We start from the raw sequence: 72089 nt of genomic DNA, 5'->3' as shown, positions 1-72089 counted from the left end.
AAAGGTACAAACCAAGAAAAATCATAGGATTTGAGGGTTTTTTTTCAGTTTCTCTGGTAGTTTAGCTTTTTTACATTGCAGTCATGTTCATTGCTAACAAGTCACAGGTGAGCACCACATGAGCAGATGAAGATATGATTATAATGGGTGTGTTGACAGTTCTTTATCCCTGACATATGCATCTTAACATGCACATGTGCATCTGTCATACAGTTAGAGTGGTTGCTTTTGGTTTCTTGGTGATGTGGATGCATGTGTGCAGCGTTTAAAAAATATATAACCTTTTTTATCTATTTTTTGGCCAAATTCTTTTGAGAAGGGGTCATTTTCTCTAGTCCTAACCGTATGATCTGCTTGATTAAAGTGTGGAAAACAGAAACGTTGAGAAAAACAGGTACTGAAAGAGCTCTGGCAAGGTTGATAGACAACATTGTTACAGAGATAACTCTAATAGACATTGCCGGTGGGAGGGAAACAGATTGGAAAAGTTAAAACACCCTCTCTGTCCTTCCAGGCACAGTAATGGGATCAAAATCAAGATATTTTGTTGTTGGATGATTACACAGTGTAGCTTTACTGCTAGATATCACACAAGCCATGGTGTCCCACTTCAGTAAGAATGCTCTGATAGCTCTAAAACTTCACTAGACTCAAACGAGTTTTAGAATCTGGTCAATATAAGAATTTGACAGCAGTATTAAAATAAACCTTCATAAAATCCCTGCTGTGAAGCTCTGAGTAGCCAAACATGTATGTTTCTGTGTTTGGTATTCTTCCTATTTATGTTCTTTGTTCCTGAACTTTGATATGAAGAGGGAAAAACCATGAATGTGCAAATCATCCAGCTGTGATTTTATTTGCTGTCTCCCCTTCAGTAACCCAGAGTACAAGGACACTCCAATGGATATTGCACAACTTCCTCATCTGCCAGAGAAAACCTCAGAATCCTCAGAGACCTCTGACTCTGAATCAGACTCAAAGGACAACTCAGGTAACACACATGGTTTGCCTTTACACCCACAAAAGGTTCATATCCTGGCAGCCATGTGGTTTGCTTTCCAGTTGCTTTTACTTCTCAAGGTTTTTTCTATTAAAAAAAAAAAAAAAATCCTGGAAAAATAAATTGGAAAATACTAGCAAATTTTTTAATGACCTCAGCATTTCCACAGGATCCCCATTTCCTCAGTATTTCTCTTCACTCCATGCATGCATCTTTGCCTATATTGCACTGAACTAAATATTTCATTTCCCAGCTAAGCTTTATGAACAAGTATTGTGCCTTGTGCAGAGGACCTGGGATTGTAACTGTTGAATATAATTCTAGTTCTTGCCTTTCCAGAGTAGGCATACGTTCTGAAAAAAGGCCACTAATGTCAGTCTTTATGACCCTTTTTCCTGTATAAATAAAATTTTTAAGCGTCTCACTAGGGGGCAGTGAAGATTGCAAAATTTGAGGGTTTTCTTGGGTTGAAAGAACTATATTTTATTGGAAGGTAGGGGTTCAAGCACTTGTTTCTAAGCTCTTCAAGTCTTGGACTTCAGCTGTTTTTCAAAAGCTAACTCTACTTGTAAAATTCAATGTGCAAGTTAGTCCTACAGATCGTCTAGTGCACAGACAGTTCACACATTCCCCACTAGTTTTAAAAGTGGTTACCTAGGCACAGATACAGATCATCTAGCTTTGAAAGGAGGATGTTTTACTGTGGGCCAAGAACTAAGGATGTTACTCTGTTGTAGTATATGATATATGTATATGATTCTTCTCTTGTGTCTATAATAACAACCAAAAAATCTGGAGAAAACGGATCACGGTGACATAAATCAATCAAAAACAAGAAGAGGATCATGCCTTAATGTTATATGATATGGATGTTCTCTTTGATCTTTGCCTTTTTCTCCTTTGACAAATCAGTTTGATGGTTTAAGTCAACATTAGGCAGACATACAGGCTTAGTGCCCACTGTCATTGGGAATCTCTTCACCCATTCCCAGTACTTCCTTTATGCTGCCTTTGTTCCTAAATAGCCAAATAATACACGTGGAGAACCATTTCTATTCCCGTGTGCACTGTAAGTTTCTCCAACTGAGAAACGCATGTGCATTCATTACTCCTAAGGCCAATGAGGGCAAGGGGGCATTCTTCAAAGGTGCACAGATGTGCACGTCTCAGAAGGAGATGTCTGGGAAGACAGCAGGGGTTGTTTCTTACAAAATAATTAAATAGAAATGCCAAAGAACCTGAAATTGTAGCAGCATCTCGTATGAAACCAACAAGTTCAGCTCAAGTTCTGATAAAAGCCCAGGCAAATTTTGTGCAGCTTTAGACACGTCACCCTAAGCCCACTCTTGACCAGCTAGGAACCATGGCCTTAAAACAAAGCATCTTCAAAAAAAAGGAAAAAATTGTAGGAGAAATTCAAGCCAATGTGGAACAAAAAGCTGGGTGAGATGTAGGGGGTTATGGCTGTTACTTTGCTTCTGTGGGTTTTATTTTTCAAAAGGGAGCATCTCTCTGCTGCTGCTGACTCAAGCAGAACTCCCACTGACTTGTGAAGTGCACTGCTCTGAATCCTCAGGCAGCTTCCCTGTCAAGCCCACCTTCTCCAGCACTTCTGGGAAACTGGTATTGACATGGCTCCAGGAGCAACCAATCTTTAGAGGAAAACTGGCCCTTCCCCTCTCCCCTTAAAATGAGTATATTGAAAAGGGTAGTACTTGGCTCTGATGAGTGAAAAAACATCTTTTATTTCCCAACAAAAGATTTCTGGCTGGTCTGTAAAAGACAGGGTCTCCTGAAGCCTTTCATGACTCTTTCAAACATAGTGTGATAATGGAGAGTATTCATTCTCAAAGCTGCTTTGGCTGTCTGAGTCCAGTGGGCTTGAGTGTTTATCTCATCTGTATTAGAATTAGGTAAAAATCTAAAACACAACTAAATGAATTCAGGGGAGAAGAGTGACAGCTTCTCAGTGCTGTAGCTGGGCTGTTTTCAATGGCACTTAGATGATTTGGATCAATCAAGAGTTTAATTCATTGCCTGGTTTTTTTTTTTTTAATTCTTTGTTGCCCTTCAGGGGCATATGAGAAGACAGTCTAGCAACATAATAAAATTGTTATAACTGGTTTATTCATTCTGATTTATACATGTATGACCTGTTTCTCCTCTAACACGGGAGGAAATGAGCAGTAATTCCACTGAAGTCAGAGTCACTGTGCCACTTTGAAAGCAGCAATGGTGAGAGGAAAATGAGATAAGAGGACCAGAATCTTCATTAGTACATAGTGCTACACCTGGATCCCTGTCCACTGTAAGAGAACATGGATGTGAAAGAACAATGACCAGAACATAACGGTCATAATGGGATTGTTCACTGACTCCTCTTTGGATGACACAGCTACAACACTGTTCTGCTCACAGCTGTCAAAATTGTTTTTGTCCAGCAAGCAGATGAAGAGCCCCCCCTCAGTCAAGGTGCAGGCCATGTAGGATAGGCTTTTAGTGCACCAACAGTCCTGAGTCAGAGAGATGCATGGTGATTGAAACTATCCCAACACAGCTTTGCAAAAAATTGTGGCTCTACAGAAGAGAGCACCTCTTGCCAAAAAAAGTTTACAGCAATCAAATATCGTTGGTAGCTAGAAATCTAGACTTGGGTGATAATATTATGTTCCTGTTGCTGATGTTTGATTTTGGTTTGTTTTTGTTGTTTTTTTTTTCACTTTCCATTTGCTCCAGAGGACAATGAGAACTCAAAGTCAGATGAGAAAGGAAACCAATCAGAAAACAGTGAAGACCCTGAATCCGACAGGAAAAAGTCAGGAAATCAGTCGGATAACGAAATGAACTGTAATGATGATGGGAACAGCTCCAGCAACCAGGACAGCAGGGACAGCGATGACAGCTTTGAAAACTCTGACTTTGAGAATCAAAAGGCCCCTGAGGACAGTTTTGGCACTCTTGGCTCTATGCAGATCAAGGTAGAGCGCTATGTTGAGAGTGAGTCAGACTTGCGGTTGCAGAACTGTGAATCACTGACCTCGGACAGTGCCAAGGACTCAGACAGTGCAGGGGAAGTAAATGCCCAGTCTTCCAGCAAACATCAAAAGAGGAAGAAGAGGAGAAAAAAGCAAAAGGGAGGCAGCATGACCCGGAGAAGGCTGTCAAGCACCTCGAGTCCAAATGGACTTGACTCTGCTTTGGTGGACCAGCCCCAGCTGCTCTCGTCGCCAAACAGTGCCTCAGTGCTCAAAATTAAAACAGAAATCTCAGAACCTATCAATTTTGATAATGATAGCAGTATTTGGAATTATCCACCCAACAGGGAAATCTCAAGGAATGAATCACCCTACAGTATGACCAAGCCCCCCAGCTCTGAGCACTTCCCTTCCCCCCAAGCCAGCAGTAGTTTACATGTCTCCATTCCAGACTCCGTTCTCACCCCGCCAGGGACTGAAAATACTGCCAGCCGTAAAACTCAGTTCAGCACCTCATCCAACTCGGCCTTGGCTCCTGTGTCCTCTGACCCTTTGTCACCCCCACTTTCAGCATCTCCACGGGACAAACACCCCGGAGGTCCCACAACTTCCAACTCCTTGTTGTACACTGGGGACCTGGAAGCCCTTCAGAGGTTACAAGCAGGCAATGTGGTGCTTCCTTTGGTTCACAGGGTAACGGGAACCCTTGCTGCGACCAGCACTGCTGCTCAGAGGGTCTACACCACTGGCACTATTCGGTATGCTCCAGCTGAAGTTACTTTAGCCATGCAGGGCAACCTCCTCCCCAACACCCACGCTGTTAACTTTGTTGATGTTAACAGCCCCAGCTTTGGGCTGGATCCTAAAACGCCGATGGAAATGCTCTACCACCACGTTCACCGCCTCAATATGTCGGGACCATTTGGAAGTGCTGTGAGTGGGGCCAGCCTGACCCAAATGCCTGCAGGGAATGTGTTCACAACTGCCGAGGGACTTTTTTCCACTCTTCCATTTCCTGTGTACAGCAACGGCATTCACACTACACAGACTCTGGAACGGAAAGAGGATTGAAATATGACCACATACTGTGTTCAGTGTTATACTCTGAGGCATAGACTATGTTTTAATTTAGACCTTTAATTCTAGCACTTTGAATTTGAGCAGGTCAGCTTATTCTCTCAATATGATGGTCCCCATTTCATTCCCTTTCTCTTTAACTTGACTTATTCTTTAATGTAAAGATATTTTTTTATTTTTGCCTTCAGAGAGTTGAAGTACCAGTTGCCTGCCATTTTGTCTTCTTCCGAGATGTGTGTTTTTTCCTTTGCATCTTTATTAAGATGCCTTTAATATGTGTATGCCTCTGCCATAGAATACTCAGTGTTGTGGTAAAGAGATTTTAAAGTGACAACCATTGGTTTTACTTCAAAATGATCTTGATATGATCAAGATTAAAAAAAGACAAGCATAAACAATGTGCCCTGTTTGACTAAGTCAAATGAAAAGGGGTTTTTGTTCCTAATTCCTTTAAAAATAGGGGATAGTATTTTAGAATTTTATGCAGAGTTTAATTCTCTTTTTATGGTTAAGATTTTCTTACTTGCACATAAAATAATTTGGGTTCTTAAAAAGTTAATTTCTGGCCTGTGACTAGAATGTTAAAAAGTTGGACTAAATGTTAATTACTGAAACTTTAACTTAATTTCTAAAACCATGGTGCTATCATTTATTAATCTGTAATGTCTTCATACAATATGCAGCTTGTGGGCTGGGTTTTTTGGAAAGAATGTGTTCCGTACTGGTTTATAGTTGGGTGCTGCAGTCTCCTTGGTTAGTTAAGACAAAAGCCCTCATTAACATTTGCTGCAGGACTTAAAATTTTTTACCTCCAAACTAACAAGCATGGCCTCATATCAAATTTAAATGGGTCAGGAAGCCGTTTTCAAAAAGCGCTTAAAAACAAAAACTCAGTTTAATTGACGTGAGGAGCAGTTTCTTAGGTGCATATTGTTTTGCTTTATTCTTTTCTCAGTGTAACTGAGGCTAATTTTACAACATCAAATAACACTTCGGAGAAAAAAAAAAGAAAAAAGAAAAAAACAGAAGAACTATTTAACATGTTTTGTTTTGGTTTTCATTTAATATTATAGAAGGAAGGTTGTAAATTTCTTTTTGTTCTTTGATTTGGGTACTTCTGGGGTTTTTTTTCCTTATTTCTAGTGTTTAAACCAATATGTTTTAAAACTAAAGAATGGGTTAATAAGCTTGAAATAGATAACTACAACTGAAAACTGCACATTAAGTAAAAGAAAAGAAATCTCCTATTTTGTCTTTGTTGCCAGAAATCACAGTGTAGTGTCAAACACTCCAAATGACTGTCAAATATAAATTCTTCTTCCACTCCATCTTTGGCAGCTGTTTGTTAAGGCATCTAATAACAGATGTGAGAACTGTAATGTGTACAATGTGTAAGTGTCCTTGGCTGTCAGTCCCATTGCAGTTTCAATGTGTGTTACTATATGCAGTATATACTAAGCTAATGTAGTTGTTTTGTCCTTTGTCTTCTCTGTGCTTTATCTCTAGTCCGGAGTGGTAAAGTCCCATTCCTGCAGTCCTAGTGAACCAGTGATTCTTGGGGGTTAGTGGTTTTTGTGTGGTGGCCTTCCTCTGTAATGTCACCTTATGCTGCTTCCACTGTCTGTAAACCTTTTAATTTCTGCTGTTGCTTTGCTGTTGTGTATTCTCAAACCTCTCTCTCCCCCTTCCTCCCCGCCTTCTTTCTCTCGCTCTCTCGTTCTCTCTTCTTCACTCTCAGAGATAAAAGACTCTTAACTAGCTCAAGGTTAATGGAGCCATTTTTCCCACAGAGGAATTCTGGGTATGACGTACTCTTCCAGTGTACCCCACAATGCACTACAGAGTAATGCTCAGATATATTAAGCAAATTGATGCCATATCGCCTCAGTTGTTAACATTCCCAGAGTCCCTTGTGCTCGAACTGTAAGCGGAGGGTGCATTTCTTTGGTTTTCTCCCAGGTAGGTTGGCGGAGTAATATGCAGAGTAAATACCAGTGAGATCGGGAACACTTTCAAAGGTTGACCAGCATTGTTGAAAAAGGAAACTGAGCTTAGAATTGTCATATCTCTTTGCTTACGTGTGCAATGCTAATGTAAGAACTCAGCTGTCCTTTGAATTTTTGATCACTCACTGCGTCAATTCCTTTAGTAGCTTTGAATTTGAGAAGCAGGTCCAAGCCACAGCGAAGTAATGGCGAAAAAGGAGTTGGATGCCACAAATTTAATTAATGAGCTTTTAAAGGTTCCATTGGAAGGATTTAAGGAGGTCTAAAAAAAAGGTGAGAAAGCTGATTAAGGAATTCAAAGTTTAATTTTGGAAGCTCTGCTCTAGCTATGGAACAATCAAAGGAGTGCACCTATCAGCTACAAAGAACAGCTAGACAGCTGTTGTTGTTTTGGTTTTTTTTATAAATGTTTCTGTGTTGTGTCAAAATGATTTCTGGTGATTTAAACTAACAGATAATCACAGCTGCTGTCTAAATCCATAGTGTTTAAAATTACAAAATGAAAAAAAAACTTCATTACCTGTGAAGACTGTGTCTGTGTTTTTAACTATTTCTTGTACAAATATATGAAATCTTTTATGAGGAGACTGGTGCCAAGTAGCTGAATAATGGGGAAAGGGATTCTGTTCGTATAAATCTTAGCAGTGTTACCAACTCTACAATATAAAAAAAAAATTAAAATGTTAAAAAGTGACAGCTATGGTACATTTATTTTGTGTTAAGCTAACCGAATCTAACTTCTTGAGTGCCTGGCTTATTTGAAACATTTTTTTCATTGATCATTGATAATGCTGCAAATCAGAAATGTACATACTTCATTTACAACAGGGTTCTTTTTATACTTTTGTAGATTCTCATACATGTCATACATGGTTGTCTTTATGTAACTTAATTTTTTTTCATCCCGCAGGTGCCATTTTCATAATAAACTTCTCTTGGATTTGTTACTATCTGGCATCATTTCTTTTACATATAACCATCCTGACTAATGAATGCTGGTAGTATTTGTTTGAGCAGGTATTTTTTAATTGTTTTGTTTAAAAAAATAACAAAAAAAAAATCGAAGAAGATAAAGATAGATTTAATTAACTCTTGGGAAATGAAGAAAAGAAGCTCTCAAGATGTAGGTTAAGAATGCTAATCCAAATACTACAACAAACTTGCCACCATCCTGAATTCTCAGCTACCCCAACTCATTGTCATATTGAGCATTTTTATGCACATTATCAAAGCTGAATAATGGACCTGCAACATTAACCACTATAGAAAGTGTGCATTTTTTCTTGATTAATGCACACCGGAACAGGTCAGCTTTTGTACATTAATCATTTAAAATGCACTTTATATTTTCATTTTGGTACTATACAATGTTACAGTGAAACTCTTCAGTGTCGTTATATCCTACCTAGGCTGCTGATGCTTTTAAATGTGTACTTTCTTTCCCCAGACTGGCAACGCGTAAGTTGTTGGTGTCGTGTGGCTAGACTCCCTGCCTTACAAACTGAGGACAGAAACATTTACCAGTGTAGTAAAGACAAGGCAAAAAGCCTTGAACTCCCACATGAAGGGAAAGCAAAGTCAAATGGAGTTTTGATTAAGCAGACATCCACACACAGTGGTTGACGCTAAAAAGGGAACAGCCATCAGTGATGACACCTGCATACATTCTGAAAAAAAAGACCCAGAGAGATTGTATTTAGTCTCTGCTGTGTAAAAGCAGGGAGAAGGTGTGTGACAGGACATGGCACCCCAGGTGCCCATCGCTGTCTGCCGGCTCCGGCGGTGGCTGCTGCAGGTGCGAGGGGCTGGCTCGTGGCTGGGGAGGGCAGCAGGAGCCTTCTCACCCCCCACTCACACCCTCTCTGCTTTTCGCCTTCATTCTTTGGCTTCTTTTGCGCTGCCTTCCCCACCCACCACAAAGATTACCTGATTCCATATTGTATGTTGCTGTTGCTGAGTATGCAGCCTCTAAGAACACAAATTTGGGACATGTGAATTCAAGACAGGACTGCCCATAGCCAAAATCTGCAAGCAACTTTGCGTGCCCAAATCTTTTCTCCTCTGTATGTCCACCTAGAAATTAAAACTATTGGGCTAGTCATTCTAGATGAGAGTTTTGTTGCCTTATTAATGCTGAGTAAAACTGTCTAATCAGTTGCACAGTTTTCAGCACACCTTTTTACAGCAAAAAGATACACTCAGCTGAAGTAAGAATATGTGAATCTGACTTGCAGAGCTGATTGAAAAAAAGAAAAAAGAAAAAAAAAACAACTATGCACAGTTATAGCTGTGTGAGCCGGGCCAATGGCTTAATAGCCTGAAGTCTGGCTCTTGGACCTTCCGAGCAGTTCAGGATTCCCACTTCCCAGGCTCCAAGCACTGAGTTTGATATGTCTCCAGCTTGCAGGGGGTAGAAAGGAGCAAAGGTTGACGAGGCTGCTTTCAGCTCTACTTGCATGTTCCAGTTGGCAATACAGCTTGTTTATGAGGTAGCTAAGGGTACGGATGCCAACCAAGAGGAAAAAGGAATTTAAATGGAGGTTGGAAGAATGACCAGAATAAAGCTTAATGGAAGAATAACATGGCTGTTCCAAATAAGTGTTAACTAATGTTAACTAAAGCCACTAATTCCAAGAAGGGGCTTGAGGGGGGCATTTCTGAGTGGTTATAAAAGCTTTTTAAACTTCAGTCATACTGCCTATACATTGCATCAGACCACAGAGTTGATGGTGAAAATGAATAGACTGCTCTAAGACTCCCAGTTGAACAAGAAAGTCTGTGCATTAAAGAAAATGACAGAATTAGGTTTTATGGTTTGGTTTTTGTTTTGTTTTTTTTTTTTATAGTGATGCTGTTGCATTGGTTTAGCTCTGGGTAATGGATTTTGCAAATTATTATTTGTAGCAATTTCTAAGAAACAAAAACAAGTGATTGAAAGGGCTGAATCATTTGAAAATGGTTCTTCGGAGTTGGTCTAATTGCTATTTTTATAATATTTGGAGGAAAAACTGTTTGCTGTGCAGAAAGTTGGGAAAACTTTGTCAAGTCACTTCATCAAAGAATATTTCCTAAAACAACTGATATCAGTAACTCCCATCTCTGGAAAGTTTGTTCCTGAACCACTCGTTTTGCAAGGTGGCATGTGTAGGTATCTAAAAGCCACCTGAAGAGCTGCAAGGGGGAAAGGGTTCTTTTGAAGTGTCGTGACTCTGACAGCATGCACGGGTGCTATTGCAAGGTGGTCACATCACTGGGGTAACCGTGACACCCCTGACACCACATTTATTGTTGTGATTCTAGGAACTGCATTAGTTTAAATGTGTCAGTGCTTTCAGAGCTATTTACATAGTATTTTTCCTCTTGCCATTGTAATTTCTTTATTTTAGTTTTAAGGCTGGGGGAGGAGGGTGGGAATGCTGGATGTGCATTGTCAACTAATTTAATGAACTGTCATCTATCCAGCGAGTTTACTGAGGAGCCTACAGAAATGTAAACAAATGGGATGTCACCAGAGCCACAGATGCTCAGGTAAGATCAAACCATTTATAAAACATGCACATTCATGCACACAGACACACTGACTTGCCACCTCTGAAAGCCAGCTGGGCTTTCAGACTGGTCAGGGTAGTACCTGTGTACATATGCATAATAAAGGTCCTTTCTTCCCCTTTTCCACCTATTTATTCATCTTTTCATCAGAACAAGTGAGTACTGGAAGCTGTTTTCATAAAACATATCCAATCACATCAACACTTTTCCACCAAATCAAACAGGATCTCTCTGAAAGCAACAGGACTCCAGATAAGCCAAAGATGCCAAGTTCTGCTTTTAATTGACCTGAATCAGAATGCATATTCTCCACCACAGTTTTGTTCAGAATCCTAAATTCAGCAGGAGAGAGTGGAAAAGCAGGTTTTATTTCCATAATCACCATGAGGTGGGTCTTTGAGCAAAACAATAGCCCAGAGTAGTTCAGAATTCTTTCACATAAATAACCACATTGCTAGAAGTACCCCATACTAGAAGTAAAACCAGAAAGCTTAATAACTCAAGTCCAAAGCAACTCAAATGAAGTCAATACATATGAGTTTGATTACATTTGTAGGAAGTTAGAAATCTTTCCCATCTTGTAGGAATTGTGTGGACTAGATGCAATGCAGAAAAGGAGGGATCTTTTAATAGACACCAACAGTACAATGAGTACTGACATAATGCTCAGGCAAAAAGATCATCAGGACCCAATAAGGTTTATGGAAAGTCCTTGGGAGAAGGTTTGCATTGCTTTCCAGATAAAGGAATTAGCCCAGTACTTTGTCTCTAATTACCTTTCACTGACTCTAGAGACATGGAAAGTACTGAGATTGCCTTTCCCATTACAAGTTTTCCTGAGACAAAGGACCCCGTCTTGTTTGTAATAAAAGGGAACATAATATTTTCTTGCAAAAGGAAGGGAATCAGGTTTTCCTCTTGTTTTAAAAGCATTCACAGATTTATAGCGGAAATGACAGGAACAGGATGTATTAACTGTATGACCCCAGCAGAATGAGTCTACACCCTTGATTGATTTAAAAGTTTATCTATGTCCTCTGAATAGCCACAAAGGGTCAAGTCTTGGTCCTGCTCAAATCAATGAGAGCTTGACTAATGACTTTAATGGCTTCAGGAACAGGACCAAAGTTTTGAGCCAATACTCATAAGTAAATAACAAAGCAGAGCCTATAGCACGAACTGCCGACAAACGAGTCTGCCTAATTGGTACAGTGCATCATTTCCTTTCTAATCCTCTACCACTCACATGTGAAGAGAGCAATTATTTTTTGTTTAATTAAAAAGTCTTTTCCAGTCTTCCTGAATTGCATGATCCGATCCTTCCAGAGATTCCTTCCTTTAAAACAGGCAGGAAGTGAGACAGAGGCAACGGGTAGGACTGGGAAGACTTTGACTTCTCACATGTGCTCTGTGGGAGTGGGCTTGGCTGCTTCGGTCTTTACTAGCAAAGCAAAGGATTCTGAGTTGGAAACTGCTGGACATTGAAGCTTGTATTTTGTTGAACTACCAGCAGGTCTACCTGATGGCAGCAACAATATCACCAGTACAGCTTTCCCAGACCCTCTTGTAATATCATCCAAGAGATGAGAAAGTTCAGCATACTGTAAGGAGGTAAATATTCACGGAAACCAGTTTCCAGGTTCTGTTCAGTACTGTGAATCTCTGCGGCCTCTTAGCATCCTTTGCGGTCTCTCCTGCACCTCAGTTAAAATTTCATTTCTTTCTTTTAGCCAGTTCTCTGATCTATTACAGCATGTAAAATAGCATCTTGAAGGGCAGTGACAAAAGCTGATTTCAGCTCAGGAAATCCAGTCTCCTTAGACTATAGCAAATGGAAAGAGCTAGGATTCTCCAAAGGTTTACTTTGAGCTGAAAACCCACCCTAAGTGCTGTGATTCATCCCCATGGCAAGGACCCACAGATCTTCGATTTTGCAGGGTAAGATCAGTTTCTGAGAACATGCCTCCTGCTTACTGCTCAGTGGCACTCTGAACAAGCTCTGATTTTTGTCCTCTTTCCCAATTAAAAGGAAAGGTCCTTGCTATTCTGTGTACTTTCACCTCTGCTGCAAGACTTGCAGCTGATGGGCCTGTCTTGACCCCCTTCAGTTCCTTGATAATTTTCTTCACTGAGCATTATCTGAAATTTCCAATCTCATGCTGACATGATCATTTGCTTCCCATGAGGCTGTAGCCTTCATCTTTTCTGTGTGCCATAATTTTTCCTCATTTTCCCACCACCTTTGGTTTTGGCTTTGCCCATCCTTTTTAGCTTCATGGTGTCTTCAAACACACACCCCTAGATGCATTGCACTTCCCCAGTGTGATCTATAACCATTACTGCCACTCCCTGGCCCCTGTTACCAAGCCAATTTTATATCCAATCAAGTATTTTACCATCAGTCCCATACTTGCTAACCTTTTAAATTAATCTGTTATGTGGCACTGTATTGAGAGACTTTTCAAGTCCAAGTAAATTATGTCTCCTTCTTCACCCCTGTCCACTCTCATTGTCACTTCCTCAGAGAAATTAATCAAGATTGTTAAGCATGGCCTCCCTTTTGTAAATCCATGCTGACTATCTCTAACCAGGCTATATTAGATTGATATTAAATCAGGACAGACTCAAAGGGGGCCTGCTATATTAATGCAACCTAAGGTTGCTTCATGTGGAGATGAGAGATGATACACTCAGGTTAACAGTACTACATCTGATGGTGGCCAGACCCCTCCCCAGGGTTGCAACCAGAACTCCTCCAGAGATAACAAAAGCTTTTACCTGCATTTGCCTGGTGTGATTCTATTGCAGAAGTGAATGTGATCACTGAGGATAAAGAGAGAACTGGCTTCTGCTTTTATTCATCTATGGTTAAGTCAAAATCACACGGACATTGCAAAAACCTCATTTTTCAGCAGAAGGTTGTCCCGCAGCTTCCAATAAAAGCTGTATCTGCATTGCCTCAGGTGCATGTCAAAAGGCAGCATGGGCATTTGCTTCTTGTACAAGCACAGCCAAATCATGGAATCATAGAATCATTTAGGTTGGAAGAGACCCTCAGGATCATCAAGTCCAACCATAACTTACCTCTAGCACTAAACCGTGTCCCTAAGAACTTTGTCTATCTGCCTTTTAAACACCTCCAGGGATGGTGACTCTGCCACTTCCCTGGGCAGCCTGTCCCACTGCTTCACAACCCTTTCCGTGAAGAATTTTTTCCTAATACCTAATGTGAACCTTCGCTGGTGTAACTTGAGGCCATTTCTTCTCAACCTATCACTTACTACTTGGGATAAGAGACCAACAGACTCCATGCTACAGCCTCCTTTCAGGCAGTTGTAGACAGTGAATATGGTCTCCCCTTAGCCTCCTTCTCTCCAAGCTAAACAGCCCCAGCTCCCGCAGCTGCTCCTCATAAGACTTGTTCTCCAGACCCTTCACCGATTTCATTGCCTGTCTCTGACTCTAGCACCTCAGTGTCCTTCTTGTAGTGAGAGGCCCAAAACTGAATACAGTATTCAAGGTGAGGCCTCACAAGTGCAGACCATAATGGGACAATCACTTCCCTAGTACTGCTGGCAACACTATTCTTGATGCGTGCCAGGATGCTGTTGGCCTTTTTGGCCACCTGGGCACACTGCTGGCTCATGTTCAGCTGGCTGTTAGTCAGCTCCTCCAGATCCTTTTCCACCAGGCAGCTTTTCATGCACTCTTCCCCGAGGCTGCAGCACTGCTTGGGGTTGTTGTGATCCGAGTACAGGACCTGGCCTTGTTGAACCTCCTACAACTGACCTCAGCCCATCAGTCCAGCCAGTCCAGATCCCCCTGTAGAACCTGGGTCCCTCTGTAGAGCCTAAGGATACCAAGAGAGTCTTCCACCTTGGTTAAGGTGCTGGAGAGCATGGGTGCTTCACCAACTGCAACAATTTTACCAGTATCCCATTAAGATATTTGGGATCTTTCTTCCCCTGAAGTATATGACTGCTCTGAGTATGTCACTACTGACTGATGCCAGAGAAGCAACTTTTTCCATGGAGATTAATGACAGCGAGAGGTGGGCTCAGGGACTGTGAGCTGAAGCTGAGTGAATCGTGCACATCCCCTTGCTGGGGTATGAAAATGGCAGCCTGCAGAAGCAGGGTGAGGAAAGAGGTTCTCAGCATTGAATCCTGACAGCAGTTTAGGTATAAATTAGGTATATTTTGCTAGCTTTTCTACCTCTGTGACTGGAAATATCTCCCTCAATGCTCTAAGCATAATGAGGTCTCTTTACTTTGAGTGGGGGAAAAAAAAAAAAAAAAGAAAACAAACCAAAACACATTGATCCCAACAGCCTGTCTTGAGTTTATTTGACAACATATGCATCAAGCACATACAGATCCACAGGAGGTAAAAGACATCCCTTGGGAAACTAACCTTTGGCCTCCTTCCTCATAGCACACCCACAATGCATACAAGGGGCCTTCTAATCTACACTCTGTGGAAGCTTATTGCTTATATTCTATATATACACGTGTGGTTCCCTTGCGTCTTCAAACTAGAAATGCAGTAGTCCATGTATGATGGGAGAGATGTTGTTCTGGCAGAGTTCAGCACAGTCAGTGCTGCTGCAGGACTTCAATGTTCTGGCAAACATCCACTGAAACAAAGGATAAAGGCCCCCCAGTCAGTCTGGCTTGCTTTCAAGGCCTTGACCCTGGAACAGCCAGCACAGACATGCTCAGAAAAATCACTTGCAAAAACAGCAGGTCAATACAGAGAAGCGTAACTTAAAGATAAGGGCTACACGGGTATAAAGAAATAGTTGGAGCATGTCTTCCCTATTTGGAAGAAAAGATTGCTCACATACTTTATGATGAAAGAGTTCCATCATGTATTTCTTAGGCAAATTTAAAAAAAATCAGAAAAGAAAAAAAAATTCAAGTTGCTAGACTTATCACATTGCTAGTATCTGCAGCAAAAACACATAGCCTTGTCATTGGCATAAAGATACTTCACAGCTATATAGAGTCCCACAGCCAAACAAATGGGGTTTTATATCAAGTGCATCATATAGACATATACATACAATCCAAGTTACCAAACATCTTTAAGGAATTAGCTGTTGGACAGGTAGTTCCATCAGTCAGCAAGTTACATTTTTGTGAACAAAAATGACCATGTATGACAGATCAGATGATGGTAACCATCCCTTCTAACCATGTTGAAACAGTGACCTTACTGACACCAGTAAGAAACCTGCTGTTTAAGTGTGCAATTTGTAGAGTTAAGGATTAGACAAATTAGGAATAATGAGAACTAAAAATGTGAAACAAAACCAGCAGCAAAATTATTTGTCATGATCATAATTTCTGCCTATGCTTTCCAGCATATTTTTGTGAGCAAACAGTGAAGTTTTGTGAAGGATCGTAAGTAGCTTTCATTATTATGTTGGCTCCATGTTCTCCTGTACCAGGTGAACCATACCAACAGGAATCAGTAGTCCACTTCAGAGAAAGCATCCGTGGGAGAAGAGGCTGGGAACTGACGTTTGGAATCCTTTAACTTCAGCACTGTCTGCAGGGCATCTGCCTTCTCTGCTTCTTTGGTTCACAAATTGAACAACTGCATACATGGAAACTGAACTGGCTCCGCACTGTGAACAGGGAGTCACACCACCCAGTCAGCTCGAGCACCATACAGCAGAGTCACAGCAAGGCAGGACAGGACATGGGACCCCAGCGCAGGCCTGCGTGACTGTCACCCATCACACTCTGCACATCGTCCCTCCTACACGTCATTCCTGTCTGGTGGTGTCAGAGATATACTGAGTGGTGGGAGTGGGCACAGCACAAGAATTCTACAGACACTTGGGGCCATCCAAACTAAAATCAAGTTGCTTAAGACATTAAAATTCATATGACCAGGAATCACACCATTAAAACAATTTTCCCAAACCTCACAAGTATTAACATCACCAGTGGCTGAATACCAGACTCAAGAAAAAGAATAAAAAGCTCAAAAACTCTCCCACTGCTCTAATGGCATGGTGCTACATTGTGCACTATCTCAAGTGTGTGTCCCTTCAGCTTCACGGTGCTGCAATGAGACACAGACTTTGTCACCTAACTATGCATTTATTCCCACTACTTAAATTCATCTTCTGATATAGACAAGAGGGTTTTTTTCCAAACTAAATTAAGTCACTACAATATCCTAGACCCTTACTTAGACCATGAACATACACCTTCTGTCCTCATAGAGACTCTGTGCAACTGAGCCACTGCTGCAAGTGGAATGATATCTCCCTGATGTCCACATGTTTCCTTTAAATGTGAGAAATCCCAAACATCTCCTTTTGAGAGATTCTTGCTTCAGCTTAAAATCTTCTCGCCTGCTATTTTGGCCAGGTCCAAAAGAAGAAAAAACTGAGAGAGTGATAAGTAAATGGATCTAAGAAAACAGCCACTTCTAACAAACTATAAATGTGTAGAGATAGTACTTAATAGCAGTACTTAGTAATGACACCACTACTATTAGCAAAAGTAGTTGCCTTAGCATCAGTAGTAGTGGTGCTGTATTGTTGTAGTAATGGTAGCAGCAGTATCACAGCTACAATGCCATAGTAAAGATAGTGCTGGAGATGACTGAATAGTTGAGTTGTTATCAAGATAAACTCAGAGTACTCCTGGATTTTCCAGTGCTTATGAAAGTGTGCTTAACTGGGAACATTCACGTCCAATTTCTCTGACCCTCTGCTTGCTTCTACCCTTTCTGGTCATTGATAGACTCATTTTTTCATTTGTGTGCAAGATTACACACTGTCAGAGGTTAGCAAAGTGAGCAATTTGGAGGCTTCATTTTGGAATATTATTTGTCTGTTGACCTTGTAATACTATCATTTGATAACTGCATATGACACCAGCATTTAATACTCTGTCTGGGCTGACAGATAAAATTCAAGGCACGAATCAGTAACTGTCCAAGGACTTGATCACCACAAAGATAGTCTGCCTTTTCATACCACACCCAAACTAATACTGCCTAAAGAAATCTGCATGAGCAATTAGGAGGGCTTCATCATGGTGGGTCACTGGCTCTTAAAATTATTCCCATTATAATTTGCTACAGTGGCAACTTCGCAGCCTTGTGAGGGGCATGCCAGAAGCTTTCCTTTAGTTGTCTAAAATGGCTGAAAAATGCTGTGGTAAGTCAGAAATAACATCTTCTTTGATCATATAGGGGGGTTTTGGGGCCCACAAGGCAATCCTCTGCTCCGTACAGTGAGATGTTACAGACTAGGGCTCCAAGAGTACCAAATGCTGATCACTATCTCAACACAGTTTAATAAAAATAATTATAATAACAACAAAACCAATAATAATAGAATTTTTAAACAGGCTTATTCATAAATATTAGTTAGAAGTGAAATCTGATTAGATCTTCATGCACATTCCATCTGTGTACCTGACAGCCCTCTGCTGAGAAATAAAGGTAAGAGGCACATGCTCAGTTAAGCTGACCCATACAGCGAAATGCTTTATGAGAAATGACGATATATGATGAGAATACAAAACTTAATAATAGGTTTATTTATTGATTGAAAATAAAATTCATGAACTGTGAAGCTGAAAACTGTACCAGAGGGAATTGGTCCATGAGGACGTTAGAGGGAGAGAGAAAGAGAGAGTGTGTGTAACTCTGTGTGTGTGTATTACACGTAAACTAAGTTAAAGGTTGCCTAAAGGCTTCTGATTCCATAAGCAGAGCCTCTGAGGATAGGATCTGAAAGCCTTTAATGCTACTAAGGCTTTGTCAGTAAGATATTTGCATATTTTGCCTACAAACCCAAAACACTGTTTTAATTCATTTTTATTTACCTTTCTGCCGCATGCAAAAGAAACCTCGCAGGAAGCTATTAATGACACAGCTTCACAAGAGATAATTTTTAGAGAGGCTTTGCAGGTAGTGACTGAAGAGCGAAAAAAATGTGTATCAAATTTAGGTTATTAACAACATAATCCTTAAACAGACGGTATCTCAAAGAGTAATTCATCTTCAAATTTGACTGTAAAAATTGCATGATCCTTTGCTCTGTGTGCATGTGAATTCATATTGCATGTCTTTTTCATTTCATGTTTACTAGAAAGGGAAGCAAGAGAGTTTTGAAGCGCCAAGCTGGAGGCTGGAAAACACAACTTCATCTTCCTGCTGTCACACCTTCCATGCAAATTCAGGTCCCTTTTTCCAAATTCACCAGCAAAACCGCTGGGAAGCAGCTTTCTCTCACAGCCCATGTGCAAAGCCATTGGGTAACACCAGGGCCTGTTTCCAACAGCAGCTGCCTGGGGATGACTATTTGGGCAGGGTGGGCCAGTGGGGAACTCTCTACAGGGCACCTCACAGTCCCCAGCAAGTGACAGCCCAAAGACTTCGCTCGCTTGGGGCATGTTTGCTGTCTCTGGCATCGTACGTGGGGAATCTGAATTGCCACAACACCTCACCATAAGCCAAATCGTGCTGGTATCTAAAGACACCCACCAAGTTCACCCACACAAAATTGGACCTGGTGTCCCTGATTAGCCCACGACTCACAGAGGCTGGCATTTGGGATGAGACTGCCATATTTTGTTGTGACTTCAATAATACTTTTTGTTTGGTTAAGTGCCAGGTTCTCAGTAGATAAGCCTTTGGACAAAATGAATGAGAAACAATTGCTCTGCAATCTGTGACCTCCTGCAAAAAAGCAGGAGTCCCATTTAACACAATTTTAACAGCATGCTTTGTTAATCACAATACAGCAAAAACAGTCTCAACCTTTTCCCCACTTAAGCATAAAGTACAAAAACCTTTGTGTCTTCCCACACTGAGAGAAGTAAAATCCCTTTTTCTTGTGTGAATTTATACTATTCAGTACAAGCTTTTTTAAACCTTCCTGTTGTTGGAAGTACATTTTTCCTCCCTCTACTATATCCTTTCCAGATATATAATTTAATAGCAGTTTCCTCTTCCTTCCTGTACTTTTCTGGTCTGGATGCTCTATGTATAGCCTTTCTAGTGTCAAAATTATCTCTGAGGAAAAACACAGAAAGTCATATAGGTAGGCAACAGAGACAGGCCCTGTTCCACTGTCCAGTCTGGTACCTTTGCAACACATTTGTAATTTAAACAGAGGAACCATTTCTCTTAATTTATGTACATGCTAATTTGCCTGCTTTTAACCTATGTTTAATAATTTTATCTACATCTACTTTATTTTCATACAGTACCCCTTGTCTCCCCACATGCTGCATAGACCTGGTCTCCCATTGCATCCCTTGTTGGGCTGGGATGTACATGGTGTCCCTGCACACAGGGAGGTGCTGTGTCCTGGTTACAACACATCAAAGGCTCTCACAGCTGAAACAAAAGGTTACGTATGTGACCCATATGAGACACCAGACACCCAGGCCCCACTGCCCTGGAGGCTGGGTGGAGAGTGGGGAGAAGTAACACATTCATTGCACAATTACCATCCTTCCACCACCTCCTTGGCCAGAGAACCTGGTTGAAGCCAGCAAGATTTTGTGCAACTGTGAGACTCCTTCAGGGGTGCAAGAAGGAAAAAGCACTGCCTGGTCATGTCATGGCACCCTTATCCCCTATTCCTCTGTTGCACCGAAGTGGGTCTGCACCCAGACTTTCCTTTTTATTCAGGGAAAGACTGAACCCATACTGTCCTGGAGGAAGTCAAAATGCTTCTGTTCCTTGTAGAGCAATTATTCCCAGGAGCAATCCCACTGAAATCAAGGGCACTCCAACAGCAAGTCCCCACATCACAGTGTGTTTCAAAGCCTGAGCCCGCTTCAATGGATACACCTGGAGTTCATCACAAGGTCACTCTTTCCTGTGATAGACCAGTGGCTGAAATTTCCTTCAAAGAGAGCCCCTGCATCCACCAGCCATGCATGCCTTGGATGTGGATGAGCAGGCCCATGTGCTAGGGAGGTGTACAAGGAGGACAAAAAACGGTTATGGCAGCAATGACAGTGAGTGAGCAGAAAGACCTTGATTTCTACTGGAGCATTATGTGTGGCCTAGGAAGGTTTGGGGGGCTCTGCACTGAAAGGCTATAGTACATAGCAGTTATTTGTTCTTTGTGGGTGCTCTTCTGTTTTCCTGGGATTTTTCTGTACAAACCAAGGAATCGTTGCATTTGTAAAACTGCAAGGTCAGTTTGTGCCAGTAGCTGTTGCTGAAGAAGCAGCCCTGTGACACCATTAACCAGGTCACTGCCACAGCTAATTAGCAGCAAACCCCGAAGACATTTCTTAGATCATGACATAGAGAGCTAATGGAGAAAGTAAGGAAAAAGAGATTTCTGGGTAGGGGACTCCAAGCTGGGACATTTCCTAAAGCAATTAATTCAGGGGAAGCAAAAAACTAGAAAGCTCAGGAATGTATGAATGCTGGTCATTTCTTCTTCCAAATACAAGTGCTTGAGATACCTTTGAAAACTAGCGGCAGCTCTGTGCAACTGCGTCCCACCCTGCCGGGTGCTGTCGCAGGGACGCAGCAGGGGAAAGTGCCACAGGGGTGAAGTCAGGTGTGCACCAAGTGTGCATGAGTAGTGTGCCAAAATGTCTCTTTGTGCTGATCTTCATTCCCTGTAATTCTAGTATGACAATTATTTTATAATCCTTTAATATATTTTTAATATACTTTTAATGTATTTTTAACTAATTTAAAGTTCAGGGCTGAGAGGAGATTAGCCATATAGCTCAATTATGCAAATGCTTAAGCCTTTTCTAACACACCAAAAGAAAGAAGGGAGTTTAGGTATTTCAGCTTTAATGCCCCACAATAGTTCTTTCCCTTCCTTCAAAAATGGCTGCAAAAACAAACAAATAAATAAAGTGAAATGTGCAGGGCCAGAAACTGTTTCTCTTTGCTTATCCTCAGAGGTCATTACGAAGGTTTAATCCTTACTTGCAGTTCCGTAAAAAAGCAAACCATGGGCAGCGGTAGAACAAGGCTCGGGGCTGTGTGTGAGCGCAGGCCTGCTCTGTCTGATGGAGGTGGGCACTCGCATTATGTGCCCACGTGGCCTCGCTGGGGGTGAGCCAAGCCAGGCAAGACGTGGGTTGGGTTCGGGAGGCTTGCCTGGGAGACTATTTACCTAACTCAGTCACCATGTAAGTCAAAGGTGGCAAACCCAATCCTCCACCCCATGTTCCCAATGGATTGTGTGCATCTGCTTCCAGTGTCCAGCAGGACCGGGATGAGTCTCTGAAGATGACAATCCTGGCATGTGGCACACTGCCTGTCACATCTGTCACCTACACCATCAAAAATAACCATGTCTTTGCTGCAAGTGGGTTGCCTATTGCTAAAGGACATTAAGATTTGGGTCAATTGCCTTCAAATTTATTCTCACCCCACTATGGCCCAATAATATTTGGTCTACCATTTTGCTTACCAAAATGTACACACCCTACTCAATCAAACATACCTGAGTTCTTTTGTTTTGTTTCTGGCCCTTGTAAAGTGTCAATAAAAATAAGATGGTTCTAAGTAGTTGTCAAATACCTTGCTTAAAACTGCTCTTTGTCAATGGACAGAGTTTTAGTTGAAGTCACAGACAGTTGTCCAGTGATTTCTTCATGTTTCATTTTAACATGGTTTTATGACATTTTCTGTTTATGTTTCTATCTCTTCAGTAAAAGAAAGAATTTAATAGAGAGGGAAAAGAAGTACATATTATGCTTACAAATGTAGGTATGACAGATATGCAACAGATATAACCATATACAAACAACTATGTCAGAAAGAGTTGGCATCTTCCATCTGCAAAACCTCACCAGAAAATAAAGAAAACCTAATTTTGCTACAGTAATTTCTAAAATAATTACTTGGTCTGCTAGTGAATTTTTTACATCAAATGTCTGCTTGATTTATCAGTGTTAATTATTTTTTAAAGGAGGAGTAGTAAAAACAAGAAGTGGAGGAAACAAATATAGTTTCTAAAGAGCAGTCATCGTATCAGAAAAGAACTAGCTATTCAAAAATGGTCAAGTTAAACTTACTCTATATAACAGAATAAAACACAAGCCATTTCAGGCAAGTTCCCCTGCTCCTGATAGGACATATTTTAGATAGATCTGATAACCTAATTATAATCTTTTCCCTCTGGGTAACAATGCTAGGTGTTATTCAGGTTAATGCCCCCCTTTACAATTATTTTCTTTCTCTTTATAATGAGAAAAAATAAAATTGAAATGTATGCACAGTCACACTTGTAAGAGCTTTGGAAGTTATGCAGCAAGATTTTTGGAGACCTTTTCTCCCATCAGGTTTCACTAACAGACATATTTGCCAATTCCCTTCTAGTGCTTCCTTTCAGAATATCAGCTGCATTAATTTAACTCCTGTGCTGCGACTTGTTGTTAACAGACACTAAACCTGAGATAAAAGGAGCTTCTGGTCACTGCTTCTGCCTTTTGTCATCATTTGCTTGGTGTGATGATAATGGTGACAACATGGAAAATGTTTAAAAGAAAAAAAAAAAGAGGAGTACTTCAGGCTTTCACTCTAAGAAACAAAAGGCAATTATCCAACGACAAAGGGAGAGGTTGTTGAAAGAAAGCTAAGAAGCCATGTCTGCTGAGAAAATACGCCAGTTTTGAAATTGACCTAAATCTTTCCCGCTGGGTTCCTATTCCAGGTGTGGCCAACCCCACACTGCACAGCCACCACTCCATGAGGGTCCACTGCCATTTTCAGTTCTCCCAGCTCCTACACCACCCACACCTTCCCACCCACCAAAGGCGAAGGGTTCTTCTGTTGGTGGCTTTGCTGGTACTGGCAGCCACACTGCATGGGCAGCAGAGACCTGCAGACCCTCTGCACCCCCAGCACATGCTGGCATTTAAACGTGCATGTGTGTCTGTATGCGTGTGCACAAGTCTCTATCGCTTTCACTCCTCTGTCCTTCTCACTTTCCCTGCTGCTGCCTCATGCCCCAAGGTGCTCTGGGGAACCCTGTCCCCAAGGGAGAGGCACATCTCAAGAATAAAGTTGTGTGCATCACAATATAAATAATGAAGATGTGCCTCAGTCTTGTCTCCATAAAAAATTCTTTTTTTTTTTAAATCTAGACTTTTTAAACAACAGGGAAGCAAAGGGCATTATTCAGCTGCTGCACAGTAAAGAAAAACACGTGGCTAAAGTACAGCGTACTTAGTACTTTGGCTGAAAACCAAACCACCATAACATACACATAAGTGCCATTAAGAACCATATAAATTTGCAGGCAATTTCAAAGGTGTCAAAGTCATCTGTGAGGAGCTGTGTTGGAAATGATGGGGCAGGCTGGGGTGTCCCTCAGCTGGTAGTTGGGACCTGAGGGACGCGTTTGCCTGCAGGAACATTCGCTCTGCTCCCATGTGAGGTTGTGGAGGGAGGTACACATCACATCCTGACGAGACAGGGGACTGTGTTGGAGACACCCTGAACAGTCCCATACACCCTGAAGACCCTTTGTATTTGCATCTCCACTGCCTGCAGCTCCAAAAAAACCTAAAACAGACATGTAATACACCCCATGAGTGCCTGGAGATGGGTGCTAGTATGATTGTTTAACACCATGGGAAGTAAAATACATCACAAAAAGAGAAAGCCAAACAAAGCAAAAAAAAAAAAAAAAATTATAAATACATCAAGGCATCTCAGATTCATCACTGTGATCTATAAATTATGAGCTATTGCCTAACACAGCTTGTACCACTTGGTGGCAACACTTCCATGTTTGATTTATTGAACCTTTCTCATAATCATTCTTCTAATACTTGAAAGGACAAGTGGAGGCCTTGATTTGTGTAACTAATTACTGCAGAGAATAAAAAATAAAAGTTTTGAATGAATTTACTATTACTTTCTGTTCAGGAGTCATACTAAATTCTTTACAAGAGCATGTTGCTTTAGGTCCTGAGACTTTTCTAATATGAAACTTTCACATGCCACAGAGACATCACGGCACAACCTTGACAGCAATCATCTCAAATGCTGGCAGAAAACAGCTACTTCCAATGTGCAGCCAGGACCATGGAAGAAAGCGTTGACTAGCTTGCAGAACATCAGGTGCTCTCAAAAGACAGGGTAGATGACTACAACTGTGCAAAGTTCTCCATTGCAAGTGTCGTTTAAAACTGCAGGCACACATCCAAAAGGCATTCAAGGTAAAGTCTTGCATGGTACCCAAACAACAGCCATGCCATGGCTCTTACAGTTTAAGTTTAATCTGCAAGATTCATTCTTTAAGAAAAGATCACTCAGTGTCCCCATTTGCTCAACTCTGGGTCCCTGGCTAAAAAACTTCCCGAATTGCAGAATGTGCAAACTCACTGGTACTGGGCCCATACATGCAGTTGTGGTGTCCTGTTCTGCCACATGTCCCTGCAGTAACATGCTGCCCCAAGGCTATTAAGGGGCAAGCAGGATAGCCCTGGCAAAAGCAGCCCAAATTCACGCAGCAGCCCAGGAGTGGTACTGACAATGGGGATGCTCCTGGGTCTCTGTCCATGGCCACAGGCAGATTCTGGGTAGCAAAGCAGTCCACAGACAACATGGGTGAGGTTCATGTGCTGCAACAGCCTGCAGCAGTGACCTCCAGCCCAGAGTACCATAGCAAAATGCAAAAGGCACCTGCATTTACCTATACTATACTTCTCAGGACACAGGGCACAAATCGTGCAAAGTCCTTGAGATCAGCAGCTGACGCAGCAAATGAAGCCATTATTTGAGTCTTAAGATTGCCCTTCGTGTGTGCTGCACAGGTCAGGGTGCTGGCACAGATGCTGTATCCAGAGGCGACGGCAGTGGGGTCCATCCCCTCCAAGGTGCTGAGCCAGACTGGAGAGGATGTGCCATCTACAGAGGCTGGGCAAGCGCCCACCTCCTCCAAAATGTCCTCATCTACATCTCTGGCCATGAGTTGCTGACAAGGGGAATGAAAGGAAGCTGAGACTAACAATTTTCATGCCCATTCGCAGAGACTAAGCAAAGGAAATACACTAACAATACAGGGGGAAATGTTTGGCTTATGATATTAACGTATTTATAGCAGCAAGAATACTATAGGTCCCAACCTTATATAAAATTTTGATGGACTGCCAGTTTTAAAAGTGGAAGAAAAGCTTGCAAGAACTACCCATGGTGTTTAATTAATCATAAACACATCTAGGCTCAAGTACTGATATTCCAAGTGCTTGAATTTACAGTCATGTTAGTTAACTCAAGTTCTTTCAGATGTGTTGAAAGAATTAATGACTCAACTGAGAATTTACTTAAAATATACTCGGAAATTGACACAGCTTTGCAAAGGGAAGAAAATGTTCACCAGAGGTAGCAAATGTTGACTTTCGGATGGACGTACGCACGTTCTCTTTAATCGGGACATGAACTGGGGGGAGGGAGTGGAGGTTCCTGCCTTCAAAACCTTGTATGCTGCCAAAGGATAACTTCCAATACCCTGCTATATATTTTTCATCATTCCACTTTTTTTCCTCCCAGTATTATTTCAATCTGTAATGGATGATTGAAGATGACTTATAACTCAACATTTCTTAGAAAAAAGAGAGAGCCCAACCAGTTGGACAGCTGCCCTGAGTAGGAGGGAAAGCACGATGTGCTTCCTCCTCTAAATCTGTTCCCAACACCACCTTGGGGCTAGATCCAAAGGGGCATCAGGCTCAGAACTGCAATTCCAAATTTGAGACATAAAAAGAGAGGATAAGAATTCACAGCCTTAGGCACTAGATCAAAAGGTCTGGGTACCAAATAATAGGATAACTGGCATGAACCATCTGACAGTGAGCAGGTACAGAAAGAGATACTGCTACTTCATAGCTGTGGAAAAGGGGGTTCAGATCATCACTGCATGGAAGATGAGAGGTGTTGCTCAGCACAGAGCAGTGCCAGGCTGCAGGGTCCTCCTACTGTGTGTGCTCACGGTGCCCAACCTGCTGCATGGTGCATGCGGCATGGGCACCCGCAAGGGTGTTGGGCCAGAAAGAAATGGGCAGGGGAGGACAACTGCTCACAACAGTGTTGGGCTGAATTTCACTCCTCAGGAAGTGGAGCCCTGGCCTAGAAGGACATCTGATGGTGCTCTGGGAACTTTGCTAAAATAAATGTAGATGACTGTGGTGGTAGGCAGGACGTTGGGAAGCTCCAAATCTAGGCCTCTGGCATCGAATATGGCACTTGGGTACCCACAGCCACATGCGTGCCAGTTAGCTATTACAGTTTAATGAGCTGCACTGCTCAACTGATCGTGGTTTAGAATCCTCCATCTCTCTGGCCCTGGAAGGGATTTACATCCCTAGTGCTGCATTCATATGAACGTACCACAGCTCACAGCTTTGGCTTGGATCCAGCTCTGTCATGTCCATGCACTGCGTTCACAGCAGAGAGAGCTAAAAATAATCAGCCTTTCCCAAATCAAGGAAAGATATTGCAGGTGAGGGCCAACAGAGTGGGAGCTAAGTGCAAGGGGAAATAAAGCCTTTGAAGAAAGAGAAATCAAAACAGCTTTCTGTATTGACGCTTGTTTTTAAACCAAAGACATAATTATCCTGTTGCAAGCCTTGGCTACAGAGAAAAACATCTTGTTGGGAACTAATTAAAGAATTAGCCAGTGTTTAGCTTCTCGTAGATAAAGCAGCATAAGCTTTGAAACAGAAGTGTTTGCAGTGAGCTTTTGAAAACTCTCTGAAGACAGCTGAGCTTAAGTCTGTTAAGCCTCTTCCTTCACCTACTAAATGTCTGTTAAAATGTCTTTTTTTTTTCTTCCTTTTTTTCCTTCTTATGAGAGAAGTCACTAGTACCTCTTAACAACAGGCATCTTTTTGCTTTCTTGGAGTATGGAGTGCGGTGCAATACATCACAGTGATGAATATGGGACATCGACTGAATGCCTGCAAAGGTAGGACAGGTGTCAAAGTGGGCACGAAGTACAGTGTTTAGTAAATACAAAGCAACCTGCTGTTGCTGCATGCACATCACTCCAAGGTTACATTCTGACCAGCCCTTGTGGCCTTTGCAAGGCACAGCCACCTTGCCTGGCCCACCTAGCTCAGCACTGTGCCCCTGACAGAGGCAACCTCTGGGTACTGCAGGGGATGCCCAGTCCCTGCTAAGAAGCTGACCAGCTTCTTGATTATGTGTGGGGCAACTTTCATCCAGGTTTCCCTGCCTATGATGTCTTTTTCATTTCTGGGACATCTTTTATCTATGAAAATGAAAACTTTGCGTATGTGGACAGAGAACCTGAATGTTTTACAAACTATTTGCAGCTACTGGTACTTTTCTGAGCTACCTGCTGGGCAGCTGGTAAACTTGGCTGTATCCCTTATGCACCACTGCATGTGCCAGAGGATGGTGGCAGTTAAAATACGTAAATCGACAAGGAGGTCCTGAAATTCCTCTGCCAACTGTTCCCTAACCTAACATCATGAGAACCCTTATTTTCTAACCACTTACTTCAGGTATCTGTTTCTCCCACTTCCCCCGCTGCCAATGTCTTGGCAGGGACCAACAGCTGGTGTCTGACTGAGTCCCTGAGATCATTTGGGCTCTACTGCCTAAATGGTTCTCCCTTGGAAGGAGATAAACCTCCCACCTGCAACTAGCCAGCACCTGCACTGCAGCCCCAGCCTTGCACTCCAGGGTCCTACCAAAGGCAGTAGCAGCCGCTGCACCGGGTTTGAAACATGTCATGGAGGCATCCCAAAAGGCAATTTAGGCAGGCAATAAGTTCCAAACAGACTTTATTCTAACCAGAACTGTTTAGCAGAAAACTATTAACAAGGTTTACCCAAAACTATTCAGCACTTGGACAACATTGTAAAACACAGGTTCAGATACCAGTTAGAAGTTCAGTTACTACACAGCTGATTCAAACTCAAAGGATCAGATCCCAAAACTCTAGTGTAATGATTCAAAATGTGCATCTTTCCACTCTTACAAAGTGAGGACTCTCAAGGGTACCCAAAAGATAGCCTACCAGGTCAGCAAGTTGTCTCGGTCCTTGAGGAATGTGCCTTGGATGGTGAGTCTAAGGAAAAGAGTCCCTGACCACCTACCTCCTACTCCTACAAACACCAACTCAACATTGTTTCCAGCAGGCTCTATATAGACCCTAGTTGAATCTGAGTTCTGATCATTTATGGTAGTTGTCCAGAAACTTATCTCAGCTGAAGCATCTCATTGGTCAGAGTCCCTGTCTGTCAACCAAGGGGCGTGTGCTTGACCATAGTGGTCCATCAGCCTAGAAGTTTCTGTTGGTTTTGGGGTAGGGTGGTGAGGGAGTGGGTCTGCTGCAGAACAGCAATGATGTTGCCACTTTATCCCGTTTCTATGCTGGATATAATAATTTTGTACAATAACTTTCTGCTCTCTATATGGAGTAGCCATCCAGACAGACTGCTTAAATGCAACATGGGAGCTCTAATTCTCTTCTTGCTTTAAAGATCCAGTTTCTCTCCCTGTCAGAAAAATGCCATTGAATCCTCTTTCTTATTCACTGTTCTGGTAGTGTTTTCAACTCAAGTTCAAGAAGAAAAGCAAACCTTGATTAGTTTCTCTTTTATTTCACATGAATACAACATATATTGAAAAACAAAGATATTTCCAACATAAAATGTGATTACTTTCTTTATCTTCGGGGAAAAAAAAATAGCAAACAGCCTTTTCTTCACATTATTGAGGTACCAGCAGTCACTGAGGATGAAGGCAAGCGTTTCCCATGGCTGATCAGGAGACTTTGCAATACTGCTACAGGGAAATTCCAAGCCTATTTGGGTGATTTGCATGTGGTGACAAGTACCATGATTGGCAGGCTGATCAAGCCTCAGTTTTTGGCCAGATGTGAAGTGTCTATCTCTTTTCTATTCATCTTTTTCTTTTCCTTTTTATTTCCCCTTTTCCTTCAGATTAAATAAGGAAGTGTTACGCAGTTTTCCTGGCATTCAAAAGTTTTTATGCTTGTTTTCAGGTTTGCACACTGATGATCCTTTCTTATCACTTCTTCCATTAGGTCTGGCCAGCAGCTTGGCCGTAGGCTCAGAAGGTCCCTCCAGGCCCCGAGGGCTCAGACCAGCCGGGATATGTCATTGTGGCCATGCAAGACACTGGGTGAGGCTGCTGAAGCTCATCCTGGGCCATTCACCTTGTTGGGATGTTGCACAGCAGCTCATACCAAACAACTTGGCAGCCAGTAGTAAGGGTCTGGCAGTGGCAGGTAGGTGGCAAAGGCCCTGAGTCCCAGATGAGAACATTAAGCTCTTTAGGAATAGGACTTTGGAGACTTATTTTTCAGGGCTATCGGGTCCATCACAGGCAGCCTATGTAAAAGAGCCCAGGGCTGAGCTCTGCCCCACAGAGGCATTTGATGAGAGATGAGGTGCAGCTGAGTTAAACAAAGCCAGAGACAGCACCAATGTGACAGCAGTGATAGCACTGATTTTATTTCTCACTTTGCATGCTCCTGACTGATACACAGTAATGCCACATTGCAAAACAGCTGTCTAGGACTGGGCAGGAGAGCTGGGGTCTGCTCTGGTTTACTGCAGTGCTGCAGACTAGCCTAATCCTGCTCCCTTAAGAACAGCGCTAGTAAGTACTAGTTATATCATGAACGGATGCTATACTTCTATGTTCACCTCTCCTTCAGTTTACTTAAGGAAAAAAAAAATCAAAACAACTTCAAAGATGCACCTCTCAGGAATGGCAAATATCTTAACTATAGATACCTCCCTATGCCAGTCTGGCAAAGGGAATGAGTCCCTTCTGTACACTGGAAAACACAGCATATCTTTTCTCCAGTAACAGTAGCTAGTGAAAGAGCCTGGGAGGTTAGCTGAGCCATAACAAAGGCTTGATGGTAAAATTACTACTGTCTAAATCATTCCATTTTCAAAAGATGTGCTACCTGGTTTCGTTTTGCAGTCCTTTCAGGAAAAATAAGTTGGGTTTTTTTTTTACCAACCTTAGTTGGTAGCAGAGGAGTGACTTTCAGTCCAGGCTCCCATCTGGCTGCACTGGGAAAAACACACACATGCAGACAGACACAGACACACATACACACACAGACCCTCCGATGCTTTTATCTCCCCACTTTCCACAGGCAGTGGCTGCCGAATCTCTGCTACAGCACTGCAGAGATGTAGCTGGTTTCTGGTACCAGTATCAAAGCCAGTGAGAGGGAACGGTGACAGTAATGTGTCATCTTTCATAAACTTTAATAGCTCAATGTCCTCTGCCAGGGAAGGGCCGACCCAGCCTGGAGCGTGGGGACAGGCAGCCTCTGGGCACACTCCCATGCTGGTGTGAGTGCTCAGAGCTGGGCACTCTGCTCAGGGGTAACTGGCCTTAGCTTCAAAAGCAGCTTTTCTCTGCTGTGGAAACAGAGTTTATCACTACAACTGACCCAGGAGGGCGACAGCCATGGTGCCATCAGCAGAGCTGTGGGGGCAGCGAACATAAAATGGAGGCAAAACCAGGCATTTGTCCTAGGAAGGTGGGGTGACCAGTGGTTGTGTGGTTCACCCTGTGAGGATTGTCTATACCAGTGGATGCTCCAAGTAGTTGTCACACCCTGTCTTCCATAAAGCCCACCAGCATGCCATCACCACCTCACGCAGCCACGTCCAGGATGTGCCTGTGGCCATAGTTGAGCTGCTGGGACACTCAGGAGATTGGTGACCAACTCCCCTGTGTGAGGGGCAACAAAATCCTGCTTGTCCCAGCTCCAGCTGCAAAGGTTGCAATGGGAGGGGGATATGGCCCCTGACAGTCTCCATATGCACCACCACCCCATCTCTTTTTTACTGCTTCCATGCACTGAAGAGATTTAAATCTTTACATTCTCACATTACAGTACCCATTGCTGCAGCGCCCACAGGTCACACTTTCACTTCCCCGAACAGTTTCTTCCCTAAACATCCACACCTAGGAGACAGGCACTTCTGAATGCTACCACTAATACTGACGATGGGGCAGAATTTTTGCAGAATTTCAGCCCAATATGCAGATCTCAGACAGGTGCTGCTCTGAAACTGAGCTTCATTCCCAGGGCGGGGTTTTTACTGCTGCACTGCTGGCTCCCAAGCAGCTCCCATCCCTACCTGTGTAAAGTGAAAGAGAAGCCTGGATGATGGCTCTGCTACCTTCTGCCCAGCATCCCAACAGGAGCTGTGAATTGAATCCCCTCTGCCAGGAGCAAAGGCACTGCCTGGAGATGGTGGTCATGGCTCCACATTATAACTCCTAAATGCATAAGTGCTTGGGCTTCCACTCTCAGCTTTCTGCATCAGACTCTCCAGCTGGTCCCCAAACTCTCCCACAGCGGCAGGACAACGTGCCTGGTCACAGCACACACTGGCAGAGGACAGCCCAGTGCCAGCAGCTGCTGTTCCCAGGGTGCTGGGAAAACTTGCCCATCATACACTGGAGCCTTCACCACTGCCATGTAGTTGATTATTGTGCTAGCCCAGATCTGTTCTTACCTATTGCTATCATACATGCTGTTGTTAAATAAGCATAACAAAACCAGCTTGTCACAGCACCACCATCAGCTCCATAGGGCAGAAAGGGCTTCTGAGTAGTGCCATCCTTTCTCCTGCTTCTTTGCTAAATTGGGTAATGATTTCTCAGTTGAGACATCTTCTGTGCTGCACACAGCATCATGGTGTTTGAAAGATCATGCAGCAGCAATGCTTCATAGATCATGGGACATCAGGGACCAGGGAAATGCTGCAAGTCCACAGTTCTGGAAGTTACTAAATCATAACAGCTATATGAGAGGCAGGGCTTATAAGGCGACATAGTATTTTTTTTTTTTATTGATCAGATGGGCACAGCTGCAAAAAAAAGGGCACATTCAGGGACAAAAATCCTTCTGTTTAAACGCGCTGCCTCTAATGTTGGGAGATCTCTTCCCCGCCATAAGTGCTCTAATTTATATCTCCATTCTGATTTTGCTACTCTGAGGTGTTTTAGCACAATACACTCAACAGGTAAAAACTGAGAAAACATCAAAATTAAAAGAATTAAGAACAGCTGCATGTAATCACAAGTGATCTTCAGAGCTCTGTTAGCTTGGGCTCCAGAGTCTTTCCATGCTTCTCAACAGCCACCCATACAGGAGACTTTTAAAAGAAACAGCCAGATTAACACTTTCCTAAAACCTTGGGACTAGACAACTACACCCTGACTCCTCTCCTGCTAAATCGGTCTCCAGGGAGTTGGCTAAGACCAGGGACCACAAACTGCCTCCTCTCTCAGCTGCAGCAGGAAGATTTACCTGTGTGGGTGTCCAGCATAGACCTGCACACTGGCACTGGCTGGGTTTGCCACCATATGAGAATTGCTGTTGACTGTGGTTGGCCTAGTGTAGCTTATTTAGTATCTCCAGCATGGTTTAAAATAAGCACATGCACAGATTAAATTATCCCCTCTTTCCACATGATTAAAAAAACAAACAAAAAAAACCAAACAACCCCCCCCCACACACACACACAAAAAATCTATACTTTGTGAAAGAGGATGAGAGTTCTAGTAACTCTGAAGTGGATGTATTCCACAGAGACAAAATTATGTGGGAAAAGGGAAATCAGTTTTTACTAACCTCTCTTACACTGTCATGCTACTTTGTAATTTTCAGTACAACCTCTGATATCAGACGAATTCTCAAAGAGTCATGGGAATTGTCAGTGCAAGTATATTTAGCCATATCCCTTTGGGTAGGTGGAGGAGGAAAGAAACCCCTAAATAGCTGTAAGATAACAATTACTACAAGCATATTTACTTAGAGAAAGTTTAGTCAGAGTTCAGAGAAAAGACAAAGTCCTTGGCAGCTGGATGGCCAATAGCCAGCTTCTTCTTGACAAACCCTTACCATCTGCTTTCCTTAGGTCTTCACATGGAATATGCACTCCTCTGTGAGAATTAAATGCTTAACTAAGTAGCAAATTATCTGGAATTCTCTTCCCTCTTTAATAATTACAAAAAAAGGAAAAGAAAAAAAAAAAAAAGACAATCCAAGCCCTCCACAGGAGAAAGTGTCTTTTGCATTGCGGGGCAGGCAGGGGAAGATGGGAATTACCACTATTCACAATACTACAAAAAGAATCAGAAAAGTTCACAGGACTTTAACAAACAAGTGAAAAATATCCTGGTTTTCATTCAACTGCAATGTTAGTGGGAGTGGGGAGAAGCCTCCCCTGTGGTTGCAGGAGAAAACTCTGGGACTTGGGCTAGAACCATAGCGGGGGGGGATGTGAATGCTGTTAAAAATAAAACTTATCAGACAACAGTTGAATCATGAGAATTTACAGGAGTGTAAAAACAAATAGGCATTTCAAGAAGAGGGTCACTATAGCAAGGTAAATAACTTCAAAACAGCAGGAAGTGTCCAAGGAAACATGCCAAGCCGATGGCAACAAACATCATAGTCTCCCTGACCATGGAGAACAGTAGTGGCCACAGATTACAGTGTCACCTCTGTGCAGTGCCACCACCCTTCACCCAGCTGTGTGGCACTGCACACACCTGCCACAACCCCAGCCATGGTAAAATATAAGATTGAAAATAATTGCACAGGACAACATTTAATATGACCCAGTTTTTATTCACTTCTGCCACATCTTTATTTTTTTTAAATAGTAACAGGAACACAAAGCGTGATGTATGGTAAAACACTCCATGGTGTTTCTATATCAATTTGATGCAAAGTGCCAGCATTGTTGACCAGCATACAACCTGACAAGAGAAGATGTAATCATAACTCACTCTCAGATATCTGCTGGGAGTACAGCACAGTCAAAGTAGAACTAGTTATTTGCCTGCAAATAGATATATTATCTTCTAGATGCAAGTGGTGTTAGAGCCAGCTATTTTGCAACAACAACAACAACAAATACATATAATATATTCCAACATTTTTAAAAATAACACAATAAGAAAGGACTAAAACTGTTTAAAGAGAGAAGGAAGAAAGAGTGGATCTGTTTAGACATTACTTTGCAGAGGCCATTCCTCATAGAACCAGAAGTAATCTAGAGAAAATAGTATTTATTAAAGGCTACTTTACTCAAAAGGCCAGAAGTTACAGGTTTAAGAATAAAAATAGTCTCTTGATTTTTAGTACAGTGTCCTGGCCTTTTTCCTCCCTGCACAACAAAAACCACCTGTCAGAAACTGTGGCTTGGTGGCTCTGCATATTTTTCCAATGCAATTGCATTTGGAAAGGCAACCATATTTCTTAAAAAGCAATGAAAATCTTGCATGACACACATGTGGCATGTAACATCTTCACAGGTATGAATGATGAAGGCACATTACCTAAAGGTTGCAGAAAACCCAACAAAACTTCTGGAGGACTAAAAATTAAATGCCTTAGAGAAAACACTTTCTCTCAACTGGGTGACAAGTGCTGTTCAGCTGTAGATCTTTCAGTTGACCATGAAAACAAAACACAAGTAAGGGAGTCTCCTTGAAATGCCCTCCCTACTACAGCAGCCTGCTTCCCCCACAGTTCTTCAGACAATTCCATTCTTGCAGAGCAGTTTGCAACAATTCTAGAGACAGGCATGAGAAATTCATGTCAAAAATATCAAGCCTGTGCATTCCTACATGACCAACACCTCTCTTATCCACCCAGTTAAACTACAGCATCTTCAAGGAGGTCATCACACTGATCTGGAAATGGGGTAATGTCTGGAACAGAAGAATTAGTTTCAAAATCTTGTGCCCTCAACTTTTTTGTACTTAATTATATATGTTAATAAAGAAAAAGAGTGCTCTCTGCCACTGAACAATTGCTCTCTCCTCTATCTAGATCATGAAGATACTGGCTAAAAATGAAAATAGGTACTTTATTTACAATAAATGAAATCTATACTGCTCCACGTTTCATCCACCACGTGTTGCTGACCACTGTTGAAGCCAGGAGGTAGCAATAGTGGTAACTGAAGTACCTTTCTTTTTCAACCTTTATACAAAGCCTTTCCTCTTCCACCCCATCATTTTTCCACTGTTCGAGGCTCCAGAGAGATGTGTACTAACATCTCTTTCTAGTGCATTTTTTTAAAGGTTACAGTTTCTAAAAGCAAAGCAAGACTTGCTCTGCTCTGTTTTAGCTATCTTTGCCCCCTTTAAAATCACGTAGGAGTTTCAAATTTACGTGCCATTATCAACTTTGCATAGCAATACAACAGGTTAGGCTCCCTCTTGCCCCCTCCTTTTTGAATAATAATCCTGTGGCTCCCCTTTTTCAACACCTCCCATCTTTCAGTACATTACCTCTCATTCTCAACCAAGAGCCCTAACTCTTCCTCCTCCCACATGAACACTGCCGAATGAGAACTTCAAGTTATCGTTAAATTTCCTTCAAGTCTATGTTATGCTACTTAAAAGCAACTGTAGTGGAATAATGTTTTTCCTAACATTAAAGGAACATTTACCAGATTATTTGTCTTTCTAGTCTTTTGAGTTATAAGAATTTGTGTCACTGTTCCCTCATGTTCCTCTCTTAAGGTGCAAAGTGGTCAGGTTGAACAAAGTCCAGCCCATAAGACCATAGCTGTATCTCTGGGAGAAGCCAGAGAGAATGAGGGGTTTCTTCACACAACTGTGTTTACATTCAGAATTCAAGGACAGCCTGAAGGATGCCCAGCTTTTTTCCTTTTTCTTTTTTTTAAGTGACATAACTGCTTAAAAAAATACTCAATTTTTATTACAATTTTTTATATTACAAAAGTTATTTCTTTACTGTCCTATGCAGCCATTACCTTTCTGTCAGTGCTGTTTAATAGTTGCCATTGCACACTGCCTTTCACTTCCTAGCTGAAGGGTAACAGAGCTGGCCCACAGACCCATCCCTAGCATGACCGCCCAGCACAGTGTGGTGAACTGGTGCAGGGGCCAGTGGTGCAGACAGACCATCTGAACCTCTGCAGGCAGGTGGCACGGGAACATATGGGACACCGAACAGGGCACCTATTCAGAACATTTAGTAGGGTCTGACATACACACTGACAACATGAGATGAAAATGAATACAAGTGAGTGTATTAGGTTGAGAATAATTAGTGTGAGTGATGAATACATCAACCACCAGCTCCCAGCTTCACGAAGAGCTACTCTGAACCGCATAGTAAGTGCTGGCTGTAGAAGCTTAGGAAGATTGGAGATAGCTCACCAGTTCTCATTGAGTCTAAGAAGTTTAAAAAAAATAATGGAGAAAAAAACCCAAACAAACAAACACAAACATGCTTTGCCAATTGAATAACTCTGATCTCACAGCTTGGGCACAGCAGAAGTAGTTACCCAGTGTAACAGGCCAATTGAAACTGAACTGTTTCATTCAAATTGCATATGCATGCAAAGTCAAACAAGTGTGTTAACTAAGGATAAGCAGCATAGAAATCAAGTCTAAGTTACCCATTATTTGTCATACATTTGTCAGACTGCCAAACATATCTTTACCTTTCAGATTCATATTTGTGTCATACAAAACATAGTAGATGGAGAAGTCATGAAAATAACACCTAACTCTACATATTGTTTGCCTTTAGTGCCAATGCATTGTGTGCCATTAGCCATCCATGTTTACCAGACTTTTTGGAGAAAACTGCTGCTTTACAAAGCCATGAAAATAGAAAACACACAACCAATCCTGCTCAGAAGAGAAAGGAAATGGTTTTACAAAGTTGTGGACAGATGCATAACTTCTTCCCCCTCAGTCCTGCGACAGAAAGGGCAGCACGACACACAGTGAGAACTTGACTCTTGAAAAGGAGAAAAAAAAAAAAATAAAAATAAAAAAAAAAAAAAATCAGGAAATGTGATGACTGTGTAGACAATAATCTGTTCGTAAAGTCATGCTATGGAAGAGCTGAGCCAGTGTTCTGCACAGTAAAGTGATGAACAGTACGTCAACAGGCCCGTGCAGGACAGACCATAAGATGACACACTATAAAAATCCAGTTTAATTTCACATTTCCAATATTTGTCCTTGCCCATTAGCAGTCTGCCACAGATTTTCAACTTGTAAAGCTCCTTCCCATTGAGCTAGGATTTTTTTTTCCCATAAAGTGCAAATAAGACTCAAGTTTTTACTAGTCCCAGTGATCATTATCTTGATTACAAGAATGATCAAAAGCCAGCTGGCTGAGCCACTACCACTAGGCTTAGTGATACTATTTTTTATTTAACCCTGGTTACTTTTTCCAGCAAAAGGCAAATAGAAAACAAGCATTCCTTCTGCCAAATGCAGGCATGACAGGAGGCTGCCTTGAGTACCATCAATATAAAATGCACATGCTAGACACAAACAGTGCATTCTTGTGCATAACAAGAATTTGCCCTTGTTCACTGGAAATGGAAGTCATCTTTGGGATCTTATTTCCTCACAAATAGTTCAGGAACAGTTGATTAGTCTTCATTAAGAGGTGCTTCTCTCTTCCTTGCATCTGCATTGAAAATATGAAAAAAAGGAGACACAGTTAAGCCAGAGGGTTCTGACAGCATTCTTCTGAAAACTCAAACAGCTAAAGTTGGTTTGTTTTCAATTGACAGCACCTTCCATTTCAGACTCATTATATGAATTCACTACATGGATTGAAATGCTGTATGAATCCACAGCATGTTAACAAGATAGAGCAAGATTTTGTAGATTTGCCTTGATGAAACCAAAGATGATTCATGCAGTATTTAAGCAGCCCAAAAAACTTTCAGACTCCAGATCCATGATACTTTTCCCCTTCACTCTTGGCTCCTCGCTCATGGTCCCCTTTAAGGGCAAAGTCAGTATTTGCTTTGCATACCAGCTACATAGATGACAGTGTGTTCTAAAAAGCATTTGACTAATTACAATACTGCTGGTCCTCAACTGCATACCACACATTTTTAAAAAAGATGAATGCTCTCCACACTGTATTTTGAAAAGCTGCCTGAGGCAGTCGCTGAAGATCAGATCTTAAACTGCTCCAAACAGCAAACCTTTGAGCATGGCCCCAGGTAGGGTGTTAGAGCACATCTGGATGACTCAGTCCATTACTCATGTGCCATTACTACAGTAGCAGGCAGTGCGGCTGCCATTAGGAAAGCTGGGGTCCCCTCTTCTCAGGCTTCTGCAGAAGTGCCTCTAGGCTGACTTTAAGCAAACTGTGAGACCCGGTTGAATGAAGTGCAGTATGATCATAGCTAATCTAGCAACTGCATGCCAAAAGATTCACTTATATATATATTTATAAACTTAAGTTTCTTTCCAGCTCACAATCTATACGTTCCAAGTTCATTATGAATATTGCCAGTCAGACATTACTTGTAAATTAAATACAAATCCCTTTTGCATTACTGCAGGTCCCAACTGCCCTTCATCAATGTAGAAGACAGGTCCTGTTTGGCCAGAACATGATTAGGAAACTGTTTGTGTAATCCTCACAACTTTGTGCTAAATGAAGTTTGGAGGAGACAAAATATATTTCACTAATAACAAAAGAAGATCTTAGAGACTCCCAGTGACTAGAGCAGCCACCTGGGCTAGGACAAAATCTCAGCAGCCATTTGGGAAAGAAATCAGAAACCACTGCTCCCATGTTCCACATCATGCTCATCAGTGATACCAACGCCGGGCCTGAATCTTCTTCTGTCACAACCTCTCTCCACTTCATATAAAATAACTGACTAGTGATTAGAGATGAAAAAGCTTTCTAAAAATAAATGTCACACCCATCTAGCTACAGAGCGACTCCCAGACTGTCTCTGACTTTGCAAATATCAAAATGCATTTATTTTTCTGGTAAACACTTATAAAAGAATCATACCAGTTAAGTTCCTGAACTTTTTTTTGGCTTCTGCTCTTTCTTCAGCATCAAAGTACCACACAGTCATGGCATATCTATAAAGAAAAGAAATCTTGTGTTTGTTTCAACATTTGCTATTAAAATAGAGCCCAGGAGTTTTATGCTTATGGAGAAAGCAAAAAACTAAAACTGCATTAGTAGGTAAAAAAAAACACAATGCAAATGGCACATCTTTATAGACAAATGTAGACAGCACTTTTAAATGCAAGTAAGATAGAAATATAGGTGAGAATTTCTGCTTGGAGGCACAAGAGTTCACAGCCCCTGGCAACAGAGGGCAAAAGTAGCTTACAGACCTTTGCATGTTTTTCTGTGTTGGGGCACCTGTAGGCAGCTTGGGGTTTGTCCTGCATCACATCAGCTTTTCATAGCCTGTTGACAGAGGGCAGCCCCAAGAATCCCTATAGTGTCACAAGGGCAAAAGGATAACCCAGCATCTCCCAGCTAAATAGCTATGCCTGGCTTGGAAGACTTATCCTGTCAATGGTTTAAAAAAAAAAAAATATATATATATATATATCTTTTTTTTCCCCATCACACAAGGAATCTTATCATTCAAGCTTGTTCCTCACTTGATGACAGAACTCCCAGTGATTCAAAAACATAAAATCCACTCAAAATCTAGCTATTTTTTATGCACATGTGTACTTGGTGGTTATGATTTTAGATACAAATATTGGTAGAAGAGACACTTTGCCTTTTCCTAGCCAAATGTCACTACCAAATATGCTACTTACCTGGTTGCATAAGAAGGCTGGACCTCATGTGGGTTCCTTCGATCTGACCAAAAAAAAAGTAACCGGTCAAAAATCGGCTCAACATCTGCTACATAGGACTTTCCTTCTGGGAATATTCGAAGAATTCCACCATGCAGCTGAAAGAAAAGGAAAGGTTGCCTTTTACACATAGGAGCACCCACACATTCATGTGAACAATGACTTATTTCTCCCTCCTCAGCAACCAACAAATGGGGAATAAACATCTAATGATAACCAAGACAGCTGCATGGCAACACTGGAAAACCATACACCAAATCTCTTGGCCACCTTGATTTTGCCAGTTTGTAGCATTTCAGCATAAACATCTGGCTTAAGTAAATGAACCAAGATAAATAGAGACAACACTGGCCCTGTAACAAACACTGGGAAGCTTCTGAGCTCCCTAGTCATATCTCTAGAACCAGTGAATACCGTAAGGCAGGTCAGGGTGCTCCACCTGACCAGTCGGAGATTAGATTCTCCTCTCAGCAACTGCCAGATACTGCTTATGGCATTTCACAGCCTGCATATGATCATATAGGAGTTAACTTTAACACCCTGGGAAGAGTGAAGGCTGTTCTATTGTTGGATTGTAATAAACTTCTCATAAATGCATTGTATTTCCCTGCCAGTTTTTTCCCTACTTATGACATACCCTAGTTTCTCTACCACATCATTTCTCTCTTGCCACGTGCCACAAGTTTCAGGCAAAAAGTCTGGTGATCTGCACGCACTTTAGAAACTTCAAAAGCTGCAGATGAACTCTGCCTCTTCCCTGCTGCTGTTTGAGGGCTCTTCAGAGGCTTTTATGCTGCAGCTGCACAACCGAGTGCAGGGGAAGTGCTGTCAACCCAGCACTGACCTGACTTAGTAACTCCACGTGGCACGCAAGTCTCAGTAAGAAACTATTAGGTCAGGCTTAAAGCAACATGGTCACTTTCAAAGGCCAGCATGGTTATATTGCATCTCCTCCAGCATACATTTGCGTCCAATTACTGTCACTCCCACACAATACTCTCCACCAGTGTCCTGGATTTCTGTTAGGTTTCTCAGTGTCCACTTGGGTGCTTTCGCACTAATAGAATAAGAGTTCTGTGCACAAAATAAACTGGATACTTGCGCTTCTCCTACATCTCCTCCATTTTGTTACATTGAGATATTTCACTGTCATACTCTCAGTAATGTGTTTTTTCTTAACAGTGCATTTTTCAGTGGCATTGCCTCTAAATCTGAACTTACTTGTGGGGGTTCATAGTATTTACAAGTGCTTAAACAGCATCCACCTGAAGTGGCCAACACAGGTTAGAGAGACAAAATATACTGGGCCATTTTCAATGGATAATCCATTTGAATGATTTGTGCCACATCATGACAACAGAAGTATAAAGAGACATCCTGAAATTTTACAAACCCATATTTCGTTTCTAACTTAAAGGTATGGTAAATTCAAGGCTGACTTAATTGCCTTACAGTAATGCAGGCAGGAGCATTGTCCTGTCAAGAAACTGTTGGAGTCAAAGATGGAGAGGACAAACCAAGTCATGTGCTCACTCCTCTTACTAAGCTTCATAACTTCCTAAGTAACAAAACCACTAAGGCAACTGCCTGAAGATCATCTGCAGGTTAGCCTGAAGGAACAGCATCAAGAACACTAAGTCCCAAATTTGGGCTGTGATTTTATTCTCCTCCCAGAATCCACTTACTCCTTAGTGGATTATGTTTTTCTTTCTAGTGCTTCATTGTTCTTTCCTCTAAACAAAGCCTAAGAGCCAGCAGTCCGGGACTTAGAAGCTTCATTCTATAGCAACAAAACAGCATGTGTGTGGGTTGGGAGAGAGAATGATGAGGAAACAGTTCAGATTCTTACTTCCAAAGGGTTGCTATAAACACCAAGAAAATAAATGTAGAGATGAAGAATGGACCAGCTGCTCGAAAGTTTACCAGAGTTCATAGAACAACTGACAGCTCCAGAGCTCTGTTTCTGAAGTAGTTTTTCGTTTGTTATGTCTCAACCCTATGGCTTACTCACCTTGGAGTCCCAGTTCTTATTCAGGTAATAAATACAGGTGATGCAGCGCCCGTCACCATTTGGATTGTCCACATGACGAACATACCCAGTTCCATTTCCAGGATAGCAAGCGACCATAGCCTGGATGAAGGATAAAGATTGTTAAAAAACAAATTCTGCAAGATGCCCACCTTCAGTTTGTCTTTGCTAAGCATCCTCCCACCACCAGTTTGGCTTAGCACTTTTCAAATGAGCAATCCAAAACCTACAGCAGACACCACCAGAAGGTATCTCTGCACAGCTTCTTTCACTGAGTGAGTCACTGTGAAATTCCAAACTGGAAATAAATACCCTTCGTATTTCACAGTATATACAACAACAACAAAAAACACACCAAAAAAAAAGACCAAAAATGCGCACACACACAAAACCAAAACCAAACAACAAAAAAACAAACAACAAAAACAAAACAAAACAAAAACAACCACAAGAACTAGAACACTGGTATGTATGGTACAAGCTTGTTGTTCTCTACAAGGTGTGTGACTTTGAGGCTGTTTTAGCTAAAGTTTGCTAGTGTTTCTAAAGCTGAGCAGTCATTGCAAAAGTGATCTGCCAGTCATAATGAAAGTAGAAATTAATCTCAGGATGTCATGCCTTACTACCACTGTCTTCCTCTATTCATATCATCCAGTGGTCATATACATCCCTATAATCCAACACAAAGTGAGGATCCCCAGGAAGTGTGGGTAGAAGTCCATAGAGTAAAGTCTGCAAAAACCTGCAGTGCCTTTGTGCTGTGTTTGCAGAGCGCAGTGCATGTTTGCCTTCATGGACTGAGCCACAGAACTAACCAAACAGTTTTTAGAAGCATACTTTTCTCTTTGATCATCTCCACTTGCTGACACAATCACTTAATTCATGGTTCGTTTAGATTTTACCTTGAAAGATGAGATAAGCCTAAGACGAATTACTCCAAACCACATGACAGTCAACAGGTCTTAAAAGGGTTTTTACAGCAAAAACATATTAAACTTGACTTGACACAAATTAGCAGCCTAAGCAGGATGCCAGGAAGAACAGGTGAAACTGCTGGTAGGATACCAGATCTCTGGCTCAGAGTCACTTCTTTGCTATTGGGACTATTTGGTAGCAACACCAGTCACCTTCCATTGAGTTTACTCCCCTAAAGCTGTGGTAACAGAAGTGTTATTCCCACTCCTCTAACATCTTTCATTGCTTGCCAGTATTAACAGCAAGAGTGATGGGAGATGTTGGGCTAAGTTTGGTTGGAAAACTGGACACAGTGTCCGGCTGTGGTCTCCTGAGGGCTGAGGTGAGGGCAATAGTCACTCCCCTCAACCTACTGGCTGTGCTCCTGTGACTGTGGCCCTGGATGTTCTCATGCAGGGACAGACTGCAGGCTCATGTCCTGTTTACTACCCACCAAGACCATCAGGGTCCCCAGGCTCTCCCGTGGAGCAGAGCTGCTCCCCAGCCTGGCAGCCCCCAGCCTGGGCCACTGCAAGAGGCTCTTCCTTCCCAGGGGCAGGACTTCACATCTGTCCATGTTTAATTTCATAAAGGTTGCCATTGGCCTGTTTCCCCAGCACATCTAGGTCCCTTAAGGTGGCAGCCCTGCCCTTGAGTGCATTAACTGTTCCCCCTCAACTTGGTGTCATCTTCACACTTGATGAGGGTGAACTCTGCCATCTGCTTCAGGTTACTTAAAAAGGTGGTTAACAGGTCAGGTTCCATGACAGATCCTTTTGGTGCTCCTTTTGCAGTTACCAGCCTCTAGGTATAATACAACTGATCAACCATTACCCTCTAAGCCCAACCATTGAACCAGATTTTTACCCTCTAGTTTTCTATCCATCCAAACCATAAAGTCCAGACTCTGGATAGGAGAGTACTGTAGATGCCTGTTGCACAGAACAAGGATGTGATTGTGCACCATTTACGTGACCTGCACCTAATAATATGCCAAGCACAGTTGATAGCATTTAAGATTGACAATACAGTTTTCACCAAGAGCAACTGAAATTCTGATCTAGGAACCCCAGGGGTCTTGTTTTCTGTTTCCTAGCACATGCTAAAGCCATCCTGTCCTCATTGAACACATGACCAGACAGAGTATATATAGCACATGCTGCTTTAATCACAAAGGTAATTTTTCTGTGCCAAACATTGGTACAGAAATTGTCACCAGCCAGAGCAGTGGATCCCCTGGGCCCTCTGCTACCAAAAATGAAAGTCTTTTCACAGGAGTCAGCCAGTTTGGATGGGCGCACACATACAGCTGCAAATATACTGCTCTGCATCTCAAGTCAGTTATGAATTGACTTTCCTTCCTCCCTAGGCGCACCAACAAACGGTACTGCAGGCAGCAGTGAGACACGAGAGCCCACTCCTCACCCCGACACCTCAGGCCACAGCTGCTTTGGTGCTGGTGACCCACCAAGGCCAGGAGATTATGCTGAACAATAGTACAATAATAACCCCTCTTCCATCATGTCTCACAGTTCACTCAATGCCTTGCCGTAGGTCCTGCCTACTCTGTTGTCATTCTGCTCCACAGCTGAACTTACAGTTCACTAGCAACCTGATAACAGCAGTAAGGGCCAGTCTACAGCCTAGCACTGGAAACAAGCCCGGCTAGGGGGCACAATCCTGGTGGAAACCACGAGCCAGCTCTAACTGCAATCTAGGAATGGTCCAAGGGAGCTGTATGCTCACTGGGGAGGAAAATCACCCTTGTGCATCCCCACATCCCAGCTGCTAGCACAGCAGCTCATGCAGGTACACCCTTCACCCATCTCAGGCACAGCAAACTGGATTAGGTTGAACAAATAAAATAGTAACCCTTCTTTGCTAAACCTCCTCCTCATATGTTGAGGAAAGCGGCCCCGGAAGCTGGGAGAGCAGAAGAGAGGGGTCAGCGGTGCCAGCAGACGGGCCAGGAAGGAGGCTACACCAGGGGCTCATCTCTGCAGCCAGCAGAGGTCTCTCTGGATAGCAGACATTACTCCAAGTCTACTGAACTGCCTAAAATATATACATATATATATATATTATATATATATAAATAAATCCAATATTACTACTATTTTTAATGCCACAATCAAAAAGCTGCTGAAGAATAGTAACTAGACTGCAGGCCAGATCCTTAAAGGGATTTGCGTGCTTTACTTACTACTAAAATCTGGGCAAAGACCAGAGTTTTCCCAAGCCCCCCCCACATAATATGTTCTCTTAGCAGAACATGTGCTGTGACTCCGAGACATTGATGTATTATTTATTTATTTACAGCATGCACCTTTTGCAGTGCACAGAATCCCTAGGGATGAAGAAGTAGAACAATTCCCACAGAATCCAAAAGCACTGACCACATTCTTGCCTAACTTTAAGAAAAGAGAGAAAAAAAATAAGTTTTCTCCTTTCACTGCTGCTACTAGAAAAGTAGAAGTGAAATATCCTTTTCCTGGCATGTTGAATGTTTGAATGAAACCCTAAACAATGAAGGGAAATCATTCTGGTCCTCCTAGAGCCTGTTGAAACGATATCAAGCTTTATCAGAGTACTGGCTGCAGCAGCTCCAGAGCAGATCAGGCTGCCCTCAGCTGGGATTCCAGCTGTTAGCACTACTTTTGGATTCATTCAAAGCAAACAAGAAACAGGAGATGAGATGCATGACCCAGACTTAATTTAGGTAATTGGTGAACACTGGTATTTGCCAGCTTACTGCACAGGCCAGTGACAAAAGTTGGAGGCTGGATCACAGTAGTCAAACCATTTCCCAGGTTAGCAAATGGAGTGTCAGTAAAAAATGTTTCCTATACATTTTTGGCTATTTTGCCCAGAAGAACACTCGTTCTTGGAAGAACTCACTTCATTAACCAACTCCAAACCTAGACTAACTATAGCAGGCAGTAATGAGCAGGAATGTATTTAACTATGGTGTTTTTTTGTTTGTTTGGGTTTTTTTTGCAATACAATACAATACGATGATTCTGATCTGGCTTGCCATCCCACTATGAGAACTCAGAGCAAATTCCAACAAAACCACCCCCTTACTTTAAGTTAAAGTAAATGAGTTTGTCTTAAGTAACAACTGAATGGTTAAAAACTTATATACAGATGCATGCCTCTGCAGTCACACACTGCATAGTCTGAAGACCAATGCTCCGGTGGTCTAGTCAACAGTCATAAATTGAAGCCTATAAAACCTGAAAAATGAAAAAAGCAAATCATCAAGACTGCAGTTTCTGCACTGTCATTTTCAGAGACGTTAGGTTTCCCAAGAGGGTGCAAATCAACCACCAGTTAAACAAGCAGTAATTACCAGCTTTAGTAAGGAGACAGGAATCATCAGTAAACTCCGCATTGCACAGAAGCTTGCAAAAATCAGTTAATCATCATTCAGTTTTTAAGTATTACACTCAAGTCAGCCAGAGAAATCTGCAAGTCAAAATGCAAGACACTAGCAAATTTTGGTCACAGATTAAAAAAAAATAAAAAAAAATAAAAAAAAAAAATCAACAGTTCCATAAAGAAGATTTTTCTCTGCCTCCCAGTACTTCTGGCAAAGAGAAAAATTCTCTTAGCTGATAGCCAGGACCATGCTGTGAGGCATCATTCTGCTACATTTCATAAAATAAGCAGTGCTGGAGTAGACCGATACTTGGAACAAAACGCTGCAGAGAATACCTCAGCTAGAAGATGCTGGTAAGTGGAAATGAGTGCTGCTCAATAGGAAGCCGAGATGGCGGCAGGTCAGGAGGAGATGCTCTCCGTGCCTGCCAGCACTAAGCCAGGGCCCCAGTGTACTCCTCGTGCAGACTGTATAGGTGGTATTGTAATCCTATACTGGTGTCGTATTTTCCTCTCAGAACTAGTATGACCTTTGCAACCAGCAGAGAAAATTCTGACCTGCGTAACTCTATCCTGCCAACACCAACTGCCCTTGCAGATTAACCTAAAGACTCCACAATATGCTTTTCCATTTTCTGCACCAGATTTGTCCTCTGTATTGTTGAACAGCTACTAGTTTTGTTCCCTAGTGTAGATCATGCTGTGTACATCAAACAGTTAAATTCAGAAATTACTTGTAAAGTCTGTTAGATGAAAGGTACCATATAGACACAAAGCAATTCTTATCTACAATATCGCTATGAAGGTTGTCACCCAGGGTATTAATAAGAATTAACGGTGCTGTAGCTACTTCACCTTTCATACACATTTTTATTTGGATGCACTCTTCCAAGTTTCCCAAATTTCAGTCCAAAATGCAGTTCTCAGTTCTGAAGTAAGCATAAACTAAAGTCGGTTGACCAGACTTTAGGAAATGAGGACTACCAGGCTTGACTTGATCGACTTAGGTCTGAGTGCATATTCTACTCAACCTGAGTTTAGTTTGTAGATGTGCACAGTCTGTACAGCCAGAAAGGGAAAGGCACACAGCATGCTCTACATTAAAAGAACATGAGTAGTCTGACATTTCATGATCAAAGACAAGAGATTCTCAGTTGAGGCTTGTCTGACACACAGGCACAACGGGGTGTTTCTTAAGTACTTTCTTGTTGCACCCAATTGCACCCAAGTGTTTTTTTTACCATGTAGCTTATAATGGTTAAGTATAAAATATTCATGAACATTATTAAATATTAGTTTGTTTGAATATGTGAAAGTTAAAACATTCAACTGCTATACTAAAGCATGAAGTAGGAAAATTGGTCTAATTTAATACTCTGTAGAGATGTGAGGGAACAGAGGGAAGAACATTTATGTTAAAATGTCAAAAAAAATCAGAGACATGAGCTTTGTGCCTGTTGGAAAGGGAATGACCAGTTCCAAGAGGGAGTGAAACTGTGCTTGCTTCAGTCATGCAAAACATGAAATGGGCTTCAGTGGCAGTATTGCATGAGAAACCAGTAACTCATTTCCACACCCATAACTTGATTATCAGTCTTCAGTCAAACAGCTGTTGGATTTATGGAGCTAAACCTAGTGATCTCCTCTTTGATAAGCTTCTTGCTTAGAGGTGGAGGCAAGAGAGGGGAAAGGTTGTGTGAGGAATGAGCCTGTTTCTAGAAATTAACACTGATGAAAGGGCTAGAATTCCGCAGCACAAGACACCTGTAACTTTTCGCTTCAACTTTCTTCTTCATACAGAGGCCTAAACCGAAGTCGAAAGGAAGACAACTAAAAAGCAGAAAAACCCAACAGAAATAACAGTAAAAACCCCAGGGCAGTTACCTTCTCTCATGAAACACAAAGCAGATCAAACTCCACAAACTGAGCTATAAGCAGAGTTGGCTGAATTCTTCCTTCATGAACCTGCAGTAGTCCTAGACAACAAATGTTCCTTGGGTGCAAGTGACAAGCATCTACTGAAGGGCCAAATGAGCCATGGCAAACAAGATATGAAAGACTGATATGAAACCCTGTACTAGTAGATGACTCACCTCTGAAGAGCTACATCTTGGACAGCTTGACATGATCACAGCTACTTTTACTCCTTGTTCTTGTACTATATCAGCAGCCTTGAACATTTGAGAGGAAAAGAGAAGAAATTTCCATGGCCAGAGATTCAGCTGCATAACTGAAAATAAATTAATTCTTGACATTTCTCATCTCAGGAACATGATCCTACTTTCACCATGTCCATCACGACGTTTTATTTAAAAAACAAACAAGCAAAAAAATACCATACAACAAACCTTCCTGCTGGGAAAGTACTTATAACTGTACAAAAATCCTGTTTCCATGGATAGCATTTTAACTAGGTGGTCTGGTACTTGCTTCTCCCTGCATGTATGCAACCTTGATCATCAGGTTCAGATCTTCCAAGAACTGGAAACCTCATCTCTCCCTTCTTATTCTATTTGGTTTTTTGTATGCACCTTTGTAACTTGACTACTGTTTCTAGATGCACAGAGGCACATTTTGGAAAAGTTTTTGAGGAACAGCCTGAGTGGGTTGTGGGAAAGAGAACAGCTCTCATCTGACAGAAAAATATGCAGATACCACTTTATCTTTGCTTGCCAACCAAAAGGCTATTACTACCTGATATTTCTCTAATTACCATAAGATGGAAAACTGTTCCTTGCTTATTTCTCCTAGAACTAAGGGTAGATGCAAGTAACTACCCATGAAAGCTCTGTTCACGGATTATCTCCATGCCACATAGCTGTTGATAACTGGCATGTTATCTAGTGGTAGCCTGAGGAGCCCCTAATAAGATTTGAAAATCTTATGGAATCTGTTTGTATGGAAGCTAGATCACAGACTGATGCTGCTTTAAAAATGAGCTCCCTATTAAATGAATCTGTGATGGGGCTTAGGAAACTTTTCTAGTGATTGGCAATAAAATTCAGTTCTTCATGGCCTGAAGGGTCCTATCAATATGAAGGACAGCTTCAGCTCGAGACTATTTCATATTTCTTTTCTTAGCAGAACACCCACTTAGAGAAAAATCTGGATGCCCTTCAAGTTCAAGCTAGCTGCCAGGGCAGTGCTGCTGTGAAGTGGGACGGCATGGAACAGCCATGCCTCACACCAGCCGTGGCCGTCCTCAACTGCCAGGAGAATAGGGAACACTTGCGAACCAGGCTTTGGAGGCAGTGACAAGTTTTTTTGAGCTGTCCCCTGTTGCTGGATACTCCCTGGGATCCTAAAGTGAAGGGGCACTTCAGGAAACTTCAAAAGCACCTGACCAAGGGAGAAATTCTTCAGGCTTCTCAAGAGAGACACCCAACTAGTGGGAAAGAGTCCCAGGCATTCATTTTCCTCTGTATACTCTCTTTTTTTTTTTTTAAAGCCAAGTAAAAAAACAGCAGTTGCTTTCAGACCACCACCCAAATTCTGTGTTCAGCCTTTGGGCACGACCAGGATAAAACAGAATACTGAAATTTAAGGAACCAAATCTAAAATTGCCATAAGATCACAACTGTCCTTGCAGTGAGCATTTTTGGCTCTTCTAATAATAAGAAGAATTAATCCCCTTCCTTGTACACTTAATTAATCCCCTTTCTCGTACGCTTAATTAATCTATGTATGTCAATTAATGCTTTTCTCCAGTTCCCTGGTGCTTCTCTCGTCTTCTACAACAGTAAAATCAGGTAAGAGTTTTATTTTACATCCTCCTCTGACCCAAAACTACATTTTAGGCTGCAACGTTACTTGGTTGTTGTGCCTTGCACGCACACAGAGACAACACAGTTTCAGATGAGATTAGCGTGCTGTGAAGAGCAGGCATGCCATCGCGGCAGGACCTGAAATTTAAAAGGCTTTTTGCCAGTGAATTAGTCCAGTCAAGGATATTCAGATTAAGTCTCCAATTAGCAGCTGTAAACATGCACAGTGCATCAATATATCAATAAAGGCTGTGTCAGTTTAGAAAGACCGCCCGCCCCTGCACCACGGAGCCCTGGCTCCCGGCCAGCGAGATGATGGCTTAACGACAGTGCTACGTGCGGAGCGTGAGGCGATCTGCGATCAAACGCAAACTTTACTCCAGAGTACACTTCACAGAGAGACTGTGGAGGAAAGAGGGGGAAACCCACGCTTGCAGCACACACATGCTCAAGGCACTTCTCTGTTCTGGTTCTTACTGGTCTCTCGCCCCTTCCTGCTGCACACATGCTTATTTGCCACACTTAAAAATAAATACTCCATTTAATTCCATTTTAGGAGTATTTTTGCCTGTTCACGAAGCCATCTTTGATCACCCAGAAAACTCTTTCGGTCCCCTCCTCTGACCCAAGGACCCAGCCTGGAGGAGCAGCACTAACAAGAAAGCATTGCAAGCAATTGATGCAAATAGAGAAAGCATTCCCTGTAATGAGTCCCAGGGGACACAGTGGCAAGTGCCACCCCCACAGAAAAGCAAATTTGTAAGTAAGTGCAGGCTGATTAAGAAAATCTGTAAGGACCTTCCCTGTATGTTCAGGTTCTCAGCAGGAAATAAAAGCATGGTAACCAGCACAGACATCCTCTGCGGAATACCTTTCTGCCACACAGATGAGGGTAACTTCATAGTTCCTTAAATATTCCAGCCTTTCATTCTTTGCCAGTACTTAAGACCTTTTCAATTCTGCTACTAATCATCCAGAGGATTACACCACTTTTTTTCCCTGCAACATTTAAAGAACTCTATGTATTTTGGTGGTCTTATGGGTGCGTTAATAAAGGTCAGGAAAGACAACCTCAACACAGACGAACTGTTTTGCTGGTGTCTGAGTTGCCCAAGCTGGCCAACATCCTTTTTTTACTATTACTCTTTTATTTTTAGCCTGTGGGCCCAAGGCAACTGAGCAGCACTGCCCACGAGACTTTTATCAGCTCACACATGGTTCACAGCACCCCTCATGATACACATCAGCGTTTCACTTTGGACGCTGGCAGGGGGCACCCTGGGTGCCTGCAGGCAGGAGATGCCAAGCCACCACCTCGAGCAGATGCACCACGGGGATGGGAAGGCCCCAGCTGTTCAGCAAGGTCCCTCCTTGGGGTCACCATCACTGCACAGGACACATCTCATGTCCTCACATGCTCCCACTGCAGCGGAGGCAGCACCGCACCGGGGAGATGTTTTTCATTGTCCCCTTTGACTCAGTGTAAGTCCCTCTCTGCTGCCAGAGAGGAAAGCAGGGTTTTCACTAGCACTGTCACACTTGGCAGGTACCCCAAATACGCCTCTAGGGTCCTCCCAAAACTGTCTGAGCTGTCTGGGCTTCTAGGGCTGCGCATTATATAGCGCATTACTGCGCTATATAAACAGAGAGAGGGTTCTCAAGTGTTAAGTTATCACAGCAGTAGCACCAAATTAAGGCTAATTGACGAGATCAGTTATCTCCTATGTTAACTTTGGAAGAAAGCCATCTCACTTTCTCCCCACACGTCTTTTTACTCACCCATCCCCTTTTCAGAGGACCTTGCCTAGCGAACAGTGCATTCATGCCTGCATAGGATTTTGTGTAAATAAATGTTTATGGGTAAAACTCATTAAAATTACCTATAATAAATTCCCATAGGAAACAAATTCTGCTATGCTTAAACAGCATGTGTAGTCTTTACCTCTAAGGCTTTGCATGCACATGAAGTTGTACTGCTCTGACTACACGTGTACGATCTCTCTAGTATGGTGCAATTAAAGCAGACAAATGCATTTACAGTGACACAGCATTCTTCCACGCAGGAGGGGAAACAAGCTACTCAGATTTAAGGCAATTTTGTAACAATATAACTATACACCTGTTCTAAGGTCAGGCAATAGAATAATAGCAAAAAAAAAAAAAAAAAAAAAAAATCCTTCCAAGTGTTGTAGTGCGTGCTCTCCCCATCATCTACACAGTTGGTACTTGCACCAGTAAGATGTGTGTAGACAGAAACTAGGCAACTCTGAACAAAGAAAGCATGCATAAACACAGACACGCACGCACGCAATGAACTGAACTCCAGCCTTACATTTGCACATCTTAAAGCTATTCACAAAAGCTCTCAGCTCATAGACGAGGAAGCCTGGTCCTAAACCCAGCTGCGAGGAAATATCAGATGCCGGATTTGAACACTGGCTGCTCAATTCCCACTTCCTTTTTTTTTTCCACTGGTCAAGACTCTCCCACGGATTTATGCTGCCACCACCTGACAGAAGAGACCAACCCTACAGCCTGGCTGCATCTCAGCTGCTGCCACCAGCTTTGACCTACAAGCCAGGGCAGTGGCCATGCACAGGGACACCACCATTCCCAAAGGATGTCCTCGACCCCAAATGCCCCTCCAGCCCCATTCACATCTGCCACTCTGTGTCACTGCAGTCTCCTCTGGAGCCTTACCCAGACATTCCCACTGCACCTCACTGAAACTGCAGCCCTTGGGAAGTTCCTCAAGACCCAGTTCAGGACTGGGTCTTAAAATGTTCTTCAGCATTTAAGGTAGTTTCTGCAGGAAGCACAGCAACCATTGAGCAGGGAGGTGGTCTCTCTACTGTGGGTTCATCAGGATGTTTCCTGAGGATGCTGAAAATCTGGAGTGGTCTTTCTGGCTCTGTTCCCTCCTTTTTCCTCTTCCTCTCCAAAACCTTTCCCCTCCGGCAGCCAGTCTGACAAGAGCAGCGTGTACTCAGAGACACTGCCAGGGTGGCCAGAGGTGAGCCAAGCTGGAGGTTGGATGGGGGCTGCTCTCCCAGGTTGATGGATGGTTGGGCAGGCAGAGAAAGCAGCCCTTGTCCTTGTCCCTCCTATTCCCTGGGGTGGACATGACAGAGGGTGGCTGCTCAGCCATGACAGGTTATGGGTGGGGGTAAGAAACCCCTTGGTGAGGGGCAGCAGCTGCCTTTGCCTGAGGTTTGGAGTCCAAGTGCTCCTCTGGAGTGGGAAATGCAGTGAGAGAAGGCAGTACAGATACATGGTGGCAAGTCAGAGCTACGGGGACATATATGCATATTTAGATGTGGGGGTGAAGCACGTACTATGTCTGCCCATAGCTATGGTCACCACTGGGACAATTGGTGCTTTTCTTAATGGTACCCAACATATGGTACTAATACAGCTTATAATTAGCAGCAATAGCTTCTATGGATGATAAGCAGTGAAACAGGCTTTTAATCAAGTGCCAGCAAAAGACAAAAGTAAACTAAGAAAGAAAAAATAAAGTATTTGTTTCAGTTGCAGACATCTTAGATAAGTATGAAGAAACAACGAACAAGGCAACTACATCTTCATCCTTGCCAAGAAATTTTCACTTTGAGTGTCAGACTGGCACTGAGCCCTAAGGTCACCAGTCAGATGTCAAGTTATGCACAGAGAAATATAATGGTAAAATGCACAACCTTGACACTTCAGCCTTTGACCACCATCAGATGTTGAATTATAGTAAATTTGGCAAGGAGGACCGTCATTTGCAAATCCTCTTATTGCTCCTCCATGAAGAGGAAGTCTGTAAAACTGTTAACCAGGCAGTGACCCTTCCTGTTGGCTTGCTTCAGAGACACCAGGCACAGGCTCCACAGACATCGGAAGACAGAGGACAAGTTCATTTAGGGAAGCAGAAACTTTAGTGAACACTGTAAGGAACAGAGTTATCAGTACATCCTGGGGGACTCTGCTCTGTTTGTGCACATCTAGTTATACACTATGGTTTATATGCCTTAACAGCAGGACATGTTACAGCATTTACAGTGAAGCTTCTTTTTCCGCTTCTCAAACCACTTCTACCAGATTCCCTATGGGAAATCAGAAAGGGAAAGTGCAGTTATACATACAGTCTTCAGCAGCAAGTACAACACTCAAGGACAATTAACAACGTAGGAACAGGCAAGCTGAGGATTAATTGACATCTCCCCCCACCCCCTCTTTTTTTATAAAATATCTCCTCTCCTAAATTTCCCTGAGTCGTCTTTTTTTTTTCTTTTGCTACCCACATGGTCCAGCAAGGAGCTGCGTGCAAGACACTTATCACTCCCTGGAGCCTCGAGGCAGTCAGGAGGCTCCATTCTGGCACCCACCACCTTGGAGCCTGCTGTCCAACAGTGCCTAGCACCCCAGGCTGTTCCTCTTCAGGATGGTGTTCCTCAGCCTGCACTGACCAGCACCTGCCTCCCTCCACGCATTACTGAAACAACTGCTGTTAATGGTCTAAGGCAGGTTTGCTGCAAGACAGTCAGTCGCAAAGGTCAGATAAAAATCATAATCACTATCTATAACTTCCATCAAGTAAGGCTCCTTCCTCCCTCCCAAGACACCATACAAAAGATGGCCCATATTTCAAATCTACAACAAAATGTAGACAAAGACTGGGGACAGCACAAGAAAACACTGTTTAGAAAACCTCAGGAAAAGTTGCATATCTTAGCTTAGTCTAAACCAAGCAAGAGAGGATGTACTTCAGTACCATTGATTTGAAAGAGCCAAAGTACTTAAGTGAACTACTGAACTGGGTCCAAAACTTTAAAAACATTTGCCTTATCAATTTCTATTTAAAAAAAAAAAGACAAAGCATACCACAGTGCAAGAAAACTTAAGCAATGATTAATTATTATGACTTACAGGCAAGAAAAATGCAAATGTATTTCTTGTTTGTATTTTCAGATCCAAAAAGAAAGCACATAAAAGAGTCTGTTATAACCAAAGGATTAATATGATCTAGATCCATACCACACTCAAAACAGTTGGTTAACTTTTTTTGCTACAAAGTAGGATGCAATTATCTGGTGTCTGGCAAAAGCCATGGCTACTCTGCCATTTCCAGCTGACAAAGCTTTGAACACACCATTTCCAATCAGTGCTATGCTGTACTCCTGCCATTTATACCATTCATTTTAAACTGGGTGGCTGGTAGCATAACATTTAGTAAGCCATGGAACCTTTATGGTCAGCAAAATGTCTGGCATTACTTTATTTGTGAAAAATCAGAGCAACAAATAGCTTGCTTAATCAATGGCTTTCTATGAAGTGTTTTGCATGGTGGCACTAAGTTTCTTTGTCTACTAATCTTATCAAAACACAATGATGAGAAAAATGACCATAGGGAAAAGCTCCTTTCTGTCACTGAGAGATAGTAGATGCATATGTTGAGTGAGTGGTGGAGAGGAATGGGGCTTACAGCTCTCTCCGAATCACTCACAGGAATGGTCAGGAGTGGTGTGCTGATGGGATGACATGCCTGTGAATAGTTTACACAGCAGGAGATAGTCTACTTGGCATGAGCCCCCTTCATCTGTTTTGTTCCTCCACCTCACTGCCTAAACAGCTAGAGGGACCTTCCTATTTTTCTAACCATCTCCCTGTCATATTTTTTTCAAAGCAATAACAAATTGTTATGTAATGTTATGCATCAATCAAAATGTTTTGTCAAGCCACATTCTGTGCCAGTGCATCAGTTACTCACCCAGGAGCCCAGCTTGGGCCAGCAGCTGCCCAAGGCAAGGTACCAGAAGCAGTTCCCAAAACACCTCTACCTGAGAGCTCCTCTACTAATCCAATAAAACCTTTCCACAGAACCTTAGGGAATCCTGTGTTGCTGGCAGCTTTCTAACAACATTGTTTCAGTCTTCAGCTTTGTGACAGAAGGATTACAGTCATGATAAATCAAACCCAAAGCTTCAAATTCCCTTGAGTTGGTATGCACACATCCGCCTTCACCATAAATCTAAAACCAGCAACAATTACTCGCAGGCTTCCCTTCCTGACCTTCTCATTCTCACAAGCCATCCACCAAAAGATGGATGAGCGCTATGTGGCCTGCTGATGCCAAAGGACCACTTGCCCCTGACCTATTATACAACAGGAGAAGGCAACACACTTGAAACAGAAGCAAGGGAAAACTTTTTAAAAAGTTAATACCTACACACACACACCAAACAAACAAAAAGCAGTATTTTGACTTTCTAAGAGTAATCTTGAAACATTTGATAAAAATATTCATCTCTTACAAGTGTGTCAAGTCTGTTCAGCAAACATGAAGGTTTCCTCTGATTTAAAATGTATTCATGTGTGGGTCACTGTGATCTTCTCCTTCTATCCTACCCACTCCACATATGGAAAAGAATTGCTGAGGGAGTACAGACACTGTTGAATATCCCAACCAGCCCCAGCAAGGGGGGGAGAGATAGGGTGGGGGGAGGAAATCTGTGCACCACAGGAGAAAGAGGAGGGAGAAGCATCTTCCAAGTACTAAATCAAGCAAATTGCTCAGGAGGCAACATACAGGGTAAGGCTGTATTACATTGAGCCACCATCCAGATAAGTTTGGAAGTCAAAGAAAGAAGAGTTTACTCTGAAATCAAATAAAGACACTAGGATTAACACAGACAGCTGGAATCCTTAATGCAAAGAAAGAAGTTCACTTTTACTGTGTACATGCATCAGTGTTATGAGCATCAGTGCATCTCCATTTAAACATATACTGTTATTAGCAGTGAGCTGTAATGAACTGAATTATTCATTAATAATTACCTTGGGAAAAGGCCATGTAACATATTAATAGCAAGGACCAGCTCCCCTCCCTCCCAAAATGCAAGCTCAGCAGGAGGAAGCACTGAACTCTGAATCTTGCCATTTCCCCACTGGCTCTCCCAAGGATATTGTGCCATGTGATGCTGTACGCACCCCTATCAGTCCAAAGGACAAACACCACCCATCACCAGAGGTATAAATACCACCTGTATTACAGTGTCCCTCCCCACACAGCTGGGGAAGGTTTACACTAACATTTAACAAGCCCTCATACAAAAACTGAGAGGCACATATTTGCTTAGGGCTTGCAAGTAACAGGGAGATAGGCAGGCACAACAGCTGGGCTACCACTGCACATCTCTGGCTTTCAGAGCTGACATAGTGGTGCTGGCAAAGACTGGTACCAATGCAGTCAGGGCAGTGGATAAGCAGATACTGAGGAAAATGGACTATCAGTATGGGACAGATTGCAGGAAACATCAATGTTTTGCCATCATCTTGTAACTCCAGAGTCCAATAAGACTCATTAAGCTCCACCTGGCTACAAGACTATAGACAGTATAAACAAAAGTCAAGTAACCTGCCTTAATGCCACAAACACATGCACAAACTCAGGATAAACAAACCACTCTGCTCTTTATACTGCCCAAGAACTCAGACTTATTTCCTTTCTCTTACAGGATGAGCCACCTGCTACCCTCCTCTGTGACTACAACTGTGAAGCACATGGAGAGGCTCCTAACACAGCATAAGATCACTGGCTTGTTGCAGACTTCTCCCAGAAAAGAGGGAAAGGAGGACCAACAGCAGCCACCTGGCTGCCAAAGGCTCTGGTGTAACACACACTGAATATAGCATGTTTTTCCCACTGTCTACCATGGAAAGTCTACCCATGTACTACAGTCAAGTTCTTAAGGGTGACGATACATAGCAGCTACTGAATGCAAGCTGCTTGTAACTTCAACACCCAAGTATGAGCTCAAACACCATTCCATAGAGGCTACTCACACTTCTGAACTCACTAACAGATGTGCACATCGCTGTCTGTAAAATATTGACCCCGTTTCTCCAATACCATGTCCCTGCTGAAATCTGAAAGATTTCCGAGTGCCTCTTTCAGAGAATAAGTATCTTTTGAAAGTTTCAAAAAGTAATTGAGAATAATTTGATGGAGAACTAAAAGAAGAGCTAATATGCCAAGGTTTATACTCATTTAATGCTCTGATTGTCAAGTAAAAATTATATATTCCTGTGTATAATTAACTAGGCTAACTAATCTTGCTTGACAAACACTGATACAAACATCATCTTTGACACTGAGCCAAAGCAACCACTCTAGGATCTGTGCCAATGCTGAATTCCTCAGTCTGATACCATAAAACGACTTGTCTGTTGTATTTACAGTTCCAGTGGCTCTGGACTCTGCCGGCAGCCAGCCAGAACAACAGATTTGAACTTACCCATTATGCCAGAACATGTGCATTTGATTAGAAGAACGAGACATTTTGCATATTTCTTCTGGATGGTGATATTCATCAGACCTCCCATTGTAAACTAATTGCAAGCCATGCTGCTACATAAGTATAAAAAATCCTTGGTAACATATAATAAACTAGTATATTTCTATAGGCAGTATTGATCTTCAGCTCTATAGCTAGTTTTCTGTTATCCTGCTACTTACATCTATAACTCCAATCAGAAAATGTGGCATTCCATTGTGTTGCAAACAAGCAAACAAGTCAATGCTACAGAACAGAACTTTTCTCTATACACAAATGCAAAAATATCTCGCCTCCTTATCTGATCTAAGATGGACTTGGTAAAACCACTCAAGCCAAGCTTGTGAAATTTCATGCATTTTTTTCAATCTTCAGGAACAGAAATCTTGGTAACAACCTGCTAGACAGACCATGTTTCAAAATCTACAAAAGAACGCCCCATTGTGTGGTAGGCAGATTGACCTGCCCTGGTTTTCAGCAAACACCCGCCACGAAGTGCCACCACAAAAGACCTCCTTCTCCTGCAACAGTCAGAGAGGCATGGAAGGTCAACAGAGATTCTGAAGCAAGTTTAAGACAGTTCACATTCCACAAGCATTTATAAATTAATCTCATATTGAAAACACTTTTTTTTAGCTTAAGGCCACATACTTGACACTAAATGCAAGCAGTTGTGTTCTGAGCTAAAAACACAGGTCAGCTCTTAGGATTATGACTTATTTTCTAACCAGCACGGCTCAAGCTCAGCAAACTCAAGACAAGCTCGAAGGTAGCAGTGACTCACAGCAGGACACACTGCTGTCAGGACCAGGGTGCAGAGGCCACGTAGAGTGCACCCACGCCTGTTGAATGTACCTTCCACCCCTTACCCGTGAGGACCAACGCAGCTGCTGGCAGCACGTCACATGCTGACACAGCAGAGGTGGCCCAGGGCAGCAGGTGGTGACGGCATCACTCTGGGACCCTGCCAGACCACAGGGAGAGCTGCCCTTCTCCAGGGACGACAAAACAGGAAAGGGGGAATAGCCACAGCCCCTCAGCAGCAGATGAGCTACCCAGGCATCCCAGCATGACCACAGGTTTCACATCTCTGCACGCCGGCCAGACAACCTCATTCTTGCCAGACTCCAGCCCCTGCCTCCCCACAGGAGAGACTTCCGCAGCCCAGGGCTCCCCCAGACTCTGCAGCATTTGAGGCTGCCAATGGCATGGGTATCCTGAACTGCACAGCATCTGGCACGTCTGCAGCTCCTACCTTTAAAAAACAAAGAAACAAACAAACCCTTATGTCTTGACAAAGAAATTTCTCAAATGGCTTCTTAAGTATTTTTCTGTCTTTGTTTTAGGAAAGTGTTTTTAATGTTGTCATTTTATTAATTCATAATACAGGGATTATTCTTCTACAGGACAGACATTTCACTGCCTACAAAACCTTGTATAATAATTGCGCCCCTGGAAACTTTTACAATACGTGCCAGGCCGCTGTGCCACGTCTGCACCTAAGCAATATTTATTTGCAAGTGGGCCCAAGCCTTTTACAGACAGCATCATCTTCACCATTCCCTCGAGTGCCCACAAACCCCAGTTAACCTGAGGAAGGGACTTTGGGACTGGAAGAGTCAGAAGCTGCAGCACATCACCCTTTCACCCCCAGTTCACGGAGCACCACCTGACCAGACTGACTGTGGAGACCAAGCTGTGGCCTCTCCTCCCAGCACAAACCACCCACCAGCTTTTCTCCACCAAGCATCAGAGCTCCAGAAGAGTGAAGACACATTCTCAAAACCAGACAGACCTCCATCCTCAGGCCAGAGTGCCCTCTGCACAGGGACATAAATCTTCTCACACCAAGGAGAAGACTCAACCTGGGTCAATGATGCATTGGTGAGATCCTTAGCCATTTACCTACTACAAAAGGGAAATCACTTCCTTATTTTACTAGAAAATGGAAATGCTAGTTGAGGATAATGCAGAAGCCAACAAGCAGTGCATTGGGTCTGTCAACAGAAGAGTCCTTTAAAAGAATGTTATCTGGTTATTTTGATAATTTAACCATGTCAGCTATTATTTTTAAATATGAGTTATTCCAAAGATAGATTTGGATCACTGGTCTGCAAAGATGAAAGGTTATATTTCATTATAAGCCCCCAAATGTCAACCAACAGCTTTTAAGAGTATCCCATACCCTTGCAAAATTTTACTTCTGTCCATTCCCTTTGATGCAATCTTAAGTTTCTTACACTGCTGTTGAAATTCATTTGGAAATGGCAAAATCCTAATTTCAGTCATTCTCTCATGTAGATATAAGGAAAGCTTCCTTTATCAGACAAAAGTCATTCTTTTCTTATGTTTGTGTAGCTACAAAAACAACCATGAAGTACATCACACTAAGCAGACAGTAAGCTAACGGAAGTTCATTTACTAAGCAAACCTCTCCTCCTCTTCCAACACTCGGGCTGAAGATTAAAGTCACCCTATTGTTTTAAAAGCATAAACGTCTAGAGAATTATGAGGCTGATATTATATACAATTCATTTCCATGACAAGTGGAGTTACCATGTAGCCAAAGGCTTACACTTTAAACAAATTGTTCTGGACTCTTAGCCCCATATAATACCTATATCCCAAAACAATAAATTATAACAATACATGTCCAGCTAAGAATTTCTAATCCAGTTGCTTAGAAACACCCCACATTGCTCCATATGTTAAGCCATGGAAGTTTTCTGGGCATCCATTTATGTGTGTAATCTAGCAGATAAAATAAAAATACACTGAATTTAAATCTGGGATTGTGTATGCATTCACAAGACTTCAGAAGACAAGCAAAACAGGTAGGTTTAATACCAGAAGGGAAACATCTATAGGAGACGTGGGAACCTGCACGCACTGTAGCAGTCAGTTGGTTAGTCACAGAAATAATCTTCCTGCTGAAGGCGTCCCACATCTCAGTTACAGATGGCAGCTGCTATTCCAGGGCCTCATATATCCATGGTACTTATTATTATAATAAGGGGATTGGCTACTATTAATTTCTGATGGAAATTGCTCCACATTTAGTTTTACAAACAATGTTGAGTCCCTTTCAGTCCTGGACTCTTGCATTGTTGGGAGTCTGACACCTTCCACACAAAAGCACAAGGGACAAAAGTCTTTCTTTATAGCAAGCAGATTGGTATCTAGTTATAAAACAAGTTCTATCCTGTCTGTTACTACTATTTGTACAACAATGGCTGCAAGAACACAACTCCATTTTAAAATCATCTCTAAAACCCAAGGTCACTCTCCAAAAGACCCTTCTCCCCAAGCAATGCCAACAGTCTTCAGACGTCCAGTTGACTCTTTCTACAAATACCTTACAAAAATGCTGAGCAACCTCACTGCAGTCCAACTTTAATGTAAGACCCTGTTGGTTTTTTTTTTCCCCCTCCAGGTGGCCAGCAATACACTTTCAGTAGTAATCAGGCAAACAGAAGTCACCCAGAGAAAGAACTAAGATGACCTTAAAGGCATACCAAAGCAGAACGGTTATTTATATATACCTCCTAACACCAGGCTCCCACCAAGAATAAGTGAAATCCAGTCTGCTCACATTTTAAACCAAATCTACCCAATCTTTAACTGAACTGAGGATCAGTAGCTCAGTGGAGCTAAGCACAGGAGCAATGTTTCAACCTTTTGTTATTTCCAGCACTGCGTTGAAGTGTGCAGGGGGGTGCATGCACAGGTTTTAAAGTGTTTCCAACCAACTAGCACACATCACCATACTGTTTTCTTCATTTTCTGTGGAGAAAAAATCTCAGTACCACTCACATCCCCTTAGTCCAGTGCAAATCAGGACCAAAAGAAATGCCTAACTTCTCACTTTTAAAAATATTTTAAAAGTTTCATCGTCTCTGTATCTCTAAAAGAAGTAGATGTTTTGAAAATGTGCTATATATTACAGAATTCAAGTCAGAAATAAATATTATCTGGTTATTTTGACTTTTTCAGCATTTGGGACAACGAAGCAAACTAGTTTCAAGCAAAACAGACGAGGAAAGAAAAGCCAAGTTATCTCAAACTGAAGTAATGACATCTCATGTGCAAATAAACTTTATGGGGAAAGAAACCTACACGTGTCCTACAACACGAACAACTTCTCAATTTCTGAGCAAAAGAGCCTAGAAAAAAAAAACAACTCTTCTGTTAAAAAAAAAAAAAATCAAAGTTCGCAGTGCTCAAACTGAGCATCCCTTAATTTGTGCCGCATATCCAATGCAGTAACCATAACCTCTTCAGCTGTGGGACGCTGACATGAGTTGGCCCATCCAAACTACTTCGAATAACGCTATCACAAGGTCGCAAACGATCAAACAATCGGATCCGAGCCGAATATGCGCGCAGTGGGGGGTAGGGGGCTTTCCCCTCCACCTGAAACCATCCCCCAAAGGAAAGTCACGGCCAAGGTTAGACTTTTTTGGCGGGGTACGCCCGGCGTTGGCAGGCCCCGCTCCCCGCAGCTGGGGCAGTAGCAGCCAGCCGCAGGGTGCTGCCGGGCTCCGGACCCGCCGCCTGGAAGTGAGGCGCCGCCTGCAGCCCCCGGGGCCGCTGCGAAGTGATCCCCGGTGGCACACGGGGGTACAGGCAAGGGCCTGACCGGGGCTCGGCGACCGAAGAGCCCAGCGAAGACGCAGCCCGGGGCACCGCGCCCAGGAGCGCTGCCGGCACCGGCGGGGCGAGAGAACAGCGGGCAGCCCCGCTGCCGCGTGTTTTGCAAGACCTCCGCACCCGAAGCCGGCAAGGGCTGGCCCCCGGACAGCGCACGGCGGAGCGGTGATGCGGCCACAGCCCGGCGGGGCTGCCCGAGCCACTGACACCCGCGGGCTGCGAAGACGCGACACGGACAGGCGCCAGTGGAAACTTTTCGCCAGGTCCCACCGGCAGCTGCGAGGCGGGTCAGTCCGGCCGGGAGCCGGTGCCCCTTACCTTGGATCGCTCCTTCACGTAGTACTTGCCGAGCCGGCTCCCGCAGTACATCACCAGCCGGTCTATCAGCGTGAGGAGGAAGTTGATGGCCTCGCAGCCCTCCTCCGTGCCCCCGATCCACTTGATCTGGTCGCCGCGGAGGTGCCGCTTGGCGACGCCGCGGCTGGGTCCCGCCAGCTGCCCGTCGGTCAGCTCCCCGTCGTGGTGCATCCGCTTCACTCGCTCCAGCACGCAGTCCCCAACCACCTCCCCCAGGAAGTTGTCCAGGTAGCAGAAGCCGATGTCGTGCAAGCAGGGCACGACGTACTCCAGGGCAATCCTCTCCAGGTCGAGCCTCATGATGTGCCCCAGCGGCATGGCGCAGCGGGGACGGGCGCTGCGCTGTCCTGCCGGCGCCCGCTTCGGGACGAGATACCCGCCGGCTCCAGGCCGAGCCGGGCAGGGGCTCCGCCGCGGCGCGGGGCCAGGCGAGGCGAAGCAAAACTTTCGCCGCGGCGGGCTGCGCTGCGCTCCGCGGCCCAGGGCGGCGGTGCTGCCGGAGCCCCGCGCTGCTGCTGCTGCTGCCGCCGCCCAAGCAGCGTGCGGGACCCCCCGAGCAGTGAGCGAACCGCGCCCGACAGCCCCCGCCCGCCCTGTGGCCGCGGCAGCAGATGGCCCCGCGCTGATTAATACGCCGGCTACGTGCGGGATGTGTGCTCGCCCCGCCGCCCGCTCGCGCGGCGCCGCCGCACGTGGGTGGAGCCCGCCCGGCACGGCGCGGTGCTGATCGCCCCGCCCATTCCCCGCCCACGACAGCACTAGCGGCCAATCCACTGCAGCGGGGCGTGGCCAGCCCTCGGGGAACTAGCGGCCTGGGCTTCTACACGTGCGCACAGAGGGTGTGGTCTGCGCGCCCGCATGTCCCACCCCTCCGGGGAGTGGGCGTGGCCAGCGCCATTGAGGAATTCTCCCCTCGCATGTCGGCGGCGCGGCCCCTCTGCCCCGCCGGCCCGGGGGTACCGGCACCCCCGGCTCGCCCTGCCCCGCCGACCCGGGGCTCTTGGGCTCGTCCAAGTGAGGTTTGCAAATGCCTCCCAAGAGTTCTCCTGCCGCTTCTTATATTCGCCTCCCGCTGTGTCAGTTTCAGCACCAGGCGACGGTATTTCATTAGGCGGCAGGTACAGCTTTTTCAGGGGGAGGAATGCACTTTTTAGAAAATGTTTATGTAATAAAATAATGTTTCCCTGAATTATTTACCCCAAAGGGCCCGCCAGGTTGCTTGGCTCTGCTGGCAGGAAACACCTCCCGGGCTGTCGGCGGCTTCGTGTCACACCGAGACAGCTCGACTCAAACCGTGACAAACTTTGTTCCTCTCTTCCAAACGAAAAAGCGCCTTTCCCCGGTGTCACCATTTTTCCGTAACGCTGACCCTGCACCGGCCGGCCACGAAACACTATCCTGCTGGCGCTCTTCAGTCTGTCCCCGACTGAACAGTCTGCATTCAATGCCTCATGAAAAGCAAAAAGTAAATTACTCCGCTCCACGCGCAACACGCAACATGCCCAGGATTTGCTAAACAAACAGACAAACTAACGAAGTCTCCACAGAAACCAAGACTAAAGCAAAGACACGCTACGGAGAGACGCTGCCTGCGGCCGCGCAGGGCTGGAAAGCTTGCGGGACAAGGCGGCCATGCCTAACCTGGTGTCACTGAAGTTACCGACATCACCTTCCCATCTAATTTTGCCATCCCCCAGCCGCCTTTATTGACAAGGGCGTCCCTTCCGCACGGCGACCACCTGTCCCGTCCCGCGCGCGCCGCGGCACCGCGTCCCGCGCAGCCCTGCAGTACGTGTCACCTCCCTCACCGCCGCCCGGGATCCCCTCAGGAGGCGGGTGCCTGGGGCTGCCTGTCCGCGGGGGACGGGCCCCACGGGACGCCCTCCCGCACCGGCGGAGCCCCACGCCAGCAGCCGCGGAGCCCGGCCCGGCCGTGCGGCGGGTCCCGCGCTGCGGCAGGTCACGGCACGGCGGTTACATACGTTTCAGCTGGAACCCGGTACATTTCACCCCCAAATTGGACAAAATCCGCGCTGATTGTTTTCTTTCCCTTCAAATCGCGAATCCTGCCAGGATTACGAGCGGTCCGTGCTGCCGATGCTGCTTGAGCTGCAGACTCCAGGCCCTGACGCATGCAGGAGCGGGTCACATATCCCACGTTTGTTCTCCTTGAATGCAGCAGTGTCTACCCCCAGTGCATGACACTAAACACGGGTCTCCTCCCTGACAGCTCTGTCGAGAGCCAAGTGGTACTTCCACATCAGATAAATTCATATGCACTGAGATACGGATTGTCAAAGGACTTTATTTGATTTAGGTACGCACTTCACATTAAAGTGAGGTTACAATTAATGATACAACTCTGAATCTTATTAATCCCTTAGTGCTTATCTGAAAAATCAGTCAAGCATGATAAACTAAGAGCAGCTACAATAATCAGCAAGGGATGTGAAATTAATTCAACAGCAAAATGTCAATGTTATGAAATTTGGATACATCAGAAACATCATTGCTGCATTGTTGTACTGTTCACACACTTCTGTCATGTAAGAGCCATGATGTGCCCAACTGATTTGCTTTTCTTGGGATATTCTTGTGTGTGCACAGTCCGGTGCCAGAATCAAGTATTTGTAGACTGAACATCTGGCCTCTTTACCAAATATATTACCGTCACTTTGACAAGTTGCCCACCAGCACTCTGCAAGAGCTCTCCCATTCCCCTTAAGGGTACCAAAGCCGAGTGGAGAGGTGCTGGGCTGTGACTGCAGTAGCTCCCAAGCTAAGCCATGAACTTGCCAACATAAGAGGCAAAGCAGTCCTCCACAGTCCTCGTGCACAAGAACCACCCAGAGGAATTGCAGAGCCAGAGCAGGACAAGACATTGAACTTTTCTAAGCGCTTCTTGTGACCACAACTCCCCAAACAAAGCTATGGTAGCTTATACAATCTCACAATGTTCCACAGGTCACAAATAAAGGCATGAAAGTGTGAAATAAGGCAACTCACGTTATCACCTGCACCTTTGGACGTGCACAAAGGTTGTTTACAGTACTGTGTAGCACAGGTATGAAAGGCATCGCCACATGTTAATTAAAAATCCTACATCATTCAATTATATATGAGCTATCCCTCTGCCATGTAAAGCTCTGTTTATCCTTACACTGTAGAAACTTATTTTTCCTTCTAAAATTAAGTCTGTATTTTCCCATTTTCCATTCTAGAATCTCATTTTAAAAGTTTTCAGTCCTGTGTATCTGTTGCCTACATCCACCTCCATGGTACATATTAATAGTATTCAATAGACTAAACCAGGACTTTATCATGCTGGTAGAACGATTTTAAGGAGATTTGTTTTAGAGAATTAGAATAAGCGGTGTCAGTAAATCCTGGATACCTTGTTACACACTAATGCATTTTTTTTCTTGATAGAACAGTTTACAGATTAACTGCTTTACACTTTTTTATGGCAGAGAGTTTTAAATATTTTGAGTCTTGTTTTCATATTCTTCCTTTCAGAAAGCCAGACCACTTCAGTGGCTAGAGCTGAATTGCAAAGGCCCCAGAGAGAAAAAGAGAAGAGGGGAAGAGTATTCTTTATTTCAGTGAGAAACTGAACAGTAGTGGTTTTAATACCTCACAATGTGATTTGTAGAGCTGATGTCTCTTGTTCTGGTTAGCCACTAACTGAAGCCCTGACTACAGAAGGATGTATTTTTTCTGCTGATGTTGGTACGGTTACACCAACCCCTCTCACCAAGGGGCAGGCAGTGTTTGTAGGGGGTGACACACCAGCACTAGCAAATCTTGCCATGACTGCTTAGGAGGTCACTAACCCAACCTGCCCTTCCCACCCCTTTGCTGGAGGTTTCAACCTCCCCTCCCCAGGGCTGACAGAAGGGAACATGTGTTTTTGCCTCAGCCGATTCCAAAGTACAATGCCCAGAGCCATAAAACCACCTTTACTGGGGCCTTATTTTTACAGCTGCAGCACCGGCACCAGTGCCATTCCTCTGCCTGCTGTACCAGCAGCAACGCCAGCCACCATGTTTTGGTGTGGTGTCTCCTCCACCTACAACAGCAAGACTTGCTGTAGATCCTTTGTCAGCACCCTTAATATTAAGTCTTACTGAAAGCAGGCACGAGGGCAAAGGTACATGTCATGGCTTGAGCTGATCTAGCAGCTCATTCAGCGCCTTTTCCCCCACACCCCCTTTTGCACTTGCTTTGTCACACTTTGGACTCCTCCACGGCCGATCCCATTTGCAAAGGTGACAGAACAGCAACGCTGAGCAAAACAATAAAGAAAGAGCTATCATCTGCCAGGTCAGGGAGCGGAAATGTCTCAAGTCAGGTCCCATGAGATCCACCAGAAAGACAGGAACCATTGGGCCTGACCTCTCTGGGCAGGAGTGAAGGATTTGACAGCTCAGCCTTCACTGGTGTCTTTCCTTCACTGCGACAGTCATCTGGCCTGCACCAGGGTTCAGAGTCAGTTAATATGTGATAAAACTTCAGGGTAGGCTTTGCCTCAGCTTAACACCTGCTGAAGATTGCTTTGTTTGTAGTAGGCTGTGAACACCACAAGCTACCTGATGCACCAGTAAGTATCTTCCAAATCCTATCTTGGGAAAGAACAATGCTATAAATGTTGTTAGTGCTAAAGGAGCTCAGCTAGCATCAGCAACAAGTGAGTGTTTTCTCAAAGTTTTCCTAAAGCTTTCTAGGTGTAGAAATGGTCCTTTGGCAAATGAGATTCCAAGCTTCCCAATGGGATTAAGTGCCCCTATCTTGTTCCAGCAGTCCGTGAAGTATGCCAAATCTTAAGCTTGCAGCTTTTACTGGCGGTCATGCATCTCTGCTGGAGGAATGGATGTTTGTGGTGTGCTCTCAGATGTCTGAGGAGCCATGGGGTGTTCAAAACTGTCCTGCAGGGAGTCAGCAAGAGAGCAGACTGCAAGTGGAGCTGTCAAAGCTGCACAGTAAATGCAATTAACACAGGGTCCGACAATGTAGCACTTGGCCGTTAATTTTATGGATATCAACTGTCAAAAACTTGGAAGTCAGTATGGCTATGAAGATAAAAAGGCAACTATTGAGACTTTGCTATGTAAACAGAGAAGTTCAATGTGGTAAGCGAACAGCACAAACAAGGAAAATTGTATCTATGCAGTAAACTTTGATAGTATAGTATCATTGTAAAACAAAACTTCAGTGGTTTTTAAACTGCTAACACAGTTTTAGGAGTCTGTACAAACTACCATATATATATATACTTCCACGTTTCAGAGAGGCTTGTCTTACGTTTTTGATTTTAAGTGACAATTTAAGAACTACATCTAAGGCAAGTATTTATATTTGAAAGGAAACAGAAAATTACCATAAATAACATTCTGATTACCTTAAAACTGATTGCCTTTTAAAACAGATACTCCCCCTGGCCCCCAAAACCATATCCTTTGCTACCAAATGTATCTCAGTGTTTCTGGGATGCAACAATCAATCCCAACCACAGAGAATTAAGTCTGCCCAAAATGGTGCATTGTAACAACATAGAGAATCTGCCCAGGAAAGTGATAATCCACCAATCAGAGGACTGGAGCTGTAGCTGAGTTAGCTACATTGCCAAGGTTTTCAAGTCAGAAAGCCCTCAGAAACATAAGTTTTGACAGATCAGAAATCAACATTTTCATCATTAAAGAGATTTTTACTGAAAAGACCAGGCTTTGAAATCTTTCCTATGCCTTTTGTTTCTCAAAGACATTAAGAGATCATTTAACATCAATATGGATGAAGAAGAAGAAACACAGAAACAGCATGTTGAAAATACCTTCCCTACTGGTTTCCAGTTGTTGAGTTTTCACACTTCTAGCTCTCCCACAGCTTCCAAGGAAAACAATAAATAAGAATACAATGTAAACAAATATTCCCTTTCAAAAAAAACAAAAACAAAAAAAAAGGATCTTTGGGTTGGACAATTTTAGCTATCAGATTTTTCACTTTTCCAGTGTATTAGTCAATGTATGAGCAATAGCTTATTATCTGGAATTTATAATCAAAGCCTCTACTGTGCAGTTGTCAACACAGGCAAATTTCGTTTCTGGGAAATCTCTACCTGGCAGTGAAAGTGAAAATTACACTTGGCTTTGAGCAGTTACTGTCTTGCTGAAATGTCAGTAAGATTAGAGTTGTCTGGGTTGCTTTGTTGTTGAAGGGTGTTTTTTCTAGGTTTTTTTGGTGGCTTTGGTTTTGTTTGTTTAAGTTGCTGGAACGGAGAACAGTAAAAGCCTTTATAAGGGAAGAAAATTAAAATTCTGGTTCATCTTATATCTTTCTGATCAATATGGCTGCAAAAACATTGTCTTCAATGTGAGTGGAGACATTGCTTAATCTTGTTTCATCTCCTTGCCCTTTTACTTTGGAAGTCCCTGCCTACTACAGGAAAATTTTTGAGGCGCTCAGTGAGTACACATTGTAACTCACATGCCTTATCCCTCGAGAATTATGGTCCTCCATTTTGTCTTTAGATTACAGTATGATCCAAGTTAAACAAACAGAAAACAGGATTTGTTAAACTGCCTGAGTGAGAAGTCAAAATGTCTTCCTCTAGATTACTTAAGATAATTAAAGCAGTGTATTTCTACCCTTTCTTTTCTATCCTACAAATATTGGTGCATTTGTATACCTACAAAGGTGCTTCATACTAGTATATAGACTTTTTTTTCATCAGAGAATTGATCCTATAAATTGTAAGGCTCGTTCATATTGTTGTAATTATATCCACACCAGTAGTTGCACCAATATAATCATTTTGTCAAAAATTATCTAACAAATACTGATTATATATGTTGTGTATAGCCAGGTCATAAATAATGCGGTACCTCTGCCTATCTAAATGCCTATCTTTATGCTAAATACTTTTGTTATGTTGATGAAAATATGGTATATGCTTTGCTATTTTTTATTATTTTATTGAAAATAGAGTTGACATTTTTGCATAAAGATCACAATAAAACATTTTGGATTAGGGTTTCTGTGACACAAAATGGATAGAAATGTAAGCTTTTTCTGTACTTTGAGTTTCATGATGAGGAACAGATGTTCATGAACTTGGACATCTTACTGTATATATAACTGCTAGACCTGTCCTCTTAATCATCGCATGCAGAATTGATCCCTTATCACATCTAATTAAAGCAATTTTTCCTCCTAATGCAGAACCACGAAAGTACTGTTCCCTAAATTATCTTCTGAATGGCTTGCTAATAAAACTTATATCAAAGATTCATTTTCCTCTCTTAAATTAATCATTAATTTAAAGTTTCTAATAAAATTCATTTATTTAGTAAGATGTCTGCCAGATGTTGTTGTGAGTACTGCCTGAATGTTACTTTGTCTACACAAAATGTAAAATATATATTCGTATCAACTTAAAAAATTAATGATTTACACATATAACTAGTTGCAGTGCCAGGCTTAAAACAAAACTGCAGTCACTTTGTCCTGTACACAGTTCCAGACACCCTCATGGCAGGACATATGCTTTGCTCAATTAAAAATATGACTTGCTTTTTTTGGTAAATAAAGTTTGATTGAGATCCTGACAGTCTTGTTGGTGGCTAGCTCTTGTTCGCACATTTGATTTTCTGACAAGCAACTTTTCTCGTCTCTTGATATTTTTCTATCTGAAGAGCTGATAGCAAGCTGTCTGGCCACACAGTAGCAACAAAAATCAATGTTATTAGGTGCTTATCGAAAGTTAACATCAGAATCCGCAGTAGCTATCAATCACACTTGTACATTTCTCAGCTCATGTTGTGCAAATGCTACACAATTCCTTTTAAACCTCGAAGTCCTTGTCCTGGTGTTTGAATAGGGAAGACGTGACTTTACCATCTCTTACATTGGGTTCTCATTCTCTTTGCTGACCAAACAGTGTCACCTTTCAGAGGCCACACGCTCCTCAGCAAAAAAACACCACTTGTAATTAAAATCTGCTTTTTCAAACATACTTTGCTATTCCCAATCAGCCTGTAGTATCTTTCCTTGACAAACCTTTCAGAAGGCAGTGCAGAAAAGAAAGTCCAACACTTTGTGTAGTGTGTAGAAAAAGCAGATACTTAAGTGGATTTTGGAGCATTGTGGAAACAAATACATTGTTAGTATCTTTTCTCATAAGTGCTGAAATTGTTTTTTTCATTGTGGTTTACTATGTCCTATGGGAAAATTGAGAAGGAATCTGTGTGTTTCAGGCACAATATGGTGATTTAACTGCTTGATAAGGACTTTTTAATGGAGAAAGATCTTGTGGAATGACTGTCTTGCCTAATTTGTTACAAAAGCAAAAAGAATGCAAAACATTATAACCAAAGGA

At 43.0% G+C, this 72089-nt stretch overlaps 2 protein-coding genes across 3 annotated transcripts in view; one reads left to right on the top strand and one right to left on the bottom strand.

Annotated features, from left to right (window-relative positions):
- The window catches only part of NPAS3 (neuronal PAS domain protein 3), a 608602-nt gene extending 603554 nt beyond the window's left edge, over nt 1–5048 (top strand). For both annotated transcript variants that reach the window (XM_082057395.1, XM_082057394.1), the window contains 2 exons: nt 876–991; nt 3737–5048. In XM_082057395.1, the coding sequence (XP_081913521.1) occupies nt 876–991; nt 3737–5046 (1426 nt within the window). In that variant the 3' untranslated portion in view covers nt 5047–5048. The remainder of the gene's footprint in view (nt 1–875; nt 992–3736) is intronic.
- A 29521-nt stretch (nt 5049–34569) lies between these two features.
- EGLN3 (egl-9 family hypoxia inducible factor 3) lies at nt 34570–64392 on the bottom strand. Its single transcript, XM_082058275.1, has 5 exons — nt 63680–64392; nt 42277–42396; nt 40227–40363; nt 39451–39524; nt 34570–38094 (listed from the first exon to the last, which is right to left on the bottom strand). The coding sequence occupies exons 1-5, from the start codon at nt 64034–64036 to the stop codon at nt 38057–38059; spliced, it is 726 nt and encodes a 241-aa protein (XP_081914401.1). The 5' UTR covers nt 64037–64392; the 3' UTR covers nt 34570–38056.
- Between the last annotated feature and the right edge of the window lie 7697 nt (nt 64393–72089).

The sequence above is a fragment of the Streptopelia decaocto genome (genome assembly GCF_964273445.1).
Source record: "Streptopelia decaocto genome assembly, chromosome: 7".
In the NCBI taxonomy this organism is placed as follows: Eukaryota; Metazoa; Chordata; class Aves; order Columbiformes; family Columbidae; genus Streptopelia; species Streptopelia decaocto.
The sequence above is the reverse complement of the archived record's forward strand: the minus strand, read 5'-3'. Positions and strand labels throughout refer to the sequence as shown.

What these genes read in the sequence shown, in the direction of transcription:
- EGLN3 (XM_082058275.1), bottom strand. Translation starts at nt 64,036, where the DNA reads ATGCCGCTGGGGCACATCATGAGGCTCGACCTGGAGAGGATTGCCCTG. An exon ending in CAGCCTTCTTATGCAACCAG is followed by an intron (nt 39,525 to 40,226) that starts GTAAGTAGCATA and finishes TTTTCTTTATAG; the next exon opens with ATATGCCATGACTGTGTGGT. An exon ending in AAAGTTCAGGAACTTAACTG is followed by an intron (nt 38,095 to 39,450) that starts GTATGATTCTTT and finishes TTTTCAATGCAG; the next exon opens with ATGCAAGGAAGAGAGAAGCA.